This window comes from Schistosoma haematobium, chromosome 2 (assembly GCF_000699445.3).
Source record: "Schistosoma haematobium chromosome 2, whole genome shotgun sequence".
In the NCBI taxonomy this organism is placed as follows: domain Eukaryota; kingdom Metazoa; phylum Platyhelminthes; class Trematoda; order Strigeidida; family Schistosomatidae; genus Schistosoma; species Schistosoma haematobium.
In genome coordinates, this window is record NC_067197.1 from 33,994,387 (window position 1) to 34,060,505 (window position 66,119).

The following is a 66,119-nucleotide window of genomic DNA, read 5'->3' on the forward strand; positions in this document are numbered from 1 at the left end:
TGACAGAGGACCACGCGCAATGTTACCTGATATCTGCTGTTCGTGGTTTGCCAGTCTCAGCAGCTGAAATACAATCTGCATCCAAGAACGACTTCATCATAAAGAGAGTGATGAATAACCTCACCAATGGCTGGCCGTCAAATGAACTCGATGGTGACTTGAAGCAGCTTTACCACTGTCGGGACTCATTATTTGTCGTGAATGAATGCTTGACTTTTGGAGATAGAGTAGTGGTTTCAAAGTCCCTAAGATAAAGGGGTCATCCTGGTATAAAACGAATGAAGTCCATCGTCAGAAGCTATGCTTATTGGCCTTCAATGGACCAACACATCGTGGATTTAGCAGGCAAATGCACGCAGTGTCAACAAGCAGCCAAATGTAACGCGAAAGTACTGCCGGTCCCATGGCCACAGCCTGAGTATGCCTGGTCCAGGATACATGTCGATTTCGCAGGCCCAATTAATGGAATCACCTATCTAGTCGTTGTTGACGCCTTTTCGAAATGGCCAGAAATCGTTCCCGTCATGCCACCAACGACTACCCAAACGATGCAACTTTTGACGGAGATGGTCTCCAGCAACGGATTACCGGATATAATCGCATCCGTCAACGGTTCTCAGTTCACCTCAAGTCAATTTCAAGAATTTTGCAAACGCCTATCGATCAAGCATTTCCACTATCCACCTTACCACCCACAGTCAAACGGCCAAGCAGAAAGACTCGTGGATACATTCAAGAGAGCTCTAATCAAGTCGAAAGGGAAGGGGACGCCAGTAGAAACACTGCAGAATTTCTTGTTTGTTTACCGAACAACACCTACTGATATGTCACTACAGCAGAAGTCCCCAGCAGAGATCCTGGTGGGCCCAAGAAACACACCACCATCTCACACCGAATATCAGAAGCTGCCAGCGTACGAGGTTGGATGCCCGGTGTTCGCTTGAGACTACAGAGTAAATCATGATCCTTGGACCGAAGCACATGTGGTTGGAAGACTAGGCCAAGTTATGTACGAGGTAAAGGTGGGAAGAGACACGTGGACTAGACACCGAAACCATCTACGGAAGCGGATAGCCCCGGACCACCCATCAAAAGGAGTAAATCTTCCCCCCGACATCTTGCTTGATACCTTCAACTTGCCAGCAGCCCCACCACGAGAAGAAGCTCAACAAAAAGCTAGTCTCTGTTCCAGGTGGCCTCTCCGACGGCGGCGAGCAACAGTCAAGATGCAAGTCGACCTCAGGGAAGTACGCTATTAGAAAGGGGAGATCTGTTGGGGACGTTAGATGCCCAGAACTCACTTGAGAAAGGGCCTAATTTTGTAATTTTATTTAGAAAATTTGAATTTCTTTGTTTTCGCACCGAATGCGCTCTTGTCACCTTCATGTTGTCTTTCCCACTGGGAAATATCTTAAATGCTATTGATCCGTTGCGTCTTTTAATATGCTATTTGGTGACTGTCCCCAAGGATGGTTTTGTACTGTATATATACGTTTTGAATTGTGTTTGTTGTGATCGCTCGTTTCTGGCTGTTTGCAGAATATATATCCCCATTCCAAGCCTGGGCTTCTCCCTCTAGTTAGCGGGGCTGGGATGCATCAATAGCTAGCTTACTGGTCATTGGTCACCGAGTCTTGTTTCCCGTTCGCAGATTAAGTGAACTCGTGATAGCTTCAACCCTAGCAAATTTGGTGATGGTGGCTTCGGAAACATGGATCCTTCTAAGCTTGAATTACTACTCGAGGAACAGATGAAACTTATTCAGATGTTAGCAGATACAAAGCTTACGTCTAACACTCAACCAAGCAGTTCTAATCCTACTACTACTGCACCATCAGTTGATGATATCGCTAACAGTATCTCCGATTTTCATTACGATCCGGAATCCAATGTCACGTTTGATATGTGGTTTCGACGTTACGAAGACTTGACTTTGCTAATCCGGATGATGCTTGGAAGGTCCGCTTGCTGCTTCAAAAGTTGCGTCCTAGTGAACTAGACAGGTATTGCAACCTAATATGCCTCTAAACCCACGCGATCGCTCATTCTCGGACACTGTCCAGCCATTGAGCCAACAATTCGGAGACAACTCACTATTCAATGCGCGCTATCGATGTCTGAAACTCATTATGAGCGAAGATGCTAGTTTTCTCACACATGTGGGTACCGTCAACCGAGTTGAAGACTTTGCTGCATTGTGGAGAGTGCTGAAGGCAGTTAGCAGGATGTGTGTTGAATCGTTCGAGGTCATAATTAATGTGGTTGTGGATAGACACCTAAAGTCATGCAAACTCCTGATAGGTGTTATTTTATCAGATACTAACCATCCCCTTCACTCTTATCTATCTCCTTGTATATCTTCTGGTAGAACGAGACGTAATTACATTAAAATCCATGCACTCAAGCAAAAGTATAAAAGCTGTATAATACCTTACCTAGCAAATATACTCTGTGACGAACAGGTTGTTGGAGTTAACCTAGTCAATAACCTGAATTCTAAACATGTCTCTTATTTGAAAAGTTGTACAGTTTTTCAGATCCTTTTTAAACCCTTCTTCCCTCTTTTGTCTTTGTTCCTGTTTTTTGTGTCAGAAACTTGTTGAGAATTCTATATTGTACCAAAATATAATATTGAATGAAGCCATTAATAATAATAATTAATTCCAAGCAGAAGTAGTGGAAATGTTGTGTATTTTGTATGTCATCTGACTTATTGTGTGACGGTCACAAGAACTTTCGAACCAGATCATTAATGTTTATAAGGCTAGAAACACGTGAAACTGACACTACCAAGTTTTTGTGGAAAAAGTATGATACACTGACAGTCTTGGGTTTGTAGTGTCACTTACTATGTTAAGCCCATATACCTCATTCTATCTTATGGACTGGCCAATTTATTCATTCTTCTTGAGTCACATTTTGACCTTGTTGATTATTCACTTATCAACAGCAACCATTTTTATATGAGCGTATGTGTGTGTGCATCTTGGCCTAATCATCACATGTCTGCAGAATATTTTCATGTGACTATAAATACCGATTAACGCCTGATTAAATGCAGTTGTCTCGCTTGCCTCCTTCAATCTGCCTCGTTCTTCTATCTTTCTTTCGTTTCCCTGACTGCCTGCTCGAATCAGTGAGTGCATGAAATATAGCTATTCAGAATCCGTTCTTGTAATCGGATTATTTAATTCCGTTATATTCACTAATGAGGATTAAGTCGATAATTATGTACGAGGATTGACATGTGTATTTCAGTAACAATCAACAACATTTGCGCGATCCAATTGGAGTCAGATAAGGAGCCACAAAAAGTTAACCAAGCAAGATTAAGATAACGCCTCATTTAGTTTGCACAGAATTTTATGTGCAGTGATAGATAGTTTGTCTTTTATCATTAAATAGACAAAACATCGACAATAATTGATTCTTAAATAGCTTAGAATCCATATATTATCTATTACGCAACCAAAATACGCAGTTAAGATGGTGTTGAACAAAGGTAACAGGATAAACCTGCTCCTAAGGCATACTGTGTGTTAAAGTAATTAATGTAACACTGCGTAGTTACAAATGTTCAATAACACTGCATTGTGTTCTCCATTTCTAACTCCTCCTGTAAATGTCAACCCCAAGGCCGAAAAATTACGATAAAAAACACAGAAATAGGAAGGAGTCACTATGTTCTGTAGTCTGGTGGGTTCATTTAGATTCAGAGTTGTATAAGCTGGCTAATCTGTTTAATTTATTCACATATTGAGTCAGACTGGTGTGTTGACTGCAACAGGAGCATATGAACATTCACTTATTGACTCTGAAGATCAGATTTATTTGAGTGAATCTTATATCCATATAGTCGGCTACAACAAGGTTAATATTTCATACTTTCGAAACATATAACTGCGTTATGTTTCTCTTCAGTTTAAAAATGCTACATTTGAATGGATAGGACTTAATTAACTGACTGACAGGTTATTGTATTACATTTATTACCTTGTATGTAGATCACTTGTTGAAGCCTTATCACATTGCATCCGCAAATATGTAAATGAACTGTTGATATAGAAACACCATGAGTTTTGCCTTTCAGTATGCTGAGTGATGACTTACTTACAAGGTAGCTTGCACTCCACTTCTCTGATTCTCTGATTTAGGCGAGGCACCATAATGCACAAATCAATCCAATCACATACTTTTAGGCTATATTTAATCAACTTTTCATAAAAATCAGGTCAATAAATCTAGGGGGCTCAAAGGATTTCCGTCACACGGATGCACGGTTTCTAATTGGTACTGATCCCTCAAAATATCCTGACCTTGAGCGAAACTGTTCCTTCTTGTCACCCTGTTTGGAAGCATGAGGTATATATATACATATCAAATGACTACCTGACATTGTGTGGACTATCGTGACAATGTTGTTTCTCGATGTGATATATGTTGGAGGAAAACGTCTGTTACAATGGGGACTTTTATTCGCTCGATCGCGATTGATATCAAGACAGATTGTGATAATCATTGCAAACTTGATAATAAAATACCAGTAAAACTGGCTGCAATCTTTGTAGGTGTAACTGAAGCCTCGGCATTTGAATGGTATGAATGCTATCAAGATATGTGTGATGAAAATGACAAGCTTGCATCAGTTGTTTGAAAGAATCAGGAGAATAGTAGAAATCGACGAAACAGTCGTTAAAAAACGCAAATTCAATAGAGGAAGAAGTGCTAGAGAAGACCGTGTGTGTAGAACTTCCTCAAATATACTAAATAGACCCCTAATATGCATGCTAGATCATCTCAAAGGAGGCACTTCAAACTCATGAGAAACCAGTAATCCACAAATATGGTATTAACCACACGAGAGTACGTGCTGTCGGGCAACACAATACACACGGATGACGGGAGAGCAGGTCGTTGTCTATCTAGACTTGGTTACGTGCATCGTATCGTCGTTCACAAGTGACGATTCGCCGACGCAACCAAAATATACTATTGAATAAAGCCATCAATAAGAAATCCGAAACAGACACCAAAAAGACAGAAGCAATACGTTGAGGCTGAAAGAATGTTTGTTACCTTACCATGGCCCCAGAATTCGACTTTTGGGGAGTCACATGGACATGTCCCTGTGTTGTGGGTTTAATGGAGTGTCCAGTATGCAACACGTGTTAGAAAATCTGGGAAGAGCAATAGCTAGAAGAAGTGAACTTACGACAGGCATTTACTAGCGGAAACACTCAATCATAATAAATAATAACACAGGATTAGGATAAGGAAAATCTGACAACCGAAACTAGCTCACAGAATGAAAATTTGAAGGGATTAAGTAGTCAGTAGACATGATACATAATATCTTACGTATGGTATAATCGACAGCAAGGTTCGAATCTTTGGAGAAGTCAGGTCGAATGATATCCGAATGATATCGAAAAAGCATGATATGAGCTAATTGCAGAGACGAGCCCTAGCGATTCTTAAAATCACCTTAATTCTAGCCAGTTTTCGATGATTAACAAACAGCCATCAAAAATGAGTTGTTAGTGAAAAACAGCAATCACAAAAAGATTTTGTGAATAAGATTTTACAAAGTTCATATCTTGGAAAACTCCTTAGCTTTGAGAGTAAACTTACGAATCTTCAACGAATGTCAGTCATCAGTGACAGGCCGTATGGGTGAACCATATTCGCCGAATCCTCTCGACGTCATGAATTTTGAGATAATGTCGGAAACATTACGCTCGTGAAAGCTTACTTCCTTACGCATATTACTCCTCGTGAAAGAGCATAGGCCGCTCACCAGCATTCGCCATCCAAACCTGTCCTGGGCAATCCTTTCCAGCTCTTTCCAGTTGTTATTCATCCTTTCCATATCTGCCTTTATTTCCGACGTAATGTGTTTTTTGGCCTTTCTCTTTTCCTCCTTCCTTTAGGATTCCAAGTTAGGGCTTGTCTCGTGATGCAGTTTGACGATTTGCGTAATGTATGTCCTATCCATTTCCATCGTCTTTTCCTAATTTCCTCTTCAGTTCGAAGCTGGGTTGTTCTTCCCCACAGAAGGCTGTCGCTGATGGTATCCGGCCAATGAATGTCGAGTATCTTGCATAGACAACTACTTATAAATACTTGTACATTCTTGATGTTGTTTGTGGTAGTTTTCCAAGTTTCAGCTCCGAATAGTAGAACTGCCTTGACGTTCTCATTGACGATTCTGACTTTGGTATTGGTTGAAAGTTGTTTTCAGTTCTATATGTTCTTCAATTGAAGGAGTGCGGCCCTTGCTTTGCCAATCCTCACCTTTACGACTGCACCTGATCCTTCTTGTTCACTGATGATGCTTCCCAGGTATGTAGATGATTCCACATTTTCCAGAGTTCCACCATCAAGAGTGATTAAGTTGGTGTTTTCCGTGTTGTATTTGAGAACCTTGGTTTTTCCCTTGTGTATTTTGAGGCCTACTGATGCAGAGATTGCTACCACACTGTCTGTTTTTATCTGCATTCGTTCATGTGTATGCGATAGGAGGGCTAGGTCATCTGCCAAGTCCGAATCGTTTAACTGGTTCTGAGCTGTCCATTGTATGCCGTGTTTTCCCTCATTTGTCGAGGTCTTCATAATCCAGTCGATCACCAGAAGGAAGAGGAAAGGCGAAAGCAACCAGTCCTGTCTGACTCCGGTCCTTACTTGGAATGCATCTATCAGCTGTCCTCCATGCACGACTTTGCATTGTAGTCCGTCGTATGAGTCCCGGATAATGTTGACAATCTTCTCAGGAGCTCCATCGTGTCGAAGACGTTTCCATAACGTTCTCCTATCTACACTGTTAAACGCCTTTTCATAATCTATGAAGTTGATGTGCAGTGACGAATTCCACTCAATCAATTGTTCGACGATGATCCGTGGTGTCGCAATTTGGTCTGTGCACGATCAATCCTTACGGAATCCAACTTGTTGATCTCGACGTTGGGCATCTACTGTATCTTTCATCCGGTTCAGCAACACTCTGGTAAAGACTTTCCCTGGTATTTACAGTAGTGTAATGACTCTGTAGTTTTCACGTTTGCTCAAATCTCCTTTCTTTGGAGTCTTGAAGAGGTGTCTTTCTTTCCAGTTCATTGACACTTGTTCCTCCTCCCAAATCTTTTTGAATAAAAGGTGAAGCATGTTTGTAGTTACTTCGATGTCTGACTTCAGTACTTCAGCTGGTATATTGTCGGGTCCTGCTGCTTTCCCGTTCTTGATTTGTTCGATGGCCATTCTGATTTCTTCCGTTGTTGGTGAATTGACATCCATAGGAAGATCTGTGTGTGCTGCTTCGATGTCCAGTGGATTCATTGGAGCCAGTCTATTCAGGAGTTCCTCGAAGTATTCTACCCATCTGTTACGCTGTTGTTGAATTTCGGTGATTGGCTTGCCTTCTTTGTCTTTGACCGGCCTCTCTGGTTTACTGTATTTCCCTGATAGTTTCTTCGTTGTATCGTGAAGCTGTTTCATATTTCCTTCTCTAGCAGCTTTTTCTGCCGTCGTTGCTAGTTCTTCCACGTATTTCTTCTTGTCGGCTCTAATGCTCCTCTTCACTTGTTCGTTTGCTTCTATGTATTCAGCTTGTGCTTGGAGTTTCTCCGCTCGCGTTCGGCTGTTGTTAATTGCTGCCTTCTTGTTCATCCTTTCTTTGATCTTGTCCAGTGTTTCTGTAGAGATCCATTCCTTATAATGATGCTTCTTGGGGCCCAGAACCTCCTGACACGTTGAGGTTAATGCTTCTTTGATACCTTCCCAGTTGTCCTCCATAGTAGTTTCTTCTTCCTTCAGTAGATCTTGTAGAGCTTGGAACCTGTTGTTGAGAGCTATCTTGAATTCATTGAGTTTGTCAGTATCTCGAAGGAAGGCTGTATTGAACCTTTGTATTGCTGTTTGTCCACTTGTCCAGTTCTTTTTTAGCTTCAGTTTTAAATTGGCCACAACTAGGTGGTGTGGTCCGGTGAGATCCATGTAGCTTTGTGTATACGTTTGTGTGGAAATATTGTGCCTCCTATGAATAATTTGTTGAATGCACATAGATTTGCAAATCAATCTCCATTTTCGTTTCTCTCTCCCAGTCCATGTCGTCCCATAATATCTTCATATCCAGTGTTGTCTATTCCGACTTTGGCATTTAGATCTCCCATCAGAATGGTGAGGTCCTTTCTTGGGCATTTCTCAATGATTGACTGCAGCCGCTCGTAGAATTGACCTTTAATGTCGTCGTTGCTATCATTGGTGGGTGCATAGCATTGGATAATGTTCATTATGATCTCCTCCTTCTTTGTTCCGAATTATGTTTTGATGATTCTGGATCCGTGAGATTCTCATTCTACAAGTGCATCTCGTACTTCTTTGGACAGCACTAGAGCAACTTCCCGAATATTTGTAGCATTTTCCTATTCGTGAATGGAGCACAGCAGCATCTCTCCCCTATCTAGATTTTGTTGTCCAGCTTGGGTCCAGTGGGTTTCACTTATTCCGAGAATCGTCAAATTGTATCTCCTCATTTCAGTTGCTATTAGACTGGTCTTCTCGGTCTCCCACATTGCCCGGACGTTCCATGTACCTATCAAAATAAATGCTGGGGTTGTTGGAAGAGGAATCGGCCTCGTGACTTCCGAAGGAACTCGGCTTTCGACATGAGTCGTCATAGTTCAACCCTCCTCCTTTACCTAAGCTTGGGAACGGCAGTAACTCTAGAAGAGTTACAGGCGGAGTTGCTCGTGAAAGACTTATTCAAAGAACTATCTCTCCACTTTTAACGAAAAGAAAAACTCGAGCATACTGTTAGAAAGTATGGAATTAAACGGTAATATCGACAACTGCGAATTGTGCAAAGACTTTAGTTTTTCAGAAACATATGGGGTATTTAAAAAATCAAGTGGGACAAATTTAGGTTGAATTTCAGTATGTCACAGGTATTCGGAGTTTGACAACGCCTTTACATGAAAAGCTTTTATAATCGGAAGATTGCAACCCAGTCAAATCAGAATCCAGGAATGAAGGGGTTCGAAGATATACTTGGAAACCAATCGGAATTGAGATTTAGATGGTGGTTGGAGGTAGTCAACAGGAAACCCTGGACCCGGGTTTCGTGCTACTTGGCACTCGTCAGCAAGATGTACCTGTAATCTTGAGGGAACTGATGCTCCCTGGCGGATTCGATCTCGTGTCACTCAGCTCCACAGTCAGAGACGTTACCACCAAGCTATCCGAGCCGAGCATCAGTTCCCTCAAGATTACAGGTACACCTTGCTGACGAGTGCCAAGTAGCACCTCCAACCACCATCTAAATCTCAATACATAGTGCCCGCAGTGTCGAGTCACCTAGACTGTTGGCCACATTGCAACATGATCGATAGCATTCGATCTGCACTAATAAGGACTAGACAAGCATGACATTGATCACCACCCAGTGATCAATCAATTGTGAACCTATCGGTATGTCAGGAAGCGTTTGCTGTAAGCTGAATAGTAGTTGCAAGGGATGCATACCCAAAGATGTTCTGGTGTGAATGCTTAACTGAGCGCCTCTAAGTAGGAGTGTATCCAGTAACGGTAACGAGTCCAGGATCAGTGTCACACAGCTAGAAAACTTTATTTTTTGGATCTATTTTCCGCTACAAAATGATACATATGAAGGCAACTAATCAAGTAAAGGTGTTAGGTGACGACACACTTTCTGTATGACTAACATGACCAGGCGACGGGTGAACTAAAGCTTTCCTGATAAACCTGCAAAATCCAGTCCGCTGAAACGAACGATACTGAACCCAATTGTTGGATCTCAAGGAAAATCAGTCTTCGCAGTCTCATTATGGACGATTAAAAAAAACGATACTTTCAGTATTATTCTCATATGTAAATACATATACCTTTAAGAATTTCACTTGGACATGTGCTGGATAACAAAACAGTTTTTTTCATGAAAATTTCTGATTTATTGGGTTTGGATTACATTGGAGTACATTGGACACTTTTGATGATAAGAATTTGTATTGGGGCGTAACAGTGTGATTATCACATGAGTCGTTTCTTGCGGCTCCATCGCACTTGTTTCTCCTTTAGTTTCGTGGTTCCTTAGTATCAGGCCAGTAAAAAGACGTATAAATCGACTTTCGAATGCCTGCACCGATCGAAAACACCGAAGATTGGACTCCGGAAGATCAACGTCAAAAAATTAGTGAACTTGACGATAATGTGGTGGTATGTTTCTTTATTTCTTTGTGTTTACAAATCAAGGATGTTACAGGTTATTCGATATCATATGTACGAACCATCTTTATGTACATTGGCATCATTTTCACCTGTGGACTGCTGAGACTTGCCTTTCACTGGTTCCCTCATTGGATGCTAATGTGCATGAATAAGGAATGTGCTTTAATAAAAGCCGAGAAGATACTTGTCAAAGTAATTGTTTGTCCCCGTTTTTTAGGCTTCATGAGCCTAGGACAAAATACAAACTACGTATTAAATTTCTCTTGCAGGATGTCCACGGTGTTCGCTACATACATGACGTGGTTGTTGAAATAACTGGAACAGCAGGGTAAGGATAACATAGCCTTTCTCATTCATTTTAGCAGTTGTGCTAAACCCTCTTACGTTCGAAAAACTGCCTCGTTCATGCTGTCGCAAGTGTCATGTTCTGAAAAAGTTAGTAAATATTTGTAATAATTCTATTATTTAGGAGGGCAAGATGATGTGTTACTTCGTTCATAAATGTGTAAGGTATGTATGGGACAGCAAGACTAATCGCTTTGAGCTTCCAAGGTGAGATTTATGCCCATCTTTTAATGTTTATTTATGACAATAAATTTTGGTTGTCGATTAGTACTGTTTATTTATTTTTATGATAAGATGTTTAGTTACTTCGACTCCTTCCAAATTCTACTTTTGTAATTTCGCTGGTTCTTTACACTTATGAGACTGTCAATAAGGTGTGTAGACGTCATATAATACTAAGTAGAGGTATTGTTGAGTATACATTATGTACTTATCCTTATTATTATTTTATTTGAACGCATAAATATTGGTACGAAGGGCCACCAAATACATATGGGCCACACAAGTCTCTTGATTTTTGAGTGGGCTGTGATACTGCCAAGGTGCCCAGACCGAAGTAGGTGGTTTTCTAAGGGAGGCCACACCCGAAGTTCTCGACCTAAATGTTCGACCCACAAGATAGTGGAGCAACGTAAGAAAATGCACTTAAATGGTTATCAGTGATCAACAATTGATCCATACGCTACTTGTTTCTTCATGATCCTGGAGCCCATGTCAACGATTGGTTTGAAATCAGGGTATTCCAATTCCCCTAGGTTGAACCTTCATGTCTACAACCAGGCTATAGCGCAGGACATTCGCTTTTCATCCTCTCGATTACATAAATGGCCACCCCGCCACGAGGAGGCAGTGAATAGGACTCCTCCGGCAGTGGTTGTAAGCACGTAGACATGTGAGGGCGTTTCGAGAAGAGCGGACTTTCTCCACCGTCGGCCGTATCAAGGCATTTGGGGGCATTCTCATTCAAACAGAATGTGGATTGGGAGCTTTCTAGTTAGAAAACGATGAATATAATTATTGTTTCGCTATTTTAGATTCTTGTCAACACTCGTCTGAATAGTTACCGTGTTTTGAATTCTCTATCTGATCACTTCCGGTGCATATCAAGAGATCTTTATCAGTATAACATTTTTCTCACCAGGAACAACTTGTTTTGTAAATGATATTTGACTGGTTCAAATGTCAGTGGACTTAACCATGTTAATAGGTACAGACTGGTGATTAAGTATCCTTCCACAACATGGGTGACTGGGTATTATGAATCACGCACTCAAATTCATCTTAATTACTGCCAACCCACATCCTTTTTCAGATTCTGTTTTCTTCATACTGTCAATCCTTTATATTCAGCTCAATTTTCTCCCATATCAATAATGATTCAAGCTTACAAAGCGTTATTCCTTTTAAAGCTTCACTCCAAACTGCATGTTAAAATTCGATTTCCAAATCACGTGTCTAATAGTACGACAGACATCAGTATTTATACTTATGATGCTCTTCAGCTAATTAGTGAATATGCATGAAGACAAGTGGAAAAGTTTGAATTTAGTGTAGAAGGCACGTGTACGTAACCAGTAGTTGATTGTAGGTGTCTTTGAGGTATTGTTTGTATATGGTAGAACGTTAACTGGAAAACGCTTACGTTAAACGTAGAGGAATTGGTAAAGCTAGTAAAATGGTTTAGGCTGTGAATTTTTACAAGAGTTATTTATTTAGGAGACGGTTTACGTGTTCCCAGCAATTGCCTACCTCGCTGTACATTACTGACTGGTAAAGCGGTGGTTTCGAACAAGGCTTAGGGTCACCCAAAGAAAATACGACATTGATCTGGGTCGTTTCAGGAGTTTTAGTCTTCTAGTTATGGATCCATGCGAAAATAGCAATCTGTAGTTGAAGAGCAATTGGTTAAAATTCTCAATTGAATATACATTCTTTCTCTATCTTGGTAGGGATACCTCAAGTTACCTGGTTTTTATCAGTAAATGTCGAATTCTTTCATGTTACGGTAACCGCAAGGGAATTTCCTCTAATTTTTACTTCTACACGATCATTGCTGTTCTTTGACTAATCACTACCACTCTAAGTTTACTTATTTTCCTGTGTCTGAAGGCCATGTCTTGTTGTTATATTCACCACTGTTAGGTCCCGATAAACATAATGAATGGTAATTTTAGAATCCTTTTATGGACCAATACTAAACGTTTATTTTTATCGTATAATTGTTAAATAAATAAACTATTGATATTCATGTTCCTCTTATTATAAGCTTTATTTTGACCTATGAACCATTATTATACGTTTTACCACTCTTGAATTATGCCCTATCTATTAGTCACTGCCTCACACATTCACAGCCACATTTGGCCAAACTTTGTACAAATGTTATTTTCTATCTTATGCTACGTTGTGGTCTGTTTGATTGGTATATGAACTCAGTATGTTTGAAATATAATGATTCATATTGCAGAGGCTGAGACTGGTGTTCTGGACTTAACTGGCTGGGCTAGGCGGAAAGCAGGACCAATCAGGACTCTAGGCTGCTCGCACGTGTTTTTCGCGTCCTTGGTCCGACCGATAATTCGCTGCTTCTGATTGGCAGATTCGGGCCATGACAATCACACAGTTCCAATTTAAATTAGAATTCGTTAAATACCAGGCATTTTCTCCACTCATGTGTTCTTTCTAGGTTTCCTCGTTTGAGGATAATTATCGAGGCGTTATCGGTCGTACTGTCAAGTTCTCATTAGTTCCCGTTCATACTAGAATAGTCTATCGTTCGTACTTGGAAATTTCCGTAGCCCCGATTGTAAACAGAAGCATCTTCATGTAGATCTCTTAGATAAAATAATACAAACTGACTCATTCACTAGGTATTTGGATATGGGGCACATTCTAGATGGGAGGACTAATGATACTATCCGGTTAACAAAACCTTAAGTAAATGTGAATTGTGGCATCCTAAATCGATGCACATGTAAGCTAGTTCCTATGTCTTTTTAGTTTATTTACCTTCCAGTTTTTCAATTTTAAATAGTGAACATTTCTTAGTGAAATGTTTACTTCCTACATGAGCTTTTGGAAAATATCGTCACTGGGTCTTAACCAAGTACTCCTTGTGGTTTCATTTCAGAAGATACTTCACTGCCTAGTATTAGCCCACTTACTCATTTTATCACATAATTTTCTGTCACGTGTTGAACATTATGGCAGTTGTTGACAACTCCTTACACTTCGTTTTGAACAGTCACAATTGTGCATAAGGACGAAATTTAGTCCCTGGAAATTTAACCTTTAAATTCGACTTACCTCTGTTAACTCTTCATAGGTACTGGCATAGAAAGAAGCTAGTAGGGATAATCTAATGTATAAACACAGTGTAAAAGTTGTCAAAGTATTTTCTGCTATATTGGGTTTATTAGGTGCAATGGAATTTGAAAAGAATATTTTGTCTCTTTCGAATTTTAGGGGCTGGCATGAAACTACATATGAAGAAATTCTGGACTCTAAGCCTTTGAATAACGAAACAGTCCTTATGAATCGTGCGTTGTATGGAATGAATGAAATAAGTATCAATCTTACTTCAATTGTCAGGCTACTACTTGATGTGGTATGTTGATCAGATTACGCATTGAATAGTTTTGTACAATTTGAAGGTTGATTTGGTTATGGGTACTGGATACGTAGTTGTTATGCTTTGTATATGACATTTAGTTTTTCTATACTTTGTTTTTATGTAGTGCTTGAATCCATTCTACTGTTTCCAAATATTCAGTTGTATTTTGTGGTATTCTGATGAGTACTGGATGTACGCTACTTGTATTGTTGTTATTTCAATTATGTCACTATCATGGCAGGTTTATGAACTACGTAGAGTAAGTAACTACTTTCTTATTCTAACGGTTTTTAATAAGTGATGGTCTTGTTTTGATGTACTGGTCCAATGATTTACAGAATGCTTTGATTATCAGGACGTTACTTGTTCACCGATCTTATCTACTATAGTTTAGATAGGAAAGCAGTATCATTAAATTATTTAATAAGTGTGGTTTGGGGCTGAGCATTTCGATTTTTCTTACTTATTGAGAAGTTTCGGCTGTTTGTTTGCATGATTTAATTGTCAAAGGAACGTAAAATAATGATGGATTGATAATGTTAAGCGGTGCGAATGAGATAGCTAGTCAATTGCTTTGTTACCTCGATTTAAATTTTTCAATCAACGTGCAGTCGAAAAGAAAGAACAGCTGACCGCATGACCAATTTTGTCATTCTCTTCCCTTCTGAATACAAAAGTGTGAAATGATTAGTTTTAATTGTGTAACCTACTAGTAGTATAACCTATCCACATGAAATGATATCTGAGAGTCAGTAAATGTTGAGTGAGTCAAAAACGTTAGGCATCGATCTATGTTAGGTTTATTATTATAGTTTTATACCTGCCTAATAAAAGTAAGTTTGATTTAATCGAAGAAGTTGTTTTACTTAGTCTCTGAATCAGTAGGCCTCAAAATACACAAGGGAAAAACCAAAGTTCTCAAATACAACACGGAAAACACCAACTTAATCACTCTTGATGGTGGAACTCTGGAAAATGTGGAATCATCTACATACCTGGGAAGCATCATCAATGAACAAGAAGGATCAGGTGCAGTCGTAAAGGTGAGGATTGGCAAAGCAAGGGCCGCACTCCTTCAATTGAAGAACATATAGAACTGAAAACAACTTTCAACCAATACCAAAGTCAGAATCGTCAATGAGAACGTCAAGGCAGTTCTACTATTCGGAGCTGAAACTTGGAAAACTACCACAAACAACATCAAGAATGTACAAGTATTTATAAGTAGTTGTCTATGCAAGATACTCGACATTCATTGGCCGGATACCATCAGCGACAGCCTTCTGTGGGGAAGAACAACCCAGCTTCGAACTGAAGAGGAAATTAGGAAAAGACGATGGAAATGGATAGGACATACATTACGCAAATCGTCAAACTGCATCACGAGACAAGCCCTAACTTGGAATCCTAAAGGAAGGAGGAAAAGAGAAAGGCCAAAAAACACATTACGTCGGAAATAAAGGCAGATATGGAAAGGATGAATAACAACTGGAAAGAGCTGGAAAGGATTGCCCAGGACAGGTTTGGATGGCGAATGCTGGTGAGCGGCCTATGCTCTTTCACGAGGACTAACAGGCGTAAGAAAAGTAGGTAAAATTAAGTTGTACTAATTCGTAAATGAGGTCGTAAATCCTTACCATTCCTCTCATTTTGTATTTATTCAAGGGCTAAACTGCGCCACATATTAAACTGTGTATATTTATGACGGTTTGTTTGTGGTGTTTTTCTAACTAGATTAAATGAGTTGCTTTACAAAGTGATAAATTAATTCATAACGGTTTCTCCATAAGATTTTGATAAAAGTGATGAGGATAGCTTAATCCTAATTATTCGGGTAACATGGTACGTTGTTTCATGGGGTGATTTTAACTTTTATCTTTTAGCGTGTGAATCTGAAAAACACTGAAATGTTCTAATTTAAAGCAAGACCATTTATAGGACAGGACGTATGTGTTTATAGTAACTATCAAATAACAGTTTCTTCCTTCGTTTCCTTAGATCCAATGAATTTTCTTAGTCAGCATCGTGTGATAAATTCACACATGGCACCATTGAATCGTGAATTAATAGAACGTTGTATAATTTTGTATTTGAATGTTTTGAAGCAATGCTAATAATGCTGTATTTGCATACTTGCGTTTCCCCATTTGTAACAAAACGCTTTTTTTGTAGAACGAAAAGACTCTTAAAGAAACTATGTGTATATCCTCTTCTGTAATCGTTTATCGAGAGGAAGATGGGGTTAAAGGTATGCACATATTTTATTTTTCTGTAATCCTTTTCATGACTTGTATGATGACTACTTGTGTGGTGTGTGCTACTGATGTCGACAGATATAAGTAGTATGTGTCATCAATCGGAAGTGAAATGCCTGGAGGTAGGAGGTTAAGAAGATTGAAGGAAAGAGAGGGAAAACGGAGGATGATTCATGTGGAATCGAAAGAACAGTGAAGTTTGAGACGATTGAGTAACATTTACAGAAGGAACAGTCAAGTTTGAGACAATTGATTGACATTTTGTAAATAAAGTATTTAGTGTATGGTTGTCAGATTTTACTAAGAGATTCTGTGATTTTGTGTTGAAATACATATGGTTTTCCGCACTTGTGTTCTCGTTCGCTACACTTAAATTCCATTCGTTTGATTGTTGCGACCCATGATTTCTGATTGCTAACGTTATTGTGCAGTAGCCTAGTGGTTGGAGGATTCGACTTTCAATGATTGAGTTGGTGCGAACCGCCCTCAGAGTATTTTCATCCAAGTGGTCATCTGGTATCTTTGCTCATACATAAAATATGTACCTAAAACGAATATGAAAGCCTGTAGTTGATAGATCGTTGGAAAATGTATCGTATCGTAAAAAAATCGACCTAAATCAGCCAAAAGTATACTTGGTATTTATTGTCATTAATAATTTTTAGGTCGCCTATGTGTCTTCAAATTTTCAAACTAAATGGTTGATTATCTATGATTTTTAGATGCATAGACATCCACTCACTTTCTAATGTTTTTTTGTCGGTTGGAGAAAGAAATAATCTTTCAACTTTGTTTTAATTTCTCCGTAGTTTGAGGGCTAAGTCAAAAGATATTAGGAGATGGGGATAATACATATTCAGTTGAAGCACATTTACGTTAGTTGAACATTGTGATAGTATCCCATTCTGTGGTCGAAGTAAAGTCATATCATAAATGAGTTACACTATAAGACCTTTATTACCTGATATTGATATGAAACTGACTAGGTTCTTTACCTGTTTCATGTTAAGGCAATCTCTCATACTCAATCACAAATCTAGTGACGTTTTTAAGTTAGCTAATCAGTGTGACTTACTGATCGTTAAAAAGCACGTCTGTTGTCCAGGGTTTAAAAGTTCCGTCCATTACTCAAAAGGAATTATCACTGCAAAAATTAGGTGTCTATAATATGTGTTTGCATATTTTGCATACTTTTAAATGCGTTTCATATTATACCAATTTTCATAATAATGTATTCGTTTGTACTGATGAATATGATTTAGTTAAACTGAATTACGTTTATAACATAGTGGACCAGTTGTGTATTAACTTTCCTTGTAAGATATAAATGGTGTATTTTTGCGAGTTAGCAAGTTAGGGATAACGGTGGACAAACTCTCAACATAAACCTCCGTAAAATCTGACCTCGAAATTGTTCTAAGTCATTTATCAAGCAGTTTTCTTTTTTGGCAAAAATAATAGGCCGTCCACGATACGCATATTCTGGTGTTTGATGGGAAATTTTAACTGTTAGTCTTCCTAAATTTGAATTATTAACACTATCAATGAGATCTATTTGAAAAAAATCGCATGATTTATTTTTGTATCGGTTATTTGAATCCCCATTGATATTTCGGACTGTAATTGTGCGACCCGTGCTGATTGCCTCGATATTGACTTACATCACAAGCATCAGAAGTAGAGATGGATGGTGGCTAACGGTGGAATCCTGTGCGTGCGTTCCGCCCTATTTGGGACCTGTGAGTTGTACATAATTGTATCTCAGAGACTACGTTCATTCCGGGACTCGAACCCAGTGCTGTTCGCTTCAAACGCCATCGCGTTATCCACCTAGCTACTGAGTCCACATAGCCGCTTTCTGGATTCCACTGCTACCCACCATCCATTTCTGCTTAGTGATTGTATGGTTTGGTCCAACCGTCCTTTCAATCCACCAAACTCGTTATTTTAATTCCTTTAACAGTAGATATTCAGACATAATAATCCATTTGTTTATTAATATTTGAGAAGGAATGTCTCATAAATAATTATTTTCACAGAATTCAAAGAAGTGGATTCCATTTCATTAGTTCCCGGTGATATAATTGAAATTCCACAAATCGGATGTCTGGTTCAATGTGATGCCATCTTACTAGCAGGAAACTGCATAGTAAATGAAAGTACATTGACCGGTGAGTCACATTAGTATAATGTTACTGTAGATATGGATTCATTAATATGTAAAGTAATGTCAACCATATTCTTAACTCAGTCTTTTGAGTCCTCCGATAAATTTTATGTGAATACACAAATACATATGAAGATTGCTGTAAAAAATTATGTTCTTTTATCCCTTTTAATCGTTTATTTCATATATTTTGGTTTTACATAATTCTCCTCAAACACTCCATAATAATAATTATAATGATCATAATGATAATAGTGTTCCTTATTTAGAAAGTACAGATCCACATACTACTTGAATTTAAATTTTGGTGTTTTTGTGAGGTTTATTGGTTTTTCGGGACTGGCCACACTGAAATGTGATTTAGACCTGTGACCTTATGATTACGAACCGAGTGCAGTAACCGCTTGTTCGTTGGTTCCCTATCGATCCCTTAAAGCACTCTCTGTTTGTGGGTCGTCACACTACAGATGTTGATAATGATACGATATGAATTATTTAGAGTACCAACGTGAAAATGTATAATCTGTATAGTGTTTCTTTATTTTTGTGGACTGGGAAATATTGTTACAGAACTAGGATACATCGTCATTAAAGTCGTTCGAGAGGAAATAGGTCTCACTGACCACTGACAATGTTTTTGTTTTACATGAACTACTATGTGACGAAATAAGCAGTGTAATCTATGCATGAACATGGAAAGATGAGTGTGGTTTTTTGCATGACGGCGAGATCGTTTTTGCTCTGTGTGTGGTTGGTGTGAAACTTTGGAGATGTTCATCAATAACTTTGTCTGGAAGTAGTCACCATTATTTTATCTTACAGTAATGTGGTGAATAACATTGTATTAGAAATTAATATGTCATTTGTAGACGATTTTTCCAATGATAAAATTTCTATTGTATAAGCTTAAGACAGTTTTGTAAAGGAGAACTCAAAGTGTGTAAAGTCTTCAAGAGATTTCACCGAAGTAAACAAAATTCAATGATATGGTTTCCTGTATTTGGGTGCATGGAGTATCAATTGTATTGGATATTTTTGAGCTTGAGAAATACTTCATATTGTTAAATTAATTTCCGTGTCGGGTTTAAGAGCAACTGTATTTGGATTACACACATGTGTTTTGTGGTGCGAACTCAGTTTATTTCCGTTACTACAAATAAGCAGGAAGTACCCTCATCCGAGCAACAAATATGATCGAAAAGCCTAAACATGATTTCCCATTTGCACTCCACTTTCTCATCATTTAAACAGTTTAGTACAGTGAGACACAGTGAAATAAGATACTGTGCTTGTTCACAGACTGTTTTCTTGTTTTTTGTGTTGTCTACACAAATAATGTTTCATGTTCAGAGAGTTGACACGAAGTGCTAATTTGAAAAACCGACTATATCAGTTGTTATGAATACTTTGCTGTTCTAATTACTCGAAATTCACTGGATCATATTGATTTTCACTTTGGACTTTGTATTTAAGACCATACTAACCCCGGTGTATTTCCAAATAATATTGTTTTCTATTAAAGGTGAAAGTGTTCCAGTTACCAAAATTCCCTTACCCGATTCACCATCAAAGGGTACGTTATTCGATATCAAAGTTCATGGTCGGCATATTTTATTTGCTGGTACTACTGTTATTCAAACAAGAAATTATGCAGATGAGCGAGTTCTGGCTGTTGTTGCACGCACTGGCTTTTACACTGTCAAGGGTGAGCTTGTACGGTCAATTCTGTTTCCGAAACCTCTAAAATTCAAATTCACTCAAGATTCCTTCCGGTTTATTTTTGCTTTGTCTATTCTTGCTGTGATTGGTTTGGGAGTTTCAATCTACTTAATGGTAAGTAGGGATGTTTTTGTGCAGAATGTGTAGTTGTTTTCACCTGTCATTTGGTTACTGATGCTTTTCCACCATTCATTCCTTATCTCGTCCACCTTTTCAATACAATTTGCTCAGTTGGGGATTTAATTTCTGATTTAAATATATTTTCTATTGGACTGTGTAAAGTTTAACATATTGTGTATTGACTATGGTAGCCATGTAATTAAATCGCTTCTACGACACTATCCTTTGGATAACGTGGATAACCTATTATAATAAAGTCTCTAGTTTTATTGATTATATATTAAGATGACAAAGTCCTGTTTGGTGAATATGGTGACAAAATTCAGAGTCTTGTGACCTCCTTGAGCAACAATTCAAACATGTTACGGATACGATTCCCTTTATTTAAATACGAACTATTGACTCATAACTTTCTCGTGTCAACGCTTCTACTGATTGTAAGGAGTGGAGCATTTTAATGCGTTGAGCAGTTCATTTTTCTTGAAATTGTCATCAGCCTTGACGGTCTGGTGTCTGACTAGATCTCAGGGTTCACGTGATTGTTGTCACAAATATTGGGAGACTAGGTGATATGGTTCAGGTGTGCCTTCAAATGCCCTGGTACGGCCGAGAGTAGGGAGAGTCCGCTCTCCCTCTCGAAATGCTCTAACATGGCCACGCGTATATAGCCTCTGCCAGGGAAGTCCTACTCACTACCTTCTCGTGGCGGGGGTGTTGTTTACGAAATTGAGAGGACGAAAAGCGAATGTCCGGCGCTTTAACCGGGTTGTTGGACATAGAGAGTCCACCTAAGGGAGTTGGAAAACCCTGATTCCAAACCAATGGTACACATGGGCTCCAGTTTCCTGAAGCAACAAATGGCGTATGAACCAATCGCTGGTCATCGGCCACCATGGAACTGCATCTCCTGATGTTGCTCCACTGCCTTGTGGATCAGACCTTCAGGTTGAAGGTTCCGGGTGTGGCCCCCTAAGAAAACCACCTGCTTCAGTTTAGGCACCCGGGCAGTATCACAGCCCTCACACATATCAAATGAGATTTGTGTGGTCTATATGTATTTGGTGTCTCATTGTACCAATATCTATGTGTTAAAATAAATAATCAGGTGTAGGTACATTCTCCCCACAGAACCTGAATTCCGTAATCTCGTTATACTTCCCTTTTTCTTTTTCTATACCTCGAGTGCTTCCCACTACTACCAGTACTGTTTCTGCTTCTACTACACTGGGATTTGTCTTGATAATTTTATCGTGGTGTGTTAATGTGGTATGTCAACTTGAACTGATGCACCTATGTGTAAGGTTTCACGTTGCACATGACTGACCGACTGATAGTAGTTTTCCGTAACATCCTCAAATTTCGATGCATTTTATATCTGATCCATTCTACTTGGTGTGCAAGACACGTGTTCATGGAAATAATCAACTTAACTACCTTGTAAAAACCCAGAGCTGTCGATGATTGTGTGAGCCATTTGGTCATCAATCTTCTCACGTTAAAAGAATAGATTGGAATACTGATATAATTACTATCTCACAATCGTGCTCTCTGAATGTTGTTTGATCTCATTTGGTAATTATTGATCGTGTTCATTCTTGATGTAATTGCTTCTTAGGTTACGATTTGTAGTTTTACATTCCTATCTATAGAATGTACAGTGCTCACTTAATACACAGCTGATTGTTTTTCTCTGGCTAACAAATGAATATCGAGGAAGCCTCTAATCACAGGATATTATACTCAGTGAATTTTGTTGATTACGTGTAGCATGACAGCCAACTCCTTCATTGAACCGCCCGTGTAATGAATGGCTATATAAATGGAAGCATCTAGTCTAGGAGATACTCTTTAAGTTAATCATTCTTGCTATGGTCTGCTGTCAACCGAGTCTGATATTAATATACGCACGTACTATAAGTGAACCCAACTTACTAATAGAGTGAAAAAATCAAGAGTGAGTCGGGAACTTTTATTGGCTAACGAAATTCAAAAAATATCCACCACTCATAAATATACATACATGCTCAGAAAATTAAGCCATATTTTCAACCAATTGCATACGTATATATGCTCAAGAAGTTAAAACGAATCTTAACTGACAACATGCGCCCGTCACTATTTTGCACTTATTATTGGGCAAATGTCCGATCGGCAAATGAATCAATTTTGGTTCCTTGAATGTTATGATTTCGTTTGATTATCATAAATATCTACGTGTACATACACTCGGGAAGTTATACTGTGATGGCAACCTTTAGTGGCCTTACAATAATGACCTTGTGGTCAGCGACTCCGTCCCGTAGAAAACAATCTTTTCGAAAAAATGCTGACAAAAATAATCACTTAGACCTTGACAGATTTAAATAAATTGAGCATTGGGTAGAGGGTTAGTGTTATATATATATATATATATATATATATTATATATATATATATATATATATATATATATATATATATATATATATATATATATATATATATATATATATATAGTTATTTCCAAATGAGTAGAATAATTGTATTTCTGACGTTTTGCGACTTGATATAAGCCAAATTAAGTCACAAAACGTCAGAAATACAATTTCTCTACTTATTGGGATATAACAAATATATGTTTATTATTAATCATTTAAACCATATAAACTGTTCCCTGGGAGTTATGGGATCTTCATTTAGAAGAATCACGACGCCTCATGATGAAAACCGAAATTCTTCGGAAATCACTAGTCTGATGCCTCTTCTGACAACCAGAGCAACAATCATTATCGGTACATGGAATGTCCGGACAATATTAGAGACTGGGAGACCCAGTCAAATAGCTGCGGAAATGAGGAGATGCAAATTGGCGGTTCTCGGAATAAGTGAAACCCATTAGACTCAAGCTGGATAAAAAGGATAGATCCGTGAGGGATGCTGTTTTACTCTAGTCATCAAGAAGAAAATGTTTCGCACACACAAGAAGTTGCACTGGTGCTGTCCGAAGAGGCACAAAAAACGCTTATATGATGGGATTCTCACGGGTTCGGCATCATCAGAGCATTTTTGAAAATGAAGAACGAGGGGATCACAGTGAAGGTTATCCAGTGTTATATGCCCATCGGTGAAAGCGAAAAAGGCGATAGAGATCAGTTTTCTGAGAGGCTGGAGTCATTCCTAGAGAAGTGACCAGGAACGGACCTGACCATCCTGGTGGATAACCTAAACGCGAGGGTCGGAATGGACAACATCGGATACGAAAATATCATGAGACGACATGGACTGGGAGCAAGGAATGTGAATGGCGAAAGATTTGCAAATTTATGTGTCATCAACAGAATGATGATCGGGAGCACTATATTAGCCCACAAAGCCATACACAAAGCTGCATGGCTCTCACCGGGTCACACTACAGAGAACCAGATCGATCATATTTGCATCATTAAAATATTCGGAAGCTCAATGGAAAACATGAAAACCAAGAGATGAGCTGACATAACTTCAGATCACCATCTGGTGGTTGCCAAGATGAAATTAAAGTTTAAGAAGCATTGAACAGTTTGAGAATAACACTACAAAGGTTTGATACAAATTTCGTTTACATACTGACAAACTCAACGAATTCAAGATAACTCTCAACAACAGGTTCTAGGCCTTACAAGATCTGCTGGCAAAGAGGAAACTACTATGGAGGACAACTGGAAAGAGATCAAAGAAGCACACAATTAATAAAATTGATGGGAAATTTAGTAAACCAGAGCGACTAGTCAGGGACAAAGAAGGCAAGCCAACAATTGATATTCAAGAGCAAAGGAAGACATAGGTAGAACACATTGAAGAACTCTTGAACAGACCGACCCCACTGGGCCTACCGGACATGGAAGCAGCACACACAGACCCCCCTTATAGCTGTCACTTCACCAACGATCGAAGAAATCAGCATTGTCATCAGACAAACCAAGAGTGAAAAAGCGGCAAGACCTGACAATAAACCAGCCGGGGCACTGAAGTCTGACGTGCTTCACGTTCTTTTCAGGAAGATTTGAGAAGAGGAATGTGTCGACAGAGTGGAGAGAAGAACACCTCATCAACATACCAAAGAAAGGAGATCTGAGCAAATGTGAGAACTACAGAGGCATCACACTATTGTCAGTACCAAGAGAGGTTCTCAACAGACTGTTACTGAACCGGATAAATGACTCAGTAGACGCCAAACTTCGAGAACAACAGGCTGGATTCCATAAGGATTGGTTGTGCACAGACCAAATCGCTACACTTTATATTATTGTTGAGAAATCAGTTGAGTGGAACTCGTCACTGTACATCAACTTCCTTGACTATGAGAAATCGTTTGACAGTGTGGATAGGGGAACCTTATGGAACTTGATTCCCCTTTATGATGCACCCGAGGAGACCGTCAACATCATCCGGAATCCGTACGACGGACTACACTGCAATGTTGTGCATGAAGGACAGCTGACAGACGCATTTCAAGTGAGGACCGGAGTCAGATGAGACTGGTTACTTTCACTCTTCTTCGGGCGGCCGACCGGATTATGAAGACCTACATATCTCAGGGTAAGCACGGAATATGATGGACAGCTTGTGTACATTTAGACGATTTGAATCTCGCAGATGACCTAGCCCTTCTATCACATACACAGTGACAAATGCGGGTGAGAACGGTCAGTATAGCAGCAGTCTCTGCTTCAGTAGGCCTCAACATACACAAGGGAAGAAGCAAAATCCTGAAATACAACACAGAGTGCAGCAACCAAATCACATTTGATGGAAAAGCTCTTTAACAGGTGGAAATGTTTACGTACCTGGCCAGCATGATTGATAAGCAAGGAAGATCTAATGCAGATGTGAAGGGAATGATTGGCAAAGTAAGGGTAGCATTTCTAGAGCTGAAAAACATCCGGAACTCAAAGCAACTGTCAACCAATATCAAAGCCAGAATCTTCAATACGAACATTAAGACAGTTGTATTGTATGGAGCTGAAATGTGCAGAACTACCACAACCATAGTAAAAAAATATACAAGTATTTATAAACAATTGTCCACATAAGATACTCAATGTCCGTTGACCGGATACCATCGGCAACAGCCTACTGTATCAGAAAACAAACCGACTTCCATTTGAGGAGAAAATTAGGAAAATACTCTGGGAGTGGATAGGACACATTAAAGAAACTATCAAAGTGCATTACGAGGCAAGCACTAACTTGGAATCCTGAAGGGAAACGAAAAACAGGAATGCTAAAGGAAAAACACAGGTGGAAAAAATGCCTGGTATTTAACGAAATCAAATCTAAATTGGAACTGTGTGATGAATATAACAACAAGACATGGCCTTCAGACACAGGAAAATAAGTAAACTTAGAGTGGTAGTGATTAGTCAAAGAACAGCAATGATCGTGTAGAAGTAAAAATTAGAGGAAATTCCCTTGCGGTTACCGTAACATGAAAGAATTCGACATTTACTGATAAAAACCAGGTAACTTGAGGTATCCCTACCAAGATAGAGAAAGAATGTATATTCAATTGAGAATTTTAACCAATTGCTCTTCAACTACAGATTGCTATTTTCGCATGGATCCATAACTAGAAGACTAAAACTCCTGAAACGACCCAGATCAATGTCGTATTTTCTTTGGGTGACCCTAAGCCTTGTTCGAAACCACCGCTTTACCAGTCAGTAATGTACAGCGAGGTAGGCAATTGCTGGGAACACGTAAACCGTCTCCTAAATAAATAACTCTTGTAAAAATTCACAGCCTAAACCATTTTACTAGCTTTACCAATTCCTCTACGTTTAACGTAAGCGTTTTCCAGTTAACGTTCTACCATATACAAACAATACCTCAAAGACACCTACAATCAACTACTGGTTACGTACACGTGCCTTCTACACTAAATTCAAACTTTTCCACTTGTCTTCATGCATATTCACTAATTAGCTGAAGAGCATCATAAGTATAAATACTGATGTCTGTCGTACTATTAGACACGTGATTTGGAAATCGAATTTTAACATGCAGTTTGGAGTGAAGCTTTTTAACGGATAATATTTCGTATGCTCTAACTGGACATGATTAGTTTATCCTGTTTTTTATTCAAATGATTGAAATTGCTGTTTTAGATCAGAGTTAATGTTGGTGTTGGTGACATTATCCGTCGAGCGTTAGATTTAGTTACTGTGGTGATACCACCAGCCTTACCTGTTGTGATGACAGTAGGCGTTGTTCTGGCTCAACGACGCTTACTATCGCATGGAATATTTTGTGTCAATCCAGCCGTGATCAATGTTTGTGGAGTAATCAATGTAGCTTGTTTTGATAAAGTAAGACTTTTCTCGCTGCTTTCAGCTTATTATTATTTCTGACCTGCCTTTCTAGAGTTTAATATGAGTGACTGTTTTGACCGTTTGTGTGTACTTTTAAGAATGAATCCATTTAAGTTTGTGGATCCTCTAAAGATAAAGGGTTTGTTGGATTGGAATGCCTCCAAATGCCCTGGTGAGGCCGAGAGTGAAGAGAGTCACCACTTCCTCTTGAAATGCTCCCAAGTGGCTGTGGAGGCCCGTAGTTTGGTTTTGTCCTCATTTAGATCGACGATATTCGTTGAAGGGCTCACCATTTTAATGGCCCGTGGATCTGACTCCTCTTTAGATCGTATGGATGTTTGCTATCGCCTTTTCTCGTATATCACCGTCGACTTAAATCACGTTAGTCGATAACGGAATTAAATAAGTCGAATAACGAGAATTGACCTGTGCATACATATATTTTGCATATGAAGCGAATGAAACAGAGCAAAGCAAAATGACACGCAGAGAAGATGGCTGGGAAGCCAACTCCATTTTAGTCAAGCGTTACTCAATATTTATAGTCAGACAAAATAAAGCTACAGACATGTGATTAATGGGATAAGAAGGGCACAAACATATACGCTCATATAAAAACAGTCAAGACTGATAAGCGAATAATTAACAAGGTCAAAATATGACTCAAGTAGAATGAATAGAATGGAATGTCCGAAAGCTAGAATAAGATATATGGGCTTAAAATAATGACTGACACTACATGGCCACGTGCATACAACCACCACCAGGGAAGTCCTACTCACTGCCTTCTCGCGGCGCGGGTGCTGTTTACGAAATTGAGAGGACAAAAAGCAAATGTACGGCGCTCTAACTCGGTTTGTGGACACTGAGAGTCCATCTAGAGGACTTAGGAAACCCTGATTCCAAACCAGTGGTGCACTTGGGCTCCAGTATCCTGATGGAACGAATGGCATATGAGCCGATGGTTGGTCACCGGCTACCATGGGACTGCATCTCCTGACGTTGCTTCACTACCTTGTGGATTAGACCTTCAGGTCAAAGACTCGGGATGTGCCCCCTTAAGAAAACCACCTGCATACGGGATGTATCCCAGCCCTCACACACAAATCAAATGATGATTTGTGGCGCATATCTGTTTGGTGCCTCCTTGTACCAATGTTTATATGTTTAAATAAATAAATAGATTGGAAACCACGAAGTGAATTTCGATTCAATTGTCTCCGGGGTCTTGAATTATGACCAGTTAAGCTAAATCTGTCTCATCGGTTAGAAAGTATTAGTACTACACATAAATAAGATTTTATTTCCTACCAAGCTTGGGAGTTTTGTTATTTCACTTTTATTGTACGAATTCCCCAATTATTTTCGAATCGTATTGTGTATACCTAATATTTTTTACTACCACTTCGGTATTCACCTTGATAATTTAATCTTTCTGTGTCGTTGTGGTGTGTAAAGTTGGGCCGATTCATATTTGTGCTTGATGTGCTACATTGCTTATGGTTGACTATTTAATGTAGTTATCTTAATGTCGTCAGCTAAATAAATTTTCTCCAAATAACGAAATTCAGACTTTTCTGGTAGGCTACTGATTACGGATGTTACTGATGGCAGATGATGTTATTTGGTTTTATGGGTCGGAGATAAGGGGGAGTGATGTAAAAGGTATAAATCAGTAAATCACAGTTTACTATCAACATGATTGTGTCGCAACTGTACTCCTTGTAAACACCAATACTGTTCATATACTGTAAACAAGTTGTTCAGCTAGAATTTCAAACTATTGTGTTACAGGTTGAAACCTTGTGTGGCATAGCACAGTTTATTAGTATTTTTTAGTTGTCATAGAACTAGTTTACTCTGAAGTCTAATGTTTTTCTAAAAGATTGTTCTATGTATTACTAGTAGTTTGACTTAGTGAACTTGTAATTTCATTGTTTTCAAAATCAAGAGTTACCTGACGTTATAAAAACAAGAAGTAGATGTAGTTATTAAAAATATCCTTGAATTAAAGAATGTATTCCCTTTTTCGGTAGTTTCTTTCACTGAGCATGTTACTGATCGAATGTAACTCTTTCGATATAGTTTGAATAACTTCTTTGAGCGGTTTACTTGCCGATTTGCTTAGAAAGAAAACTGGACGGAGTTCATTTGAGTAGGACTGAACGAACCTTAAATAGGTCGAAGTCCAAATGGTAATATTACTTTATTCCACGATTTCGCCAACTAGCATTTTGACCTGTAATAAAGTGTATAGACTACAACAAATGTGGTTCTATCCACTCGGCTTAAAATAACCTCCACGATTTCACTGACACCCACCTCATACTGTTGCAGTGTTTTTGAAATATATATTTTTTCTGGGAAATATTTTAATACTTTGTTTTTTTCGCTGTGTATATATTTGAAAACAATGAAAACTTATACCAAGTTCGCAAGGTGAATTATTTGATGAGTTGTACATCGTATAAATAAAATAGTTGAATAGTTACTTCTGTGTGCTTCATAATGGACTGAAAATCTACCAATTTTCTAAGTTTCCAGTGTATTGAATATTCAAATTATTGGGTGGCCAATAGTACAAACTGTGTATTGATTCCAACAATATTCATTTTCTTCCACACTTTTGTTTATAGATGAGCGGATAACGTGTAAATTAAAACAAGTTCCATTCGCTTAGTTCATTACTCAGACCTTCTGATTGTTTCTCGTATGATATCTTTGAGTGAATGTAAAATTATGGTGAATTCACTGTCATGGACAGTTAAAAATCAACGAAATTGAATAATTTCATATCATGATTTTAACAATCAAAGTGTGTCGACAAATTTATACCCGTTACTGCCGATAGTAAACAAAGTCAAGTAATTTGATATTAATCCAGTTACCCTAGGTCTTGGGGATTAAGTAATTATATATATCTTGGATATTTTTTGTGGCTTAGTGTTTCGTGAAAACAATTCATCTACTCATTTTGCATATTATCATTAGTGTTTTGTAAGTTGTTTTCATGTTGCTTACTAATAATGATTGTGTTTGTCTTTGGAATTTCGGATTGGATCAGAATAATGATTGATTTTCTACTTATCTCTGTTACATGTTGGATACCGTGTTATTCCTTTAGATGTTACATGCTAATGTGATTTTTCTCGATTGTGTTTGTTGGTAAACCTCAGTAGTTCCTCGGAAACTCCCTTAAAAGCTGGTAAACGTCTCAACACACTTTGTCCTTCCGACGTTCAATAGAAACTTTCGCGAGGATTCCAGAACACGATTTGTGATGTGTTTTATCCTGCCTAAATAATTACTGATTATGTCACCACACTAAGCTAAACATGTTTTGAGAACATCAAGGTCATCCATAAACCTGAAGATACATGAATTTTCTGTACCTGGACCAACCTTGAAACTAGAGGTTCTTTTGATACTTTCCGACTGTTGTTTTGTGTTTGGTGTTCAAGTGTAAGAAAATCTTGTGGAGTGGGTAGCGGTTAGAAAGTCAGTATGAAGTATTAAGTTATTCAGAAATAGGCTTTGAGATCTAAATGAACTATACATCTTTTCCGTTTTTTCATGATTTTTTAATAGACGGGTACTTTAACAGAAGATGGTTTGGATATGTGGGGTATCATTCCTTATGAAGATGGTTTATTTGGAGATCCGGAATTAGAACCATCAGAGTTGGATAATGGTCCTCTAATGGAATGTTTAGCGACTTGTCACTCATTGACATTGATTGAAGGAGTTCTGTGTGGAGATCCTCTGGACTTAAAGATGTTCCAGTCAACTAAATGGGTAAGGATTGTAGATGGTTCTAGTTTTTTTCTACTCACAATTTTTCCTTCTCTGAAACCTAAATGTCGTAGTTACTTTGAGGTCGTTGTAAGATTCGCACATCCTAACATGTGAATTAACCTACTAGATATTTTTGGTACAGGCATGAAGGTTCTGATTGTGTGTTCCCGCCGACAGAATGAGGGTTTGAGAAATGATCGACTTTGAACGTAGTTGACTGTGACCCCACCGATGGTTTCAGCTATCTTTTGTGTGTTTACTACTTATTGAAAACCAGGACGTCATTCAAAATCAGCTTGCCCAGAAAATTCTTGAAGCAGGGAGATTCCACAACCTTGACTTGTTAAACATTGTGGTAAATTCACATACAACAGAATGATCCTGAAACTGTATGAGACTGGATTTCCGGATTTTATTTCTGCTAGTTATCAAATATATTTCGATAAAATACAAATTTAGGTACATTGAAGGGTATTTTCTAAAATATCACAAAAGCTTGTTTAAAGGATGTATGTGTATAGGTCTTCAACAACATGTTTATTGACGTAAACAAATTGCTTGTCGATCGCGTTTTCGTTTTGTGTTGTTTTTGTCAGGAACTCATTGAAGAAGCTGCTGATCACTGTAAATTTGAAATGGCTGTCCCTGCTATCGTACGTCCATCTAGTAAAACCAGTTTGACGGAAAAGACTTCTGAAAAATTCAATGGTGATGTAAGTTATGTTATGTAGTTAGGTTGGTGTCTTTACACTACCGTTTCTTGTACACTTGATATAAAATGCAGACTGTTCCAACCTGAGAGAGGGTCGACATATGTTCTGATGATAAAATGTGGAGTAGTGTTGATTTTTGTGCTGGACATAGCAACTGCTCTGGTCCTTGTTGTCCTGTTCTACTGAACTGTCTTGTCGTTTATTATCAGTTAATTGTCGGCTCACATCAGTTATTCAGTTTCACGACACGCCATCACCCTGTAGTAAGTTTTTGAAATTGCGCAAAGTCAGACTAAACCAAACTTGTACTCGTGCTAGGAAAATTAACCATGAATATTCTTTTTGCAGTTAAGTCCCAAACCATGAAAATAAAGGTTTGAATGTGGAATACTTTTTCGCAACGAGATGATAATGAATTCCTAGGATCGTTGTTTATGTACACTTTGAATGTTACTGCGAAACAAGATAGCTTAGTGTGTTAGAAATATCATCAGAATAAACTGGATTAATAAAACTCCATGAAAGTCTGTTGGGGATATGTACAAACTAAGGATTTCAACAGAGGAAAACTGTTAATCGCAATTCGTATGATATAACTTATAGATTAGTAACGGTGCTCAATTATGTTACATTTTTTGAGGAGGGATGTTGACGATAACTATTTTTCGCTGTCGTCCATTTAACTGATTGTCTTAAAAAGCCACCTACATTGATGTTCCTATATCAGTAGACATACATGTGGCACTGTAGTGGTCTACAAAGTCAAAATACCGGTGGTTTGTTTTTGGATAATCTACACCGTAGGTAAATGTAGTTTTATCAATTTATAGAGATGTACTTGAAAAACACATCTATGGAGACATTGAATGTTGATGGCATCATTCACTATAATTTAAGCTGAATGTTGATTCCCATCGATTGAATCAGTGTAGTTGTAAGTAAAAGACCAATATGGGGCTTGACTTCTGTAGCGTTGTGGAAGCCTTCACCTCTATTAAGAAAGATTTCCAATCATGTTTTATTTAACTATCTTAAGCTCTAAATGAAGGTCAATTGTTGCTACTAAGGTATCTGGTTTGACATAGTTTGCCTAGGTATTCACAAAATGGTCGTTTATACGGTTTCATGGTTTAGCTCTTTAATGATCGAACTTATTTTCAAGTAATGTTGTTATGTTTCGGCATCCTAAAACTTGTTGGAATTGGGTATCATGGTCACTACTTGCCCTTATAGACTTACGGTATGAAATCACCTAAGGTAATGCTAAAACACAGTGAATATCTGAATACAACGCAGGTGATTTTGGTAAACAATATTTATAGTGTTCGGAAAGCATAGATGGATTATTAGCTTATTCCAATAGATTATAATATTTTTAGAGTTTGAGGTTGCTGCATGTCAGCTGAGTAAATTACGACTTCCTTCTTTTCTCTGTTCTATAAAAATGCTTTTTATTGAAATTGAAAATCCTGATTTCACACACTTGTAGGATATTCCATATGAAGTGGGTATTTTACGTCAATTTCCATTCAGTTCTTCATTACAACGTATGTCTGTGATTACTCGTGCTCTCAATCAAAATCATTTCAATATCTATACTAAAGGTGCACCTGAAACTATTGAATTATTGTGCAGATATGATACTAGTAAGTAAGATGTGAATATTGTCAAGAATTTTTTTAAAATGTTAATACAACCGGTCGGTCATATTCAACGTTAAACCTAACACAAACATATATCAACACAATTTCCGACACCATTTTAACACTCTGAGACGAAATGATAAATATGTATACCAAAGTGGCACTAACATTATGTACAGTAAGATGATTTGGCGTGTACAGTCTTGTTCAAGAAAGTTTCTTGAATTCGTGTGACAAAAAGTATTTAATCGTTTTAAAACTGAAGATGTAAAATGTATGTTGACCTTTGTAAGCGAGTCGAAGTTATTCCATCTAGCATCTTTAACCACTGATTGTGCCGACCAGGTTGTATGCACCTACCAACGTGTCTGAGACCAACAGTCAATGACTTCGTGGACTGATCGTAATTCTCGATTTGACAGCCGCTGGTTATACTATCCAACATCTTACATCAAAGTAGGGGGTTGCTGGACAGCTTAAGACTTGTTATAACTATCTTGGTCGGTTACCGAGTACGTAACTATAGCATCCTTCACTCGGTTGTCGTAAAATAAAAAATTCAGGATTCGAAGACATCTGTAATCAAATACTGGTAACCTGTAGACATCCTCTTTGAGTAGCCACGTTTCATAGCCAATAAATGATGCGAAACAAACCAGTGTTCACTATACTCTTTTCTTGTCAAAGACTGAGCTATCACTCACGCCACAGGTGACACTTGGTGATAAAAGCCAACTGTCTTTTTTATTTCGTTCTCAAATTTCATTAGACACCAACCCACGAAGATAGATGATATCCTTCGATAAATGAAATCATCGGGACACAATCTACGACTTGACTGTCTGTGATCAGATTGAAAATCGACACAGACCAATGCTGTAGCAAAATATTTGTATTATACATTTTGAAACCATTACTGAACTGAATGGAATATTTGTTTGTTCAGCAGTGTTTCTTTCAGTCAAAAATTCTAGTTCTGCACAAGCATAGTCATACATTTTGCATATGAAATATTCACATTCTGATTGACGTCTTACAAGATCGATGTATACACATTTGTCGGTTGGTTGTTTGCAACTCTCGGTCCAAAATAGTATATTAGATTTGTTTAGTTAAAATGCTCGTAGTTGGATCTGGGTCGTGCGGTCGCATGCCATCTATTGTTCACTGTTTTAGGTATGATCAGGACCGGTGTTTTGCTCGGTGTAGTGACTTGTCGGTATGCTTCCGGATGCTTTTAAACGGGTGTCGAGAGTGGACGGCATCTCTACTTTGAGTGCTCAAAGCAGGCCTATAAGCCTGAAAATCCCTGCCTGGAATAATGAAATAGGGCTTCGTTTCTGTTCGAATGAAGCATACACCTAGCTTCGTTCTGGACTGAATGTACTCTGGCTTAGTGCTATTTACTTTAGGCTTCAGCGGTTATTGATTTGAATGAATTTAAAATTTTAATTTAATTTTGGTAAATGGTATTTGAAATAAATGCATACTTCAGAGTTTTCTTTCCAAGAAAAAATATAGGTACATAGTTCTGTTTACCACATTATCTTGTACTAAAATAACTTTATTTCTCTCCAATGACCTCCGTTTTGCCTGATTAAAATATTTTTCTTTTCTTAATTAAACCTATTTGAGTCCGGAATTCTTTCATTCTATAGAAAAGTTTATTATGTGTTTTTATCAATATAGTGTTGTCAATATCTTTTGAAATTCTGAAGTTTCTTTACTATATTTTTGCGTTTATTCTAGGCCTTGTCCTTTTGTTGTTATTGCTATTACTATTTCAACTAGCATAGCTACTGTGTTGATTTTCTTTGTTTCTTAGATTATTTTATTAGAAGAGTTTCAATATTCTCTACACTTAGTGTGTTGTTTATAAGTTTTAGCCGAGATTAAAGTATAGGGAACAGATTAAAACAACAGTGAAGAATATAAAACAATAATATTACAAATTGTAAACGAATCTTACATAGTTATTGAGTTTATTGAATTCCTTTACATGTTAATATGCCTGTTAATTGAAAAGCAACGATATAAAAACTCGTCCTTATAAACACAAATTATTCGTTTTCTCTAAATCCTCATAGGGAACTAAAAAGACTAATGAGTCCTTTCTTCGATGTTGGTCAAGATTTTTATCACAAACTTGTATTAGCTATAATGCAACAATTTTCTGTATAAGGTATTGTCTGATTAGTTCGTCCATAAAATATGATGCCACCGGGTTAGAATTTAGTTCAGAATTAATAACTTTGGGCTAAAATTTAAGGGTAGCGTCGATTTGTTTTTTACGCACAGTTTACGGAAAGAAACTTGGACAATTAATACGTTCAACACTCATTTTTCTTTACTGTGGCAAAAGTATTTCTACCATTTGTGATATGTGAATTTCACTTAAAGCCTGACAGTTGCATTCTCGATTGTGATTCAGTTGTTTCTATACTTTACTTTTATTATAAGTACAAATATCTCTTTATATTGTCATTTTTCGTAAATGTACAGTCATTAGCGAAACACTGGAACTAAAATAAAATGTTAACTAGAACCAAAACATTCAAAGTTTTCTCTCTTCATCGAACAAATATCTGATTTACACAGGCGTTTATTGGTAACTTCAATTCTCTGTTAATCCTTATATTAAAACACAGTGTTTTATTCAAATAAATGTCAATGTGTTCAACTGATGTTGCTTTTAGATTACTCCCTGATAAAGTTGTATATCAGTTGTGTTTGTTAAGGAACTTCAGTTATTGTTTTCTTCTGTTCTTTAGTTCCTAGAGATTTCCATTCTACTCTGTTGGAATACACACGTGAAGGTTATCGAGTTTTAGCGTTAGCTTGGAAACCATTGAAAGCAACCTATACAAAAGTTTTACACGTATCTAGGGAGCGCGTTGAACAGAATTTACGATTTCTTGGTCTACTGATCATGGAGAACCGTTTGAAACCGGAAACAACTCAAGTGATTGAAACTTTAAGATATGCCAATATTCGACCTGTGATGGTAACTGGTATGTTTCTTTCTCATTGGTGTGATTGTTTTCAATGTGATTTCTCTTGAAAGCGATTTTTTAGATTATTTTCTCTAACAGTTATTAACGTCAGTCTACATAGATATACGTTGAACCTGAACTTGGAATATTCTAAATCTGTATAAATGTACTGTTGACCTTCAAAGTATATTATTATTATTATTATCATCATTTTGTATCTGAATTTTAACCTTTGTATATCGAATTAGTCTGTCACGGTCAAACTAATAAGCTACATGCTTGAGTCTGTTATCTATCTAAGCTCATATTTAGTGAACAGTGTCTCTCTAATGTGGTGCTTTTTTCATTGTCTTATTTCCAAGAATCCCAGTTAACCACGATATCAGTATGGTGGAAAATTGTAATGAATATTAAATTGAAATAGTTTACATGATTTTCTTTCAATTTTTGTGACTCAATGAAATTCCATAAATTAATAATTCTTGTCAATTATAATTTACGTTTGTTAGTAATATGAATTGACAAAATGCGTTGTTGCTCATCATTCAACCTTCTTACTTAGGTGATAATATGTTGACTGCATTGTCAGTAGCTCGAGATTGCGAGATGATCGATGAACTGGATCGTATTATTCTTGTGTCTGCAAAACCACCACCATTTCCTCGTCATGTTCAGTCATCTAGTCCGAATGATTCTGTAGCTTGTTCTACCAAAGTTGATCTACCCAGTGATCAACCACACAGTCATACTTCTTCAAATCATGTTAGTTTACCACTTGTTTCGTTGACACAATCACAAGGAACAAGAAACAACAATAGACCACGTACACACTCAAGTTTTAATGCAGCAAATTCTTTATTTGAGGAAAACTTCTTCAATCAACAATACGATTCATTAGTTGAATTTCATTATGCTGAAGATTTACACAAACCAGTCACTGAAGTGACAGCTACAACTGAAACAAGAACAACGAGAAAGTCTCATAGATCTCAACCTGTTAATAATACTTCGACTGAAACTGATGTTGATCCGCGCACATTCTCTGTAAGGAGTGGTAGGAAATCTCGAAAATTGATGCATCGCTTATGTGAAGATGTCCCATGTGTGTAAGTTCATATGAATTCATTTGTGAAAATCTCCTACTAAACCAATATTTATTTTTTCCGTTATGTAAATGTAATCGCTTTCATCTAGACTGTTTAGAAAACCCTCTAGGAAGCACGTCATCAGTGATCATTCTACTATGTATATCTTACCTATATATCCGCTTTATAATTGCCTCTTCATTAACATAGCCCTTGAACCATTTGCGTGGTATTTTTCTATCTTTCTATAGACCTATATATATTTACCAAACAACTACAAATTCGAATGTACAGCCTAAGTAAATGTTATTACTTTTGTTGACCAACATTGACTACCAGATCTTATCTCTACCTTACTTGTACCTTGAAATCTCTGAACTTCAAGTTGCATGCTAACAACTCAGCACCTGGATTATTCATGAATAACATCTTGAATCAGTTGGGATGTTCTACATTTTGATCTCTATTTAGTTTTTTGACTATTTGTATGGAGTACGTAGTCAACCATACGATTACTCACCTTCCTGTTTCAAGCCATATTTCGATATTTAAGTTCTCTGCATTGTACAATTGTGCGTTCACAGATACTGTTAAAAGTTAGTTGACAAACAGGGCAGTTCGCAAGTAACGATCATAATTCAATCACTAATTTCAGAAGTGTTCACTCAACCTTGAATTAAACTGGATCGTGTGACATCTGAAAACCCTGCATATGTTTCTACAACATAGTAGATAAGGATTTATGGTTTAGATGTTGCTGAAATTACTAGAAGTTGGGTGATCTGAAGTCATTGTAGGCATTGCGCAGATTTCCGTTCACCATTGTATGACAGTTCGAAATTATGTAACTAGATGCGAGACCTCATGATATAAACATCCTGACTATTGAGTACTATAAATCTGCATGAATGATGTCTCCTATGGAACGATGGATTCGTGATTAATAGATTCCTGTTTGACCTATTTGGTGGCCAGTTCTAATTCCGTTGCACATAACTTCGTTGACGTTTGCCACAAACTGTATGGATTGAAGCTGAGTATGTCAATCATTATTCGACTAACCAACTACTTGGATTACGTTTACTGAAGATATGTAAACCGAACTAATAATTCGTCGAATAACGTTCCCCTAGTGTTCTGATGTGACCGCAGTGATCTGAAGCTATTCACAACTCAAATGTCTCACTATCCATTAATTGTGTTTTTTTTTGAAGAATACTTTTAAATCTATTAAATTCCACGATTATTATTTGTGTGTATTTGTTTGTTTTAATTTGATTTTCGCTCAGTTCACGGGGATGTGAACAGCATTCCTCACCGTCTTCAAGTCCACTGACAGATATAACTGCGGTGCCTAATGTTTCAGTGAATGGTCACCCTCGTGCTTCTTTATCCGATCATCAACAACATCACCACTATGAAGGAAGAAAGAGTGGATGTTATTCGAAAGATGATTTGCATTCAGTATCAAATCGTCGTTTGAATCCCACTCATTCTGTATCTATACGGATGCTCGATCGACCTGATTTCCACCTAGCTATGTCTGGCAAAACGTGGGCTATCATACGAGAATATTATCCCTGGCTTATACCAAAGGTGAGTAATAATGGGATTATCAATGTATATCGAAGGTGATTTTAAAATGGACATAGTCTTTCGACTAATTCACTGAGGTGAACTCGTAGTGCTTAATGATCGTTAGTTAGGTGTTAAGTTCAAACCTCCTATCATTTGTGTAGAGAAATGTATTATTCACACAGCAGACGTGTTTTATGTAACTAAAGTATTATGTGGATTGATATGCAGAGATATCAAAATAATGTATGACGTATATACATGTTCAGCTTTGTGTACTTGTCGCTAGACAATGTTTAGACTTTTACTGTTTGAAATACTTCATCATTGTAACAGGCTTGAGTGCTTAGTCTTTAATTTTGTGTACTTTCTTATGCAAAATACACTCAATGTACAACCAAAACAGTGTGATAACAAAGTGCATTGGCACAAACAAGTTTTGTGTTGTTTTACTGAAATGGAAAACACACCCAATTTTCAATTTGATATCCACAGATCTTACAGTGTGTACATAGTTGGATTTGCGTCAATGTTATACACAGTATTTTTTCAACAGTACTAACTCAGTAATTAGCATACGTTTATGGCGTGTTGACGTTTTGTTAACGCATCTAAAAGTAATTGTCCACTTGATGTTTGGTGGTTGGAGGTAGTCGATAAGAAAGTTTTGACCTGGGTTTCTTGCTAACACTTGTCTGCGAGGTGCACCTGAGAGTACTGGTTCCCTATGTAGGATTCGGATCGTCATGGATGGAATTTGGTCAACATTAAAAGGACTAGACAGACACGATATCGGTAACTAATCAATTATCAGCTAATTGTAATCTGTCCACTTGTAGTTATGAAACTACGGTATTTTTCACGGAAATTTGGGTCGGCGAAACGTCGTTGTATTTGATTAGTCTCACGATTTTCAGATCTATTTCATTTGTTCTAAACTGATCAGACCTCACCATGTCTCTCTGAATGATGATCTGGACTACCGAATGTTTGGTAAGGACAGCACAAGAAGTGAAATGATAGTCTTTTACTACACTTTTCTGTATACCTTTTCCTGTTTCTTTCGTGATTTATCCACCTTGCAATATATTTTTAGTTTCGAAGCGTGAATATTTCAATGTTAATAGCACTGTTGTGTTTAGATTTGTTTCTAATTGTTTTCTGTCTTTTTTTCTTTCTGTGTGTGCGTTTCTCAGCTTGTAGTGAAGGGTACTGTGTTTGCTCGTTTTCGTCCGGAACAAAAAGCTCAACTGATCGAATCACTTCAATCAGTTGGTTATTTTGTTTCAATGTGTGGTGATGGCGCTAACGATTGTGGTGCATTGAAAGTAGCACATGCTGGAATTGCATTAAGCGAAGCTGAAGCCAGTGTTGCTAGTCCTTTCACATCGAAGCAACAAAATATTAGCTGTGTGCCTACACTTATTCGTGAAGGTCGTTGCGCGTTGGCTACTAGTTTTGGTGCATTTAAATTTATGGTCGGTTATTCAATGATTCAATTTTACTCTGTTGTACTTTTATATTATGTAAGTTTGGTTTTGGTATTCCTTTTTACCTTCTACTGTTTAAACGCATAAAACGAAGAATATTCCTTTTTTTAATGAATGTTAGTCTGGTTCAACCATTGTTATTGGTATATAATATATATTACTGTTTTCTAATCCGCTTATGTGATTCCACGTCAAATACTTTTGTGTAGTAATTGCAATTACTTTCTAGTCAAGCGTGTTTCTTCGTGGTAGAAATAGTAGAATTTTTATGGCATTAGTCAGAGTGAATTGGACAATTATACAATGGAAGGAGTGGATACATAAAAGTTGCAAAACAAAATGTGTTTTTTCCTGGTAAAATCACATTATTAAGAGAAGTAAATAATAGGAAGAGCTCTATTATGTATTCCAGTTTCCTGCATTGATTATAATATGGAAGTATTTAAACTGAAACTCTACACACTTGATCTATGTTTAAAATCTCTATTTATTTATTTATTTCCATAACCACATTTGAGCATTATTTTCGTAGTTATAAATGAGCCAACAGATGATTGTTCATTTTCATTGATTATCTGCTTTGCTTCGATCATTACGTCAATATCACCATACTGTTTTGGCTGGAATGAAGTTTAGTCAGTAAATATGTGACTATACTGGGTAAATCGTTGATTGCTTACTAGGTGAATTCAGGTTGCCAGTTGTATATTGATTTGTTTTACACGTATTATATTGATTGGTATGTGAGTGACCTGCTGAAGTTATTCCTTCCAGTCGTATACGACTTGTAATTATGTTTTAAGTAGGAGCGATTTCATGACTTAGTGAATTAGTTCTATTTGTTAGTTACTGGTATTTGGTTTTCAGACATCATGTTGTTAGATTAATTAATGCCAAGTAGAACTTTGACAGTTCTTATATCATAAATCCTTATCTACTGTTCTCGTGTTTTTACTTGTGTTGTGCGATTCACGGTTTCCTTGTAGTCGATATCGGTCTATCTCCAAAGATCATTTGTATGCAAAAGACTCAATCTATTTTGTATATATTTATAGTAGTAATCGCACTAAACAGTTTATGTAATGTTTGTGTAAGAGACGGTGATGCTACCAGGGTTCTTAATTTAACGTGATTGAGTAGGATTCGGGCGAGCTATTAATTGCTTGTAAGCCAAATGCTCTAAACGATAAAGTGCTATCTACACATCACTGGAATTCAAAAAAGTGTGAGTGCTGGTGTAAGATCAATTGTTCTTATCTGGGAGTTGAATCAACGGTTGTTTTGAATACAATCGTAGTAGTAATAATAGCATTGATAGTGCTTACTGGGGAGAGTTCTCAACCATCAGTCAGATTCATTCGTTTTGTTATCTGTTGATTGCTTCGTGAACACATTTCGAATCCGTTTGACGAATTCAAATAGATTGACGCTGATGGCAAACAGCAAGAATACTTGGGTTTCATTGCTGTATGATTATACACTTCCCTTCCAACTCAGTATTTGACTGGTACATACCATGATTAATGTGTTGAATGGATTCATCAACCATGTGCCTGAATTATACCTAAATATACCTTGTATTTTATTATTATTATTATCATCATCAGCTTTATTCAATGTTATATTTTTGGTACAATATAGAATTCTCAGCGCAAAGTATTTCAACAAGTTTCCGTTTCTTTCTTCTTGGTCGGTCCTGGCGATAAATATTGAGTGATCGCCAGTTAGATGTTAGCAGTTCAATAAATGAACATCTGAATAATGTACATTCTTTTCGTTGTATATTGCCAGCAACCACATTGTCTCTTATTGTGTTTTTTGTAACTTTGACAACGAAAGGTTGTACACTTTTCAGAAACGCAGCAGAATAGGTTATGCGATTAATAAACATAATGATATATTAAAACAAACAAAAATAGATAACTTGTTGAAATATCTAGATGACAGGAACAGGTAGCCCAGATGCTCAAGCAGGCCGCCCTTTATTTGCATATTTATACTCATTTCAGATTGTAAATCAAGACAAATAATTTAAGTAGGTATTAATAGTGTTCATTAGAATATTCACTCCTTTAGACGAATTATAATTGTAGACGTATTGTTTCATAAATCGAAAAATAATGTAATTTGTAGACGAAGCAAAATAATAAATTCCGATTACAAATTAAGCACTTGTTTTCTTTGATCATTTTGTTGTGGTTGGTAGTTGTAGTGGTACTTCTCTTACATTTTTTTGGTTTTTTTTCCATCTTTCTCACTAGATTGGCAGTAATATTTCTGACCTGCAATATACGTTTATCGACTTTTTTCTCATTACCACTTTGGGTCTCACGTGTAAGTTGAGAAAGTATTTATTTATACACTGAATAGTGTACGTCGGTGTTCTGGTATTCATTCTGTCTGGGTTGATAGATATCTTTAATTCGGATGTCGGAAGTTTCTTTAATGAATTTGTTTGTTTTTCTTCACTACCTATCTTATTGGTTTTTTGTTTGTTTGTTCAACCGTCGGAGAAAACTGAAAACATTTAGTAGGTTACTTACTGTTATCAGTTTTTAAAAACTGTGATTGTTCTCTTTCTTTTTGTTTGTGTATGGATACCATGGTGGATTTCAAAGTTCAGTTTAAACAATTTGTCGATATGTTTCTATGTTTTTTTACTATGTTACATGAATGTGGGGACGTGTATAATATCAACCGTATTCTTCAATAAGTCGGTAACACTTGTACGAGAAACGTTGAAAACCTAGGAACACTGGATATTCGTTTTATTCTAGTATGGGACTCCTTAACAGTGCTCATTCATGATTCTGCAACTGATAATCGAACTCCGGACGTTCGACCACGAGAGTGATATCGAGAAACATTCGATGATCTTCTCAACCCTATACCGATAAAAAATTTCAACTAAATATTCTCCTAACCTGTTATGTTGGATGTTTAGATGTAGACAACAGGGAACCTGGGAACTCACTTTTGTCTACATACAATCCTTGTTGTCATTATGCTGACAACATTCACTTTATTGATTTTTCAGGTGGATAATTTATTCTGATCTACAATTGGATATTTCACTTAAAGCCTCACGAATAATGACCTCACTCGAACTATCGTACCTTATATGAATAAGCAGATTGATTTATGTTTCCTTAATTTCACCTTAGTTTCTCTCTATCGATTCGGAAATCATTGAGATTTCACGACTAACACTAGGTTTCTTCAACAGAATTTCCCTCTTATCGAAAATAATCCCTGCAATGTCTTCATGTTCTCAATAGCAGACATTATTTACTTATTGCGGTTGGGTTCATTTTATTTTTGAAATACAAGCTACATTAATATCTTTCATCGATACGTCACTAAATTCAATTCGATTTGAACGTGATTGTTAGTGTTCAGGTTGAACAACTACTCTGTTGTGATAGATCTCCTTGGAGTTCGTGTGGTAAATACAAATGTAATCACTTTCAACGGCATAATTTCTCTATACTCCAATACTGTTGAATGCTGTTCATGTTGGATTGTCGATTGTCCCGAGAAGTCGATTAAACACGTACAGCAGATATATTTTTACATGACTACCAGGTAACAGTAGCACGAATAAGACTGAAAGAGAACCGTGTCAAGTTAAGACATAGTTGCAAAACGAGAAAATCATTTATGTGACCTGATTGGTGTAGAACGTTTGTTTGTATGCAGAACGTCACGTTTCATGAAGCAAAGTGTTTTTCATGCAAGTGGTCTAGCCTAAATTATTTAAATAATAGAATGGTCATTCTCCGTAATTTCACGAATATTGTTTATTGGTTATTTTTTCTTTAAAAAGATGTATTGGTTTTTTTTATTAGTTGGTTATACTCCGGCGTATCCTCGTCTCTCGGTGGAACCTCCTGCGATGCGACTAGTGTCAACTGTGACCTTGTTATCATTGGGTTTGCAGTTACTCACTTGTGGTCTTGTACAATTTTCAGTCTTCGTGTTTACCCGACTACAACCATGGTTAGTGAATATGTTTCTCATGTTGTGATGTTTATCTGTAGCATCCGTTTGTATTGGTTGTTGCGTTGATATCTGTTTTAAGCACCTGTTAGTGCATTAACTTGATAATTGTAATCAAATCGATGTATTATATTGTTTCAAAAATTACTTAAGGAACATATAGACTGCTATTGTTTACTTATAATATCTTGTTAGCGATGATCCGCTAGGTAGTGTTAATGTGTGGACAGACTTTTATGGGTTGGTTGAGCGGTCCTTTCATTCTAAAGCACATTATCCCTTCATGCAACTCCTTTGATTGCTATCATCATTATCCTTTATTTCATTGAAGGTATTTACCACTGTTTACTTATCATGAAGATTATGAATTAAAAAATTATGAAAGTACGGCCATATTCTCCGTATCTGTCTATCAATATATCATATTGGCTATTGTATTCTCTAAATCTGCACCATATCGTCGGTCAATTCTTTCTAATCGTAAGTTGTTTCTTTCTAATTATTGTCTTATATTGTCCAAATTATTATTATTATTATTTGTTTGACCTCTCATGATTGGATTGGTATTTTAACAATGAATTCGTTTTCTGACGACTGCCACCAGCTAATACGAAACCTAGGTTTAGTGTTTCCGGTTGATTGTTTGTAATACCAGAAGACAGTTTATGCAATGACAATTCATTTAGACTAGATGCAAGTTTCCAACTTAGTCGATGTTAATCATTGCACCGCAACAATCACTGTTAATGGGAGTTCAGTTGTTTACGACAATCTTCTTGAGGATCATAAGAAAAAAATTGAGAGATGATAATTGGCTAAGACTATTGTATTTTCGTATAGACGATATGTTCATTTCGTTGTGATCTGATGTGTCAATCAGGACAGTCGTACTGGAATTGAAATGTGTGAAACTTTTGAATTGTAACTGTCTTGACTCATTAGCTCAGTGCATATCGGATTGAGCGTTTGAAGCGTAGGCATTGTGTTCGAGTCACACTGGGATGCAGGCATATCCAGCTGATGAGTGCCATGGAGGACGGAATGCGTGCTCTAAATTCCACTTTCAGCCACAATCCTCCTACTGTTTACAACCTTCATAAGTTCTCCTTGTCTTTACTATTGATCAAGACAGACAACAGTATGGATTTCCCTTTTAATCACAATCATAATATGTGTATTGTTGCATGTAATACATGGTTATATTATGCATTAACTTCAAGATGTTGATAATTTTAGGCAGATTTTTTTTTCACTGTGGTTGTAACTAATACGCAATTGCCATTTTCTCTATGACTTTTCAATTCCATAGATTTATTCGTTGTCAACCTTATTGCATGTATTGCTGGATCCTTATACTTAACATCTCATCCAGCCCGTGTGGTTCGCAAATTATTCGAAGTAAGATTTCAGTGAAGGACGAAACACTGTGTCATAGTTATTCTTATTAATTGCAGACCAATTATATTGATTTTCGTTGATTAACAATATACTGGCCATTCTACTTTTTAAACTATATGCATTCGCCGCGAGACCTGAAGTAAGGGTCGTGTGTTAAATCCCTGGCGTGCTTGTGTGCACGCACTTTTGAGATGTCCACTACGTGGCCAAAACAGCTGTCTGGTGCCTCCTGGTTTTTAATGATACTCCAACCAAAATCGATCTAAGACGAATGCAATCTATGAAAGAAGTGATTTTCTGCTTTGTTGTTTTCATATATTTTTAGGTTACCTCAGTTTTATTTTGTTATCCTTTTGTTTATTGATATAAAGCTTAATTCATTTTCTATAGAATTTCATCCTAACAATTCTTAACCACAATTATTCCCTGTTTTCCCAATGAATGAATGATTGTCTGTTTGAAATAGCTGGCAAACATTCTTCTGATTGTTTAATTCGAACGAAAGTATGTATTTCTAACTGATGTATAGGGCTCGAATTCCATTGGCATCATCATTAATGGTGTTATATTGTGGATGATGCTAACTAGCATTTTCCATCACTGACTTCTTAGTATTTGTTGTGCAAATGGTTTGGGTGTGATTACTAGACAGGAGATTCTTCTGAAAAACATTCCATAAAAGAGTTGGACAGTTTTCTGAATGTTTATTTACATTTCTGACAGACTCTTTAGATTGTATGTGATGTTATTGGTTTTTTTATTTTATTTCCAGCTGTGTCGTTTCCCTTCAGTTTATTTTGTAATAATTCTTCATGGAATAGTATTGGGGAATTTACTATTTGGATATATTTTGGAATCGATCGTTGATGGCGTTTCATTTCGACAACGAATACGTCATATTCAACATGCTTTATTTCCCAGGTATGTCTGTCTTGAATACATTCCATTTTGTTCAGTACTGGTTGATTTCTTCCATACATTTAGTGAAATGCTTTAACTACTGAAATGCAGATTATTTTATCGGTAATTAGTAGTATAATATTTATTAAGTCAACAATACGACTTGAAGTAATTGGTCCCGTTTATCAATTTCAGTAGAACGCTAAGAAGACAGAGTTCGAAATAATATAATGCAAATCCATCACATTGTTCAGATCAACTTCGGGCTCTCATTGTTCTATCAAAACAATACGATCATAATGTTGTAGAATCTATTGCAACTTGAAAATCAATCCGTACAACGTAAATATTGTCTATTGTAATGAGAAACGCTTATCATCAATACTTGCATTCCAAGTAAAACGACCCTTGAAAATCTCAGGGAATAAATGATATACTATGTAAAGAAAATCATCATTTTCAATATAGAGTTGTGCAGATCGTTGATTTAGACAACGATTGAAAACGTGAAAGCACTGATTGCCAGATTTATCCCAGAATGAGGCTCTTCAGAAGTGTACATACACGACCCTCTCAGCAGGCAATCGAACCCATGACTTCCGGTTTCACCCTCAAGCGCCTGCCCTGTAAGTCAACTTGACGGCGATTGGTCTCACAACCATACAATGTTTTACCTATTATTGCTCGTCTAATTAGCCGAATGTTCATATCATTCACTTTTCACACTTCAAAGTCGGTAACAGTTGCCATATAATAAACATTTTCAGCAAAATGATATGTTCTGTCGACTAGTTGGATAGTACAAGAATTGTACCGGTTGTTTAATTAGTTAAACCTTTTGAAAATCCTTGTTTGTTTTGTGTGTTAAACAAATACTTGGGATTGTTCTTCTCTAATTGTTATCCAATAGACATGTTTCACGTAAAGACTATGAACACATTCGTGATGAAATAGGTAGATTAGCTGGAGTGTGGCCACCAATTATACGATCTGCTAGTGTGCAAACGTTACCAAGTGAGTTGTTCAATGAAAGTGATGTTGTTGGACAAACTGTACAAACATCAAGAAAACGCTATAATTCAAGACTTTCAACTGACAGTGAATCTGATGAGGATTGTATTCCAGTTACTTCTGAGGAGAAGGCTGTCCTGTGTAATAGTTTACGTGATAATAATATTATTCATCAACAAGTACAATTACATTACAATACTCAATCTCCATTTCAACCGTCTTGTGTTTTTGATACTATGCCGAAAAGTGCGATCGGAAATTCATTTAACAAGAAACGGACACGTTCTACTGTAAGTTTACTACGTTACATTGCCTATTTTCTTCATATAGTACAAACTGTAATTTTGTGGTATGGTGGATAAGTGGTTCAGGTGTTCAACTTTCAATCACTATGTTTTATGTCTGAGTCCCGCTCCATATGGGTAAGGTTGAGGAGCTGGGTGATGTCATTAGTCCCCACACAGAATGTGACTCAAAACTAAATACACGGATGTTCTTCATTTTGGTGTACACGAGGAGACCGTCAACATCATCCGGAATTCATACGACGGACTACACTGCAATGTTGTGCATGGAGGACAGCTGACAGACGCATTTCAAGTGAGGACCGGAGTCAGATGAGACTGGTTACTTTCACTCTTCTTCGGGCGGCCGACCGGATTATGAAGACCTACATATCTCAGGGTAAGCACGGAATACGATGGACAGCTTGTGTACATTTAGACGATTTGAATCTCGCAGATGACCTAGCCCTTCTATCACATACACAGTGACAAATGCGGGTGAGAACGGTCAGTATAGCAGCAGTCTCTGCTTCAGTAGGCCTCAACATACACAAGGGAAGAAGCAAAATCCTGAAATACAACACAGAGTGCAGCAACCAAATCACATTTGATGGAAAAGCTCTTTAACAGGTGGAAATGTTTACGTACCTGGCCAGCATGATTGATAAGCAAGGAAGATCTAATGCAGATGTGAAGGGAATGATTGGCAAAGTAAGGGTAGCATTTCTAGAGCTGAAAAACATCCGGAACTCAAAGCAACTGTCAACCAATATCAAAGCCAGAATCTTCAATACGAACATTAAGACAGTTGTATTGTATGGAGCTGAAATGTGCAGAACTACCACAACCATAGTAAAAAAATATACAAGTATTTATAAACAATTGTCCACGTAAGATACTCAGTGTCCGTTGACCGGATACCATCGGCAACGGCCCACTGTATCAGAAAACAAACCGACTTCCATTTGAGGAGAAAATTAAGAAAATACTCTGGGAGTGGATAGGACACATTAAAGAAACTATCAAAGTGCATTACGAGGCAAGCACTAACTTGGAATCCTGAAGGGAAAAGGAAAAAAGGTAGGTCACGGAGCGCGTTGCGTCAGGAATTAATGCCAGACATTAAATGAATGAACAGAACGTGGAGACAATAGGAATTGAGGGCTGAAGGTATAGTTGGTTGGAAAATCGTAGTTGGCGGTGCGTATTCGTATGAAAGGTAAGTAAGACTATCAAACTCACAAATCTGTCACTACAAAATTATCGGAAAACTAAATGTGTACGGTGGTCTTAATCTACCTAAGCAAAATGTTTTCTCAATAGAAACAACTTTGATTGGGTTCTTTATCAGTCCTCCTAGAAAGGCTTCAAATTGTCTATTTTCCCCTTGTAAGTAATCCTGCTGATCATGTGTATTCTCGGGATGTCTACTTGTAAATTCAATGAAGTGTGTGACATATGCATTTGTGCGGCATGGCCATGTAATGTACTTTTGTTCTAAGATAAAATATAGTTTTGTGATCTGCTTTCAATTGTCTCATTTTAGAGCACCCATAATCGCCATTCATTTAACACTACGAGAAGCCTTGGAAGCAAAGGTATCAAACGCAATACTTCTAAGGAAAACAGTTCTACACAACAAATGCCTGCAGCACATCAAAAACTGGAGGTCGGAGCTCTTACTCCGACTCAACGAGCTAAACACATTCGATCACAGAGTGGGCCAAAATCACTTAGTTCAAATACCGTCGACGTTCAGTCGGACCCATTCCAATCAGCTACTTACCACTGATAGGATAGGTTTGTCGGGGAGTTTTACGTTGTTAGTCTTTCGATGTATATTATGTACTGTTATCATCAGCAGACGATTTCAAATCAATAACTGTATTTTCTCCTAAATCGCTGTACACAATATGAATTGCTTTTTTCTCCTGTCCCTAATTCGGATGGTTCATTTTCTCTTGACTCTTACGTTAACCTGTGAAAATCTTTCTGTCATGTCACGCTTTTTCTCTCTCTGTTATATTAGCAAGAATAGTAACCAGAAACATATATAATTCATCCATCTGAATTTTCATTCTTATTCATTATCGTTTTACTGAATAGAGCAGAACTATCAGTTTTAGACAGAAAACAAAAGATCTTTCATTATCGATAATCTTCTCGTTTACGAATGTTGTTTTCATTTTGTTTCTCGACACATGCAGTCTATCAGTAATCCCATTACTATATTATTCGCTCACTCTAGAGAAATTCTTGCTTACATAAAGTAACACTAACAGAAAACCAACTGTCTAATTGAGTAGACCGTACTATCGCGTATTTTGTGGTTTATGACTCGGATAGGTAAGAATTATCTCAATTCTGTCTGACTCATGATTCCTATGAATTACCATTTTGTGTATTTCGTAAGCATCAAGTGAACTAAAAGTGGAACAGACTGACTGACGAGAGGGTTCAAGGAATTCATAGTTTTCCCCCCTTACTATGTGATCTTGCAAATTATCTAATGTGTTTTATGCCATTTTATTTTTTATTTCCATGTGTATGTTACGTTCAGTTGTTAAAGATTTTTTCTTTCGTTTTTCTCTTTGTCTATAAAATCGAAGTGATATTTTTCTTTGAGCACGAATGTGATGATACATTGTTCATAATCATAAACAATATTTAGTTTGATTGTTTTAGTATAATTAGTAGTGCTATTATTTTGCTAGGTGATGAGTTGTAGGATTCAGTAGTATTTCTGATTCGAAAGAAACAGATAATGATAATCCGAGTGTGTTTCAATGAATTGTGCATGCAACTCACATTTATTGCTAATAGTTAAGTCTTAACGAAATTCTCGTCACACCTGACCCCTACCGACTACTTAGTCGTTTCAAAGGCATTGTATTTTCGTGGGACTTTTCGACCTTTTAAATAAACAAATGCACCGTCGTAAACTAGAAGTCGTGGTTTAGCCTTCATGCTAATATTTATTTAGGTACAACACGGCTCCGAAAATGCACCACACAAAGGAAGCGATATTGTGTAGGAATAAACGAAGTTGAGGTTGTACAATCAATAAATAATTATGGATAACGCGGTCAGAGTACAAAGGTTATCAGAATTAGGTCCCTGCAATACATTTCGAACAACCTGACCATATATATACTTGTTAATTCAGTCCGCTACAACGTAGGACCAGGCACACATATGCATCGGTTCAAGTTGCCACACCTCATTAGCGCTTGTTAAGACATTGTACGAAAAATCAAAGCGACTAATTGTTTCCATTAATAGATTAACAGAAACAGTATTCAGTAAGGGATACAGTTCAGTTGAAAATTGACAAAGCGACCAAAGATTAAGCCTGACAGTCAGGGCTGCACATCTCAAACCACTGCATTGCACAATCTCTAGAGCTCTAACTGGAGAGTAATGATGAGACGACTGATCCCAGTCTCATTCGGCCATTACTTCTTCGTCTACAGCCTCACAACTTCGTTTTTCTTAAGTACGAATGAACAAGAAACAACAGTCACGCAGGATAGAATCTTCGATACCGTCATTGCTCAGTAGGGTTGAAAAATGCATCTTTTTTCTCGTACTATAGTCCAACATTTCATATTGCAATAGTAGCCGTCTTTATTCCCAAAAATCTGGTGAAATGCTTGTGTATAGCAGGGTATGAGCAAACTCGTGTTAATGGATACGGAGCATCCATCTGGGGGATTTGGGGAACCCTGATTCCAAACCTGTGGTGCATATAGACTCAAGGATCCCGGGACGGAAACTGGCGTATGAGACTGTTGTTGATCACCGGCGACCGTGGGACTGCATGTCTTAACGTTTCCCCACTGCTTTGTGGATTAGACCTCTAGGTCAAAGGCTGGGGAAGTGACCTGAGAAAACCACCTGCTTCAGTTTAAACAATATTCAAGCCCTTACACAAGTCGAATGACGAAGTGCGGCACATAAACGTTTGGTGCCTCCCTGTACCAATGTTCATGTGTTTGCTTAAATAAATAAAAATAATTTCTTATGGGTTTCCGACCTGCAGAATATTAAATGAAAATCGTACCTGAACACACTATGAAAAAGTTATGATAAAGATATCATAGAAAATATAATTCATTGAGAATCGCATCTGATAAAATAATGAAGACATACTTTTTGTCGAAACAATATCACAACGGCTTTTAAGATTGTTCTGAGAAATAGTAGACTGTATATCAATTTACATGATTCGAAAGCACGGTAAAAAAGAACTATCTACATTGATTTGATGATCAGCAAAATAGAAAAGAAAATATGAAAGCACGTAAACGAAGCCAACTAAATATTGAGTTATTCATTGGACTGCTTGAGGTCGACCTATTTCACTTCTTCCTTTCAATTTTGAGCTTTTTTAAATCGTCCAAAACTCTTTCAACCTAGCAAAGAATTGATAGAAAAAGCGTCAAAATAAGTATGATCGCACACTTACCTTTCGGAAAATATGAAACCGCGGATCAAACATTAGATTAAAACTCATAAGTTGTTTAGGTCCAAGGATGTGCATGTGTAGATGATGGACACTATTGAATGGTGGCCAATGAAATCCAAACCTACAACTTATTTGATATTAAATGATAATTTACAAAAAATCGTCTGGGTCCAATTTCAATTGACTAGTGAGATAATTCTTTCCGCAAGTCATCATATCCATAACTGATTTACATGAAGCAAAGCCAGAGTTTACCTAGTGGTATATCTTCATGAGTCAAATATTTAGCGTTCCTTATGTGCTTTTTAGGAACACATTGAAAGTGATACTGAGCTTTCGGTAAGTGATCATGAAATATCACTAAATCATTGGTCTTTCATAAGTGTTCGGAAAAATTATTGATTAACAAGAATAATCAAAACTTACTTCCCATCCACTAATTTGGATGGCAACATGGCGTTGAAAACGGTCCGAATACGATTTCCGTACATGACGTCAGTAGGAGACTTTCCACCTGGAACATTTTGATCCGGAGTGGTTCTGTAGGATGTTAAAAAATTTTTGATTACCTGTCCAGATGTCCCTTCGCCTCCCCCTGTCAGTATTACTCGTTTAAAGGTGTCCACAAATCATTCTGCTTGTCCGTTCGATTGCGGATGATAGGGTGTAGGACGAAGATGACTCATTCCATTTGCGCTACAGAAATACTTAAACTATTCGCTGATGAATTCACTGAGTTCGCTGTTACTGCCTTCAGTGATTCACTTTCAGTTGTATGTGGTGATTTCAATTTATGTGACTGTAGCTTCCTTTCGTCACTAGGTCACCAAAACGTAGTAGATTTTCCTACTCGTTTGGATGCTCATTTAGACTTCGTTTTCATTAATGATGTGGATATATATGCGACTCGTAAACGTGCCCCATTGTCTAGCTCGGACCACTGTATAATTCGTGTTCTATCTACAGTATATGGAAAGCATGGGAAGAGTACACTCTTACATCAAACCAAGAAAGTCAAATATAGGAATTACTCAGAAGAAAATATCCGAAATCCGAAAAAAACGTGTTTCATACGACTAACTGGCAATTATTTACAGATGACTCACTGGAAAACACTACTGATGTTATCACTTGTTACCTTAAATTCTGTTCTGATATTTGTTGTCCCACTGAAACCATTTTTGTAAGTTTTGATCGACTTACATTTACACAACTAAAACGACTACGGAGGAAGAATAAGTGAATGTACAAGGAGAACTCTAATGAAGTTCGTATGCTAAATGGTCTGATAAACCTAGAGATTAGACATCTCAACTCTATGTTTACTCAAATACTCTCCAAGTATGTGGAAACTGTTTAAAGAACTCACAGGTGACAGACAGTTTAGAAGCGATAACCAGCTGAATGTTTGTGACTTTGTAGTGACTCACATTTATCACGAGAACACGATTGATTTATTGAAAACAACTATTATTATAACCAATTGTACCAGTGACTGTTTTAATGTGCTTTTGTTTAACTGTGCTATAAAGCATCCATTATTCTTACACTTTGATCGTGACTTCGCGCAAATTCGGTTACGTTTTGTAACCAAGCTTCTATCCTGGCACGATCTCAGTATCCTTTCGATACCACGAGATCGCCAGCAAATATATATCGACTTGGTCCATTAACTGCCTTCTGATATTTGGCTTCCGGGGGATTTTATGGATTTCGTTGGTTACGTTCAACCTTCGCCTTCTGATTCATTTGGCACGCGATTCTTTGTAGCGGTGTTCATAGTTAATCTCGACTAGACGCCACACTACAACTTAAATAAGTCTTTTGTACGTCAGTCATCTGATGTGATGCTCCCTTTATCCACAGGTTTAAAGAATAGCTGTGTTCCCAGTTTCACTGAAACTGATGTACGAAGATGTCACCAGTCGCTTAATTCATCTCGATGTTTGGGACCTGATGTTATCCCAAACCTCATTTTTAAAAAGTGTGCTCACGTCCTATGTTATCCGTTCACAGCTATATTTAACAGATCCTTCTCATCTAATCTCATACCGAAAATGTGGAGAAAGATGAAAATAATCCCTGTACCAAAGAAAGTATCTGGTGATAAGAATGTGAAATTTAGACCTATTGCAATAACTTCACCCTTCCTCAAAACCATGGAAAAATTATTAGTACTTCCACTTGAGCCCGCGATAAAAGAGCATATTGATCCATATCAGTTTGCTTACAGACGCAGAGAAGCACTTTAGATGCTATTGCTGTTCTGCATCACAACATAGTGTTCAACTTAGAAAAGGATCAGAAGTATGTTCGATGTGCTTTTCTGGACTATACTTCAGCTTTTGATTCTATACCAAGACAGCGTTTACTTAACAAGTTAATCAGCGTCAACACTGACAGCTGGATAACCAACTGGCTATGTTCCTACCTGTCTAGAAGGGAACAGTACACTGTATTTGGAGGAAAGTGTTCAGAGTCTCTACTGTCTCATGAAGGTGTAAATGGTATTCGAATTATCGTATGAACTAGGAATTCCAGGATTAACGCAATTGAATTAAGAAGACACAGGCACAAACGAATGTATTGTATTTAGAATTCGAAATCAAGCATTCAACAAGTACCAAGGTATCATTAGTCCATTCAAACACCACATCCGCCACAGCTTAAATAGAAGTATAAGTGTTTGTAATCGGTTGTACGTCTTCTGAGTCTGTCCGACATTGTATAAGATAAAAACTTTGTAGTATCTAGAAAGTGCTCATTAGTATTGGAATTGACGAACGAAATCGGAACAGACTCACCTGGAATTGTATACAATCAGCATATCGGTTTTGTAATGAAATCATTAATATCTAGAATTTGAACCATAGATTTTTCAACACTATCCTCCCCCACGAAATAATGTTGGATCTTTATATCCCCAAGTTATGAATAATGTGGCTTCATTTAAAACATATTTCTCACATTGTTTAGAGTAAACATTAGAACTGTTTTTGTGATAAGGGTAAACAGCAGTTGATATGAAATCATCCGAAATGTAATCAAACTCGAGGTCACTTAGTACTCGTGCTTCGCATTGAGCAGGTTTTTCACAAGGATCAAATACATTATGAGGATAAGTAATATATGATATGACATCAGGATTTGATTCTTCCGAAATATTCTCATGGAATTCATTAGGACTGTCATTGCAGAGCGTAGGATCGTTAGAAAAATCAGCATCTATCCAAACCACATCAGGTTTTCGATCATGATTAGGTTCATTTAACATATTTTCCTCAGAATTGCAAGTAATTTCATTAGAAATATGTGAATCATTAGGAAAAGTCATACCTGGTACAATAGCATGAGAATTCTGATAAATCGGTTCCTTAGGAACTGTTGTCTCACAAGAATTCTGGATTTCATTTAACTCTAAACTGCCATATGACTCTGCACTGTCTTTTGAAATCGTTGATAAAGATAAATGATCATCATGAATACTCGACTCAGTAGAATCAGAATTACAAGACTTAATATTAGTTGCAGTAAGATGAACATTAACATTACAAACTGACTGAACTTATCTAATATCACGACATTTGAAGCACTTATAATTACGAAATTTACATGAATTAGAAGGGTGGAACTTGCAACAGAACAAGCACTGACCAAACTTGTCCCCATCCTCGTGAACTGCATCCAAACTCAATGAATTGTCTGCATAACCTTGAGTATGCACTGGGTTGGGATGACGTAGTAATGTAGTGGACTTTTTTATATCCTCATGAATCATTTTACGAAATCTTCCTCCTTTACGACATTCGAAATTTGCATACTGAGAATAGTCTAGCAGTAGATCCTTGAGAGCTGTATAAGAAAGCGAAATGGGCTTTTCCGGCATAGCCAGAGTTCTTAATAAGCCGTATGTTTCTTTTCCAATGAATGTGAGGAAGTGTGCCACAATATTAACATCCTCATCATCTTCCTTGGTCATAGCCCAGATTTCGAACCTTTCAAAGTAATCTTCAAAAGCTTCCGAAGTTGAATGAATATCTAACTTTTCCATTGCAGGCTCCATCGCAACGCCAATATGGTATTCGAATTATCGTATGAACTAGGAATTCCAGGATTAACCCAATTGAATTAAGAAGACACATGCACAAACGAATGTATGGCACGGTTTAAACGTTAGGTCCTTTTGAAATGTGCCCGCCCTTTCGTTTCAACGACCTTGAACGGCTTGACTAGAGGCGGTCATTCCGTATTTCAATTGCCGTGGGTTGGTTGGATTGCATGAGTATCAAGTTTTTTCATATATAAGTCATCTTATGCTACATAAAAAAGCACGAAATAAATACCAAAACCATTAATTTAGCGTTCTCTGTTTTGTAGTGTACACTTTGGCTCAGTTGTTGCTCTGTAATTTGATCTTTGATCCCAACAACTGTAGTAAAGCTCAACGAAATGTCAAGTCACAGGTAAATCCTAAGTATTTGTAGTATTTCCTTGGGTTATTATTGTTGCAAGGAATAACTTTTTAATAATTAGTCATGTCTGTTTTTAGTGCTTCATGCTCAAGTGACATTTCAGTCGACCTAACCGATGCCTTTCGAAGTATGATACTGAACAAGCGTTTCGTGTTGTGGGATGATTTTGAAAGCGTCTTAAAAGATTTCCAAAAAGTATGGAATTATAATTTTATCGCTTCTCAGACTACTTATACTCGTTACATCCACACAGAAAGCAGATTGCCGAAGGATGTCAGGTTCAAATACCTGTTTGTAACGTTTAATTGTACGTTTGGTCATAAACGGAAATCGGAAGGTTTGAAAGTGGGGCAAAAATCGTAAGATCTGTAACTAATATCTTATGTTGAAGGTCTAAATTCCGTGTAAGACTAGAGGAGCAAGGATATGTCATCAAATCCTACAACATGCTCCACAATCATCCATGTAGTAGTTCATGGATGGTATGTGATCCATGGACAAGGAGATTATCGTCAGAAGAAAAAGAGAACTTGAAGCCCGTAATACTTCACTGTGAGCCTACGTTAAAAGACGAAATCTTACAGGGAAGCTATATCAATTATGAAATACTAACTTCATAGCTCATCAACTTCTTAGGTATTGTAGCAGATGGAAGTTATATAATACCCAGAACTTCCAAAATTATACATTAACTGCATTACCACGACGGAGAGAAGTGTATATAAGTATTCAACGAAGCCAAAGAATCCATAAGCATCGCATCATTGAGAAGTATGGTGAACGTTTCGCAACGGAAGTTGAGAAGAAAGTGGACAATTATTACTTAAGAATTCTTAATACCAACTTGTAAACTTGATTTTCTGCTTTAGCAGCAATGATTATTCAATAAATTTTCATGATTTTAATTTTCATCTTATTCCTACTTTCATGGGAATGAATAGCAATAATGTTCATGTTTAACTGTCTGTAATAATTAAGAATGATTAAGAAGCCCTACATCCACGTACAGTCTTGCAGATTAGGCACCCACATATCGTATTCATCTTCGTCGGATTACGTTTATACTCAAAATCGTATCAGTAGCTAAGTAGATTTTAATTTCATGTGATTAGTTCCGCTTATGAATTAAAATGAAACCAGGAGAAATGTTGATTAACAGTGGTATGCATTCATTATAACTAAATGTGCATTAAGATTTAACAGTGATGTGGGAAACAGTTGACATACCTGAATATGAATAATTGAAATGACGTAGGCTATCAATAATGACTATATATATATATGTGCAGTTTAAGGTCAAAGGTCATTTGTTTTTACAGTCAATAACACATTAAGAATGGGTGGTGTAATAGTGGACTGGAGTTCACAGACAGATAAGTGGTGTGAAAATCTTATAGCTTATAAATGATCCGTGGATTTAAGAACTGAAAACTTGGGTTACGTAATAATTGATTACAATTTCAAGAGGTCACATAATTACAGAGGATTACGTGAGCAGATGTAAGTGACAGGGTGCTGGAATAAATGGGTAACTAAATTTTAAAAGTGAGATGAATTATTACATAATCCATCTTATTACTTGTTCATTCCATGGATTATAAGGAGTTCATATTACTCTCTATCTATATTTGTTCTAGCGTCATATCGACTATTAATAAATACGGACACGGTTTATAAAGTAAGACACTGAGTGTAGTTGCTATATTTATATTTCACTAATTCATTAGTTGAATAAAAATGTTACTAGGCAATACGGAACACAGTTAACGTGAACTTGTAAACCGGTTTTTAACATGGTCTTCCATAATCACAAATTCCATAAGTTGTAGACCGGCGTAAACATCATCACCAAGCTTTGACGACTTTAATGTATTCATACAATTCTGAAAAACAATGAATCAGTCGTGAAATAAAGAATTAGACTTAGTTATCAGTATCACATTCAATAAGTCCATCAAATAGCAGGTTACAGGATGTACGTATAAGTCTCTTATTTGCAGACAGCGCTAATCATTAGAGATTTCTATTTCCTTTAATAAAAATTAATAGGTAATCTTTACAACACACATATCAGTGTTATTTACAAATTGCTGAAGTTAGTTTCGTCACAACATACAAGCGTAGTCTGACTTATGAAGAAAATGTAATTAATTAATGTGGCATAAAGGAGATATGAATACAAGGAACTTGTGATTCTGCTTCCATTGCTCATTCACTTTTCGTCACGTTGTCTGCATGAATTACTTCGGACGAGTCAGTCTGTAATGCAGTAGGAATTCATGAATTAACTCATTAATAGCTGTTTTTCTATTCAAGTCTGTGTCGTAACAAGCACTGGGAATTTATTCAGTGTCTAACCTTTGTAGTATTTCGTCTATACATCTGGTATTAGCTAGAGAAATTGGTAGGCACCATTTAGATATTACTCGACAATATGCATCATAACTTTGTTCACATTTTCGTCTGCGATTGTGCATTTCGTTTACAGAAAATTATTCGTCAACCCTATAACAGACACATCATAAATCAGTATTAAGTACGACATGGTTTTGTCACCATGCTCAGAAGAGACATCCATCGTTTTACTTATGAAGATTTTGTGCCTATTTAATGTGGTGTTATACACTGTTCCTGTATACGTTCAGAAAGCCGGTAAAAAAGACTATCAACGTCAACTGTTACTCACATAATTTTTCTCTGATACGTTACACAATAATATGTCACTTCAGTACAAAACAATGCTACCTATAGTCCAAATAACCTTTTATGGCTAAATACAAACAACTTATATAATATTCATAGTTAGTTTAACGCTTACTTCTTTCTGATTACATTTTATAAACGACTACGGACATCTATGTTTGCCGTCACCATAATCAAGGAGGTGAGCCATATATAATGCTTTTCACGGCTTATTTTCATGAAAAGTCAATCTGTAATCTATTTTTGACTAGAAAAATGGTGATTTGACTTGTTTGACTTTTAATTGTTAAAAATAACCATATTACGCCAACTACATATTTACTTAGGTGGTGAGCACGAAATACGTCAAACTGCTTATAAATTGAAATAAAAACTATCTTCCAGTCACAAAGATTACGAGAAGTCACGTATGATGGAAAAAAGGCTGTTAATAGCTGATAAATAACGACACAAAATCCACGACAATATGTTACATGTGCGCGAAAACCCGTGACCTAACGCGCATAGTGTGCCCGAATGTATTGTATTTAGAATTCGTAATCAAGCATTCAACAAGTACCAACATATCATTAGTCCATTCAAACACCACAGTGTACCACAAGGAGTTGTTCTTTCATTTCTTCTCTTCTCTTTTTTTCTGCATCATCTGCCATCTTCCACAGAAAACACTCTTGTGAAATATGCGGATGATCTCACTGTATGTATGCCTATCTCTTCCTCTTTACATTCCATAGAAATGAATGAGTTTTGTTTCGTATTGATTGTTGGTCTGTTGGTAATGGTCTCATACTTAATGCGTCTAAATGTCAAGATGTTAACTTTAGCGTGAGACATGAACGGAATCTAAACACCATTTTGAGTTCCCATAATGCTTGTACCATTGGAGACTCTTTGATGAACACAGTGTCGAAGGTCAATTATCTTGGTGTCACCTTTTCCTCTGATCTATCTTGGTCTTCCCACGTTTTATTGTTATCGAAGAAGGCTTTCCGTCTGACTTACTACATAAAGAGATTGCATGCTCTCGGGATTACTCGTCATTTACTCTTACAATTTGTCAATTCTCACATATTTCCTATTGTTCTTTACTGTTCTCCATTATTCTTTCCCGGGATTTTGAGAAAAGACTGCTGTATTGCGGAGAGTGCTGAAGGCAGTTAGCAAGATGTGTGGTGAATCTTTCGAGATCATAATTAATGTGGTTGTGGATAGACACCTAAAGTCATGCAAACTCCTGATAGGTGTTATTTTATCAGATACTAACCATCCCCTTCACACTTATCTATCTTGTATATCTTCCGGTAGAACGAGACGTAATTACATTAAAATCCATGCACTCAAGCAAAAGTATAAAAGTTGTATAATACCTTACCTAGCAAATATACTCTGTGACGAACAGGTTGTTGGAGTTAACCTAGTCAATAACCTGAATTCTAAACATGTCTCTTATTTGAAAAGTTGTACAGTTTTTCGGGCTTTTTTAATTCTTTTTTTGTATTTGTTACTGTTTTTTGCGTAAGTAACTTCTTGAAACACCCTGTGTTGAGAATTCTATATTATCCCGAAACATAATATTGAATGAAGCCATCAATAATAATAATAATAATAATAATAATAATTAACGTGATTTCTAGCGGCTTGAATGCATGATGGATAGTTACGGATTTATTCTCGATATCTTTGTCCGTTAACGGCCAATAAGCATAACTTCGAGCCAATGATTTCACTTTATTGATTCCAGGATAGCCACTGTGAAACTGCTTGGGGACCTTGTAATGTAACAACTTCGGAGTAACGATTTGATCACCGAACATAGTACACCAGTCGACAACCATTAGTGAGTCCCGTCGACGAAAATATTTCAAAAGTTCTCCGTCAAGGTGATTGTTTGATCATTTGGTCGAGGGATAGCATTTAACTGTGCTCAGTGTTTTATCCATTGATTGCCTCATCGAATACGCTATGAACTTCGTTCTCAGCTTTTATATTTGCTACAAGAGTCTCCTCTAGGGTTTTTGATTGAGAGCCTATTAATCTTGACAATGCGTCAGCTTACCCGAAGGCGGTAGTAGACCGACACTTGATCTTGAAGCCGTAACCCAGAAGTATGGTTGCCCATTGTTGGAGTCGGTTAGCTGTATGAACAGGAATTCCTTTCTTTGACCCAAAAACTGCAAGTAGTGGCTTATGGTCTGTCATTATGGTTAAATGTCGACCATACATCATCTTGTGGAACTTTTTTACCGCAAAGATAATTGATAGGGCTTCTTCCTTAACTTGACTTTAGTTCCTTTCAGTCGTCGTCAAAGATCTGGCAGTATGGGAGATAGCTTTTCAGACACATTACGAAGAATGCGAGAAATGACTGCGCCTACACCACAGTTAAAAGCATCTGAAGCAACGACTATCGGTAGCGAAGGATCATTATGTTTCAATAAGAGATTAGAAGTTAGGAGTTGCTTGATTTTCTCGAAAGATGTTTGACAGTCCACAGACCAATTCCTTCTTGCATTCTTTTCTAGTAGGTGGTTTAGTGGAGCACGTAGACGATGGAGATCGAGGAGGAAGGTACCATAATGGCTGACCAATCCGAAGAACGATCGTAGGGTAGTAATGTCCCTGGGTCTAAGCATTGTTCTCACAGCTTCAATGTTCTCTGGATCTGGTCGTCTTCCTTCTCCATCTATTATGAACCCAAAGTACCGTACTTGCTGCATATAGAAGTCACACTTTTCCACTCGGAGGCGAAAGCCATAATCAGCTATGCGTTCTAGTATCTGGTCCAGTTTCTTCTGTATGTCCAGCCCAGTTCGAGAAATTCGCAGGCTCGATAACACCCATTTCCTGAAGTCGGTGTAATTCTTGTTCAACTATTGGAAGAGCAGCATATGGAACTGGTCTTTTAGGTCGAAAAACGGAACTAGCTGCAGGTTTTAGGGTTAACAATGCTTTGGCCTTCGTACATTCCCCCAATCATTCTTTAAACACGTTGTGGTGTCTTTGTAGCACGGCATTTTTCTGGCTCCACTCTAAGGTGTCAGTTCTGAATCGTCTGCAGATGCTGTTAATAGAATGGTCTGCCAGTTTAAGTGTCTCCATAAAATCTAACCCCTTTAAGTCGAGTTCTGGCTTCTTTGTAAGATATACTGTTGCATTCGTTGTTAAAGTATTTTCAGAGACAGTACAGGGCACTTCTCTAACAATATTTAACTTCCCCACAGATGCACTGCGTCCCATTGTGTTGTTGGGAGAACTGTGGGTCTTCCAATATTTCTCCAAGTTTCTGGGCTGATTAGGGTAATTTCAGAAGTTGTATCAAGCTGAAGGCGAGTACGATGTTTATTAATATCTAAAGTTACGCAATTTCTTTGGCGGCACCTTCGTGCTTGATTATGCGATACCGATATTCTTTTTGTCGGTGCGCCGGACCTGTACTTCTTGAAGTAGGGTTTTGCAGAATATCGTTTATGGTTTCTCTTTCTGCCGGTTTATATACGGCACTTCCGATGACACTTACTGCAACAATGTTCTTTATATGGGCAGAACCTCTTATAGTGCCAACCTCCATATGGCCAGCATGGGGATGATGGTTTGTCGCTGTCATTACGATAATTCTGCGCGCTGGAACCTTGTGAAACCTTTCTCTCGACTGCACTGACGTAAGGGTAACGGTTACCGTTTTCTACCATCGAGGTATCATGCTTCAAGTTTACTAACCTTTAGCATTCGGTAGTCACTTCCTGCAAGGTCATGTTGGGGCAGTTTTCCAGCTTGCTTAGGATTCTTGTTCGGATGTCAGCATCTTCGGGTGAACGCGGGCTACAGACAAATACTAGGCATTTAAACTGGTCTTCAGTCATGGAAGACAACTTGAACCTCTCACACTCTCGGTTCGCAATTCCTGCATGTTTCACCCAGTCATCTCCTGGTACTTTCGTAATCCTCAAGCATTGATAACGGAGATTAAATAGAGATGACTGTTCTCTGAAGATTTGAGACAGGGTTTTAACTGTTTCATCAAAACTAAATTCTCGTGGGTTCTTTAGGGGAATGAAGTTACTATAGCGTCCCAAGTTTTCTTAGAAGTATTCTGGCCTTTGAGGCGTCACTAACTCTGCAGAGATAAATACGGAACAAATCTTCATATTTCTTAAACCAAGAATCAAAAGTTACATCTGCTGCACCGTCAAAATTAAATTCATGAATGGCATTGAAGATTGAATCAGTATGAGATACTTGTGATTCACCAAAAGCAGATTTTTGCTGGGACAGGCACAATTTCTGCGTCAAGGCTTCCATGATTCTGATTTGGAACCATTGCAACCTCCCCTCTTGACGCTCTATATAAACTTCTAGTTGCTCTAAAGAAATATTCATTGTAGTTTTCCCGTCGCCATTGATAAGGCTTCAAGCACTACAATTAAGGTTACCATAATTCTTCCGACTAAACTGAATTGTACGACAACCAATAACACAAAACTAAGCAAGTGTCATAATTATTGTTTCATTTACACATACATGTTGCTCAAAGTAGTTAAACGGACATAATTCAGCCGATAAAACTAAAACACGAAATATAGACCAGTCGAACCTACCTAACAGAAGACAAAGGATATATATATTGCTTTCCGACTGACGACAACAGTCAGTCGTTCATAAAAACATAGTTTACGGTACAACAAACCTTTCTTCAGTAACATTATGCACTGACGGTTTATCTGGAAACAATCAACTATGTGATTAAACTCACTATGACTTAGGATATCATCCGAGCGTGCAATGAACGTAAAGTGTAACGCAGTCAGACGTGGCGAATAAAAATTACAACCAGAGCAAAATTAATAGCATAATCTAGTTATTTAATAAAAAATACATTATTAAATGACAAATTCTATGATTACTTGAAAGCATAGATGACCGTTATTACACTGGGCGATACATTAAGCTTACATGGTTGCGTTGCGGATATTATCACCCTGCAGCGTTGAGGGGGAATTTCGAAAAAGTGGTTTAAAGCCGAAGACTCACTATCTCGTGTCTGTTTGACGCACTGAAACAAAACCTTAAATTCGATGGAATTTTCGTGACCAAAAGTTATTATTTTATTAAAATTAATATTTTTAATTGAAATTTATTATTTTAAGGCTTAACGATGCAATGTGATGAAATGTCATTCTGGATTATTGCACAACATATATTTTGAGGATTTACCCCAAAGTTGGAAGTTTGGGGTATTTACAAAAACTGACTTGGTCCGGACATACCACAACATACCAGTAGCTGAAAAAGATATTCGTGAGAAATCTATTACTGTACTTTTCGAACTGCCCGGATTTGTACGCGTACAATTTGGCCTGAGCAACGCAGCACAAACACTAAACACTAAAGATTTGAGGAAAACCTGCATCAAAGTATGCTTTTTGCACAGAAGTAGGCAACCGGCTTGTTAACTGCTAGTCCAAACGTAAAATCACATGAAAAACACTCGAAAGCCGCGTCAAAACGGCCAGATGAAGATGGAGTGAACATGCATCAAAGTAGGTGTTTTTTGGAGTTCAAAGTTTGGAATTTCTCGGACGTGAAATACGCTTAAAAGTAATTAAACCGATTAAAGAAGAGGTGACACCACTAAACAACACCTCGAACCATGTTCTTTAACACAACTTGGAAGCTTTCCAGGCTTGGTCAGATGGCACCTGGTTGTGCACAATTAATGCAGCCATTTTTAGGTTTGTAACACCAGGATCGTAGTACCACGCTTAGAATTTTGGGTTGAACCTTAACCTGCTGTAACTTCGGATTTTGGCCGCCTAGTTATGGCTACTACATACTTCCTCCATTGGTGATAAATGTTTCAGCTAAGGTTAGAGTAACACCCGGCAAAAAGAAGAAATTGGCTGTGCATAACTAATCAGTGTGTGTGTGGCATTATTGCCTACTACTTATATTCACGAATAAGGTTTCTTCAAATACTCCAATACTTAAATACTCCATCAGTAAAATAGCCTCGATATATTCGAGACGCTTTCAGACTTGAATAACGACTAAATTGGACACTGAATTCCACAGGGTTCGAAACAAACATATCATAAATTATGGAATGCCTAACAACAGACTCATGAATAAAGCTACAAAAGATGTTAGTTATGTCCATAGCTAACCAATCACATCGTTTTTCAAGAGACCACCACGTTGATATGTTCTGATGTGTCTGTAAACTATCCCTGTTACATGTGACCTACCAATTAAAAGACATTACTATCCTATCATATTAATATGACCCATAATTTTACTCATTTCGATAAGACACGTAATACTGAGTGATATGTTTGTGCGTTTCACCTAATGACTGTAATTTCCTTAATTATTGTACTAATCTAATTGCTTTACGTTCAGAAACAGATAAAGTTTAAAGCCAAGTTGTCCTTGTCCTGACTATAGCTTTCATATAAACTCCGTGCTCGCCCGTATCGCGTCTACGGTTCTAGTAGTATATCTGTAGGACAAATTAAATCCTATAAAGTTTCAACAATTATATTCGATATACACACTGAAATGACTGCCAATAAGTACTACGATTCCGATGAGACTTCAGAATTATCACTCCACCATCTGGGAGTTTATGATGAAGATTCGAACCTTGCTGTCGATTATATCATACATAAGATATTATGTATCATGTCTACTGACTACTTAATCCCTTCGAATTTTCATTCTGTGAGCTAGTTTCGGTTGTCAGATTTTCCTTATCCTAATCCTGTGTTATTATTTATTATGATTGAGTGTTTCCGCTAGTAAATGCC

General features: G+C 37.3%; 3 protein-coding genes across 5 annotated transcripts; 2 read left to right on the forward strand and 1 right to left on the reverse strand.

The window, feature by feature from the left end:
- The first annotated feature begins 10,010 nt into the window (after window positions 1–10,010).
- Window positions 10,011–50,639, forward strand: MS3_00006781 (uncharacterized protein). 3 transcript variants are annotated; one of them, XM_051215012.1, is made up of 24 exons: window positions 10,017–10,227; window positions 10,264–10,431; window positions 10,509–10,567; window positions 10,605–10,791; window positions 14,050–14,191; window positions 14,322–14,456; window positions 16,370–16,445; window positions 18,492–18,623; window positions 20,142–20,452; window positions 26,584–26,784; window positions 30,376–30,582; window positions 31,179–31,295; window positions 32,785–32,941; window positions 35,710–35,949; window positions 36,494–37,037; window positions 38,306–38,612; window positions 39,788–40,117; window positions 42,343–42,415; window positions 43,930–44,080; window positions 44,412–44,560; window positions 45,390–45,478; window positions 46,251–46,399; window positions 47,289–47,679; window positions 49,220–50,639. In XM_051215012.1, the coding sequence occupies exons 4-24, from the start codon at window positions 10,718–10,720 to the stop codon at window positions 49,463–49,465; spliced, it is 4,221 nt and encodes a 1,406-aa protein (XP_051068195.1). In that variant the 5' UTR covers window positions 10,017–10,227; window positions 10,264–10,431; window positions 10,509–10,567; window positions 10,605–10,717; the 3' UTR covers window positions 49,466–50,639. The 3 variants fall into 3 exon arrangements, with proteins under 3 accessions (XP_051068194.1, XP_051068193.1, XP_051068195.1); XM_051215010.1 differs by having other exon boundaries at window positions 10,011–10,227; window positions 10,605–10,674; window positions 10,709–10,791; window positions 16,370–20,452; window positions 46,574–47,679; XM_051215011.1 differs by lacking the exons at window positions 26,584–26,784; window positions 30,376–30,582; window positions 31,179–31,295; ... (10 more) ...; window positions 47,289–47,679; window positions 49,220–50,639 and having other exon boundaries at window positions 10,011–10,227; window positions 10,602–10,674; window positions 10,709–10,791; window positions 16,370–21,355.
- A 2,031-nt stretch (window positions 50,640–52,670) lies between these two features.
- On the forward strand, window positions 52,671–57,498 carry MS3_00006782 (uncharacterized protein). Its single transcript, XM_051215013.1, has 2 exons — window positions 52,671–56,972; window positions 57,005–57,498. The coding sequence occupies exon 1, from the start codon at window positions 52,798–52,800 to the stop codon at window positions 53,326–53,328; it is 531 nt and encodes a 176-aa protein (XP_051068196.1). The 5' UTR covers window positions 52,671–52,797; the 3' UTR covers window positions 53,329–56,972; window positions 57,005–57,498.
- On the reverse strand, window positions 54,714–56,321 carry MS3_00006783 (uncharacterized protein). The gene has a single exon (XM_051215014.1). It carries the CDS (start codon window positions 56,202–56,204, stop codon window positions 55,707–55,709), a length of 498 nt encoding a protein of 165 aa, XP_051068197.1. The 5' UTR covers window positions 56,205–56,321; the 3' UTR covers window positions 54,714–55,706.
- Window positions 57,499–66,119: the final 8,621 nt, after the last annotated feature.

What these genes read in the sequence shown, in the direction of transcription:
- MS3_00006781 (XM_051215012.1), top strand. Translation starts at nt 10,718, where the DNA reads ATGATGTGTTACTTCGTTCATAAATGTGTAAGGTATGTATGGGACAGC. An exon ending in ATTGTGCAGATATGATACTA is followed by an intron (nt 32,942 to 35,709) that starts GTAAGTAAGATG and finishes TCTGTTCTTTAG; the next exon opens with TTCCTAGAGATTTCCATTCT. An exon ending in AGAAACGGACACGTTCTACT is followed by an intron (nt 47,680 to 49,219) that starts GTAAGTTTACTA and finishes GTCTCATTTTAG; the next exon opens with AGCACCCATAATCGCCATTC.
- MS3_00006782 (XM_051215013.1), top strand. Translation starts at nt 52,798, where the DNA reads ATGATAGGGTGTAGGACGAAGATGACTCATTCCATTTGCGCTACAGAA.
- MS3_00006783 (XM_051215014.1), bottom strand. Translation starts at nt 56,204, where the DNA reads ATGGAGCCTGCAATGGAAAAGTTAGATATTCATTCAACTTCGGAAGCT.